Here is a 72,089-nt window from a genome sequence, read left to right as displayed (position 1 = left end):
GTTGCACTCTCTGAGACCTGAGAAGCTTCACACGGTCTGCTTCCTTCTAATATTATTTATGTTCCTTTAAAAATAATTCTCCTGCTTGCATTAATTGCTGCCTTTGGCAGTCATTTAATTTCCTTCAGTCTTCATTACCTTAAGTGAAAATGGCAGAAAGAGTATTTGCTATTGTCTCTTCCCCCTCCTCTGTTCTAACGTTTTGGTCATCCATTTTCATCTGGAAACTCAAAGATGAAGTGATTACTAAATTTTCATCTGGGAGTGTGTTCTCCTGACCACTTTTTATTCTAAATATTCTTTTTCCTGTGCCTTGTGTTTTGTTTATCGTATTACACTTTTCCTCTTTCAGCTAATGTTTGCAGTTTGTTATTCAGACCTAATGGCACTGCTAGGACTCTGGGTTTTATTTTTATAGATGGAAAATACATCTTTTGGGACTAACATTCTTGTTCGAAGTACTTGCCCCTTCCTCTCTCTTTTTTCCTCTTCTTCACATTATTTTGTTTGATTGGAGAATTGATTTTTAACACTACATGTGAGCTCTCCCCCCTTTCTATCCCCTACCTTGACATTTACACAGGTCTGAAACTGCATTTTGGCTATTACTTAAGTTATTCCCTGTGATTTCCTTCCTGTCTCTGTTTCTTGCTTTTGTTTTGTACAAGGAAGCCTTCTGTTGATGTGTGTATAAAACCCTCTCTTTCTGTAGTCTTTGCAAATACCCATTCCCATTTCTTTAGCTGAGATCTCCCGTAGTACGTGCCTACTGACGAGTTCCACCTCACTTTCATCCAACACCTTTATTATTTTCTTATATTGCTGTACTGTTGGGTATAGAGGTTTTAGAATAAAATCCCACTGCACCATTTTTTAGGCTGGATTCTGCTCAGTTTTTGTCTAGTTCCCTCTCTATAGCAGTTGATGAGAAGACCTCTTCTGAAGAAAATTGCTGCTGAGTGTAGGTTATAATGCTAGGATCAGGTCTAGTTATAACTTCAAAACTGCGATCATGCTGAGTTCCAAACTCCTTTCTTTAAGGAAACAATTCTACTCGTTCTTTCCTATGTATGCTGAACCACCTAGCCATGGTAATTTGGATTCCCTCTACAGCATAGACTTGTTGGTTGCCTTATTTTTCATTTGAGTTTTCTCTATTTACATGAATACCATGCAAATGTCCAGTAGTTCATTTTATTACTGGGTTGAAAAAAGGGAAGAGAGAACATAACCATGTTCCTCTGAATTAGAATAAAATCCTCCTCAGCTATCCCCAGTAGGAAATACTTTTCCAGTTCTGTATTATCGTTTTGTTAACTCCTTCATTGGACTGTGCATCTTTCCATCTGTATAGTACTTTTCCCTCCCATTGCCCAGTTCTTAACTTTAACAGATGGCTTTTTTCTCCTTTAGTATTTGCCCCTTCTACCTCAGTGACCTGTATCAACTCTGCTTCCCTTAATTTTACATCTCCTCTATACAAAATTAATGTATTTCAAGCTAAGATACTTCATCTTCTGGTCTGGCTCTATCCTCAAGATGAAAACACCTGTTTAATGCCCCCTTTTTAAGAGGGCATGAGGTAGCCCTAAGCCTAGCCAAGGAACCTATATGATGAGAGTCTGTGGGGAGAAGCTGATACCTTTTTTGCCTCATCCGCACAGCACAGTGAAGAGAGGTCGCACCATATACTGGTTGAATTTTAATAGTGTTAAAAAATTAAACATATTATCTTAGGATGTATCTGAGGACCCAGCTAGCTAGCAGTGACTGGTGAAATGGGGGTTTCACATGCAATTCAATTCTATTCTTCTGCTCAGGTCTTCATGCTGAAGGCAGTTCAGCTTCACAAAAAAACTGGAACCTAAAAAAATCTTCATTTCCAGTCAACAGAGAATGAGTTCTGGTGCAAGGTAAGCTCTAGCTGAAAGATTTGCCTTCTGCATCTGAAGTTGGCTCCTGAGAGTAGCTGCCTCTGCAGAGTAGTTCTCTGCTGTGTGTTATTTTCTAAATACAGTGTATTTGCACAGTATTAATACTGTCAAATGAGGTATTTTTATATGGGGAAGTACATACTGATAGCTGTTTACTTTTGTTTCAAAGAATAGTATAGAACTGCCTTTACAGTGCATGTACATTCCCAAATACCAGTTTATAAACTGTGCTGAAGTGTCATCATTGTCACTTAATTTTTCACTGCTCATTAAATCTAAAACGTGCTTACACATGCATGAGCATGCTTCCAATGCTTCCAGACAGATTCATGGGGCTTATTTGTGGATCAAGGCTAAAACACAGTGTCGCAGGCTGAACATGTAGGTCTTCAGAGGTACAGCAATGACTTAGGAGTTCTCATGACTTCATGGGAATGTAGGTAGTGCAAAGGATGCACGTTTTACTCTTGCAACAACAACAACAAAAAAATCCTTTTTGTGTTCAGTTGTTGTTTGTTTCCTTGTAATAACCCCATAGTAGGTATGTTAAGCATCTTGTAAAAATACCCCAAAAAACTGTCATGTGTTTTGCTTTCTCTTGGGGTGTGTGTCTGCATGCTTCTTTGGTTCTTCAAAGTTGAAAGTGCCTGTTTAATTAAGGCTTGGTTCAATCCCTATTAAGTGACATTGAAAGACATCCATTTAGACGTCTTGTCCATTACAATGAAAAAGTCACTGCAGGCATTAGCAAAGGGTAACACCTTTAAATCCTCCTATATTTAAACTAGATAATATTTACACTAATTCATAGTATTTTCAGTATGTCCCGGGTAACAATGTGATTACTGACAATTTATTAACCAGTCAGAGCAAGTTAACAAGTATCTAAGATAAACACTTGACTTTCCTGACTGTCATGACAGCTTCTTGGTGTTCGAAATTATAAAATATGATACCAAAGTGTGATCACAAATGTCATTACTGGTGGTGGGTGGACCAGAGTTGTAGTAAGAATGGAAAGACTGATAGAGGAGGGATCAGGAAGTCATTCTTGGATTTTTGCAGTTGACTATCTGTTTAGTTGTGATCTTCCTCTCCTCAGCATTTGTATTTAAATACAAGGAAAAGAAAAAAGATGACTGCTCTATAAAGACATTGGGAAGAGCTGAGAGAAATGTTCAGTTTTGTGGGTAAAAGAGAATTTAAATTAATCTTACTTTTTAATTTTAAGAAACTTCAGGTGTTTCATTAAGAAGTGTTTTTAATAATGAAAAAGGGTAAGTGGCTCTACTGAGACTATCCTGACATGAATTTAAGGGCAAAATATTTTCAAGAACTTTGCTTCCAACCACCAACCTCTTGTTCAGCCTTTTTCTTGGTCTCTTCATCTCGAGCGTGCGACCTTTGTAGGTGAACATGAATGTGCAGCTACATTGTCTTTGAACAATTTATTTGACTTCAGGCTACAGTGCTCAAAAGCCAGGAGCTGCTGAGAAAGCTTGCAACTAAAAGGGAAACAGCCTGTCCACCAACTCTGTGTGGCTGGGAACTCTGATTTCCAACTCAACGGTCCTGTGTACACACAAACATTTCCCAGCTGAAGGAGTGGAAAATGCATGAACTGATATAGCTAACTTTGTGCAAGTTTGTCCAGTGTTCTTTGCTGTGTTCAGCCGAGCCTGAGTAGGAACCTTGACTTTCAGGCTAGCATTGAACCTACTTGTACCACAGCAAGTTTTCTGAATACGCAGTGGAAAGAATCAGGGCTCACTTGCTGTATTACGAATAAATCTATATATTCTTTTACATTGCAGTAATTTATTTGGATTTAAATAGCAATATTATTTCTGGATTTTAAGATAAATTATGTGCTCTGTGATACAACAGAGTTACATGGAGATCTGTCTTCTCATACCAAGAATTTTCATGTGACTTTGTTTATGTTTAGCATTACACTGTATGGACATAAACACAATGTTCCAATTTAATCTAAACAACCAGGGCCTTCATTTGTGAAGAACTGTGAGAAAGTCTGACAAGAGAGGTTCAAGGGAAAGTGCATAAAACCAGCCCTGGAATCTCCCAGCGTATCTAAACTTGTCAGTAATTAGATTCAGAAACTGCTGGAATCCTTTAGAAGTTGAGTAGTTGGGGGAATATTTAATTTTTCTCCCTTAGTGGATTGATTACTATGGTATTTATGTTACATGCGAAGAAATCAGCCCCTATGTAAATCAGCCAAAATGCTCCAGGGGCTTCTTTGGAAAGAAATCTTCAGTCTTTTTAATATGTGGTTTAGCAGAGAGCGAGAGAGAGACTATTGGAGGGCATAATGTTTAGGTTTTGGCATTGTAAATGGGAAGTCAGGTATCTGAATTTCTCCTTACAGGGAGATGACAAGGTAAGCTCAGTTGCTAAATAACTTTCACAGGTATGCTCATGAGAGGTTGAGCCTATCTTTGTCATTTCAACTCAAAAGGTAGGATGAAGGAAAGAGCCAAATATCACCTAGTAACATAAGACAGAGGGCCTACCTTCCCCAAAAATTTGCTAATACAGGTTAACTCACATCTAAAAGTAGATGGAAAGAAAGCTGTGTTCCTCATCTAGGTTATCAGCAGCAGCTTTTCCTGAGCCCAGACATGTCTCAGTTCTGGTCTGCAATAATGCCTGAAGGAGAGCAAGGTCTACTAATACAAACGTTAGCTTTTCCTTTTGTGTAATGTCATAATTACATACATATATTTATTTCAGAAAGCTTTACCTGAAATCTCATTCTGGTTCTGATAGAATTCAAGTGAAATTCATTCTAATGTAAACTACCAGATATTAAAATTAAGCCTACCCTGAACTTTGTCTTTTTCTTCAGTTCTCTTCCTAATAGTCACTTTTTTTTTCTTGAATACGAGAGACATTTTTTGAGTGAGTGGAAACTGTTCATGTTCTATTTTTAATTTTAACTTTTAATTTTATAATGTATGTAGACCTGACTTCTCAGAATGAATATTTTAAATTGTCTGTAAAGGAAAATCTGCTTGAACTCTAGACTCATTGATTCAATGCTAACAAAGTGTTTTACCGAGGCAGAAAAAACCCTAATTTTTTCAGACACTGAAGTCAATAGGTCATCAGCAAAACTTGCATTAACTTCAGCAGAACAACAGTGAGCCCGTTACTCTAGGCCATTAGAAATATTACATTCTCGACAAAGCGATATTCATTATGCATGGTAACAGACAATTAAGTAAATGAGCAAAATGGGTGGGGAAAGTAAGAAAGAAAGTGTCTGATCAGGAGTAAAGTACATGAACATGTAACTGGTATCCTGCATAAAAGCTGTTGCTCTTTTTGCTGTTTTGACTTATTTTATGGGAATTCTAGTTTTAACAGGAGAGGTTTTGGGAGGCAGTATCAGAAGACTTCTACTGTTTCCATCATTGAACTGTATTGATTCAGAACTGCAGAACTTTAAGAGCTAAAAAGAAAAGTCCTTGCAGTGGTAACTGTCGCCAACTCTTAGAGCTTTATTGCTAATTTTTCAGTGTTTAATGTTCTAGTTTTAAAACATCGGTTCCTGGAATCAGCTGACTAAATGAGTTAAGGTTTCCACATTAAAACTAAAAAGGAAAATTCTGATCTTCGTAACTATGGAAAGAATCAAATAAGTGAACTCCTCAGGTATACAAACCAGAAAGAAGGATCAAACATTTTGAAACCTGTAGTACTTTAAAATTTAATGCAATACATTATTTAGGGAAATATCTACTGCAATGAACCAAACAGTAAAGAAAATGTCAATTGAGGGCTTTTTTTCCCCTTTCCCTCTTTTTTCTTGGCTCTCAATGTACTTTTACACTTGTGTTCAGAGCCAGAGCTTTGCAATTTTGCTATCCTACTAGAGCAGACAGTTTCAGTTACTTCTCACGTGCTTCTTGCAGAGACAGGAATGGGGAACATTGTTCTAAAAGCACAGCAAAGAAGAAAATAGCCTGTATTTAGCCTTCTTTTCCACTTTTCCTGTACACTAATTTTGGACAGAAGTCTCCTGTGATAAAGGACTTTATATATTTTAGCTGCCAGTTCCAAAAGGAAATGTTGTATTATGCAATCAATAGAATTTCACAGTGGAAATCTCTATATAAATTAAGCTCTTCTGAATTATGACAGTGTGCTAGGAGATGCTTTTAAAGACAAAAGATGCTGTCGCAGGCATCCTGGCTGTTCAGATTCCTCTTGTTTTATTGATGCATTCTTCTGATCCAGGGTGGGTATTAGGAGAAGATACTGATCAAACTTCTGCGCTGCTGCTCTGTGTTGGGGAACAAGATGGGCCATGGAGTATGGGCAGGGCATGGTAGGTGCGTGACTGCACCCAGCCAGGGTAGGTGCCCACGGGCTGGCAGGGCTGTGCCATGCCTGGCTGGGTGCAGTCCCACCACGCCCCAACAAGCTAAGCAGAGCAGGGCTGGGGCTGAGAACAAGGGACAGCTGGGGGCTGGTGATCACCAGGTGAAGTCACGGTGACAAGACAGGTCCTGGGGTGCACTGGACTGTCAGTCTGTGGGTCAGGAGTCCTGAACAATGGGGTACCTGGCCAGGTGCAGGCATGGCTGTAACACAACTACAACATAGCTCAGGCAGAGGACAATGGCAACAGTCACAGCTAAAAGCAGCTCCCAAGGGAAGGAAGGGCAGTGCCTGCGGAGGGTTCTTCTAGTTTTCTTCACAGCAGCTTTCAAAGTCAGCAGCTGTGCTCTCTCTAAGCTGGCCCTGAGCCCAGGCAGCCAAATCCCCAGGAGCAGGAGAATGTGCTTTAAGCCTTGATGCTGCCTGTTTGCATGATGCTATAAAAACAGAGGTCAGATCAAGCAAAATACCGGTAGCAGGTCAGACCAAAATTACCTCTAGCTCAGTTTGCTCTAGCCAATAATAGATGTCTATGGCAAAGAATATAAGGACAGGACAAGTATATAGTGGTACTTCTCCGGGGACTTGTCTGATCTCCCCTTGACCTCATAGAAAATTTCAGTATCCCCAGAGTTCATTAATTTTTTCAACTTATTTTATCATAAATCCAGATTTCTAACATCTTTGCCTCAGTCCTAGGTCATTATATATAAAAATCTCTCTGCTGTCCTGCTGCTCACCAAAGACCTTTTTTTGGCTGGTGCTGGTCTCTGGAGAGACATCTCAGACAAATCTGTCTATTACCAACTTCCAGGTTGGCTGACAGAGGTAGGGGAGAAGAACACTTATGCCTTTAATATCCTGGAAAGGACATGAATGAGCTAGATGTGGTTTCTGGACAGATTCTTGAGGGATTTCCCTTGCATGAACTTGACTAATATTCTCTTCAAGCCAGGTAAACTTTGGGTCCACAAATTTCTCTGTCAAGGAATTGCACTAGTTAATGACACCTAAGTGAAGCACTACCTCTGTTTTGAAGCCTACTCCTTCAAGACTTTTCAATGACATTTAGTTCTTAAGTTAAAAGAGAAGATGAATGGTTGATCTCTATGTGCCTTCTCCCTGCTGCCTATGGTTTTAGAGACCCTTATCTTAATGCCCCAGGATTCCCTCTGAGCCAGATGAAAGTCTTACTCCACTTAGCCATCACCTCTATTGAAGCTGTTTCACACTTCTAATTATCCTTTTCATGCACTTATTGCAGTTCTGCTGTGTCCTTTTTAAAATGGGGAGACAGAATTACACAGCTTAATATGTAGGGAACCCTGATTCCTTATAGTGGCATGAGGATATTCTCTGTTTTGTTCTCAATTTTGTTCCTGATAATCATTAACACTTCATCTGTTGCAGCCCCATGGTCTTTCTCTTGAGTACGAGTGGTCAGCTCAGAGCCCATGATTTTATATGTGAAGATAAGGTTGTTCTTCTCCTTGTGTATTTCTTTACATTAATATCTACGGAACTTCATCTGCTTTTTCATTATACAGTTGTGCAAAACACCTCTGCAACTACCATTCTCTCCTGTTCCTACTCAGTATCAGTTCATATCATCATCAGATGTTCTCAACTTGCTGCTCACGTCCTTTCCAGGTTGATCATCACTGTGCTGAGCAGCACATGGTCCCAGCACAGATTTTTCTTGATCCTGATGCTCTTGTTCTGTTCTATTTTCACCCTGCTTTCTATTTCCTGACTTTTAACCAAGTATTTGCCATGGAATGCCATGACTAATTAGTTTTCTGCAAAAGTACTGGAGGGGGACTTTAAAAAAAAAATACATTTGGAAAGCCAGGTAGTTTATATCAGCTGGATATACTTGTTGAACCTGTGAAGAACTCCCACATGTTTGCCAGGCAGGACCATGTAAAAACTCCTGTTAATTTTTTTTGCAAATATATAATCTTTATCCACATGTCCACTAATTCTGGTCTTTATTATAGTTTCTATTAATTTACCCAGCATAGATATGGCCAGAGCTAGAAGCCTGTAGTTCCCTTGTGAAATTTCTTTAAAAAACTGACAACCTGTTTGCCACCTCTCAGTCCTCAGATGCAAGGGCTAATAAAAGAGAGATTATAAACTACATTTTTTTTCAGTTGTTGCTTGAGTTCCTTTATCATCTTGGAGTGAATATCATCTTAATCCTGGTCATTTCTTACTGGTTATTTTGTTGGTTTGTTCCATTGTAGCTTCTTCTGTTGTCCCTTATTTAAGACACATCCTCTGAGTTGCTTACAATAAGTGGTAGTCTCCCCATTTGTTTCCACAATCAGCCATTCCTTTGGTTCTGTTTGAGATTCATTCAGGTAGAAATCTTGTCAGCTGGTGAAAACTCTCTACTTTCTAATTAGTTCAAGGAAAAAGTCTTTGAAATTTCTTGTCCAGACTATGGCTGACACTAAATCACACAGTGGCGAACATTGCAATAGTTAGTTTCTTGCTCAAGTTTCTGCTCAATAGTCTAAATTTTGTGTTTAACCTTTGTGCATTCTGTACAAAACATAAAGGTTGCTGTTGCACTTTATACAATCAGATGAAATGAGAGGTGAATGATTTTACTTGCAGCAACCATGCTGGAAGGCAATAAATTTTGGTTAATAATAAGCTTATCATGCCTGATGCCTAATTACATCATAAGAAGAGACTGTGATATTTTGCAGTTATATCAATAATGGTTGTTCACTCAAATGTACAGATTAGGATGTTGTAGGATTGTTGTCCAGAAAGGCAGCATGCTGCCTCTAAAAAGAACTGGGTAAAACATGAAAAACTGGTGGGGAAAAAAGGATAATAAAAATGGTAATTTCCTTACCACCTTTTGCACTAAATCAGTGAGTGGCATTCAGTCTTTTTCTGTCCTGAACTTCAAAGAAATTATTATTTTCCCCCTTGGCTACCTCAGATCCTCCAGTGGTTAAAAAAAAACCCCAACCTTTTAATAGGATCCACATCAGAATGGAAGTGAAACTAGTTTGTGCCTAACCATGCTGCTGAATCGTCAGAATATGCTGCTCAGGCTATGTAGTCCAGGGCTACCAAACATATCCAGCTTGTGAAGCATTACATAGATGTTGATGTCTGTACAAGCATCAGTGACAGTCATTTCTGGCTTCATTTGTGCACAGCAGGAGGAGTTTCCAGTTTGCTGATTTCTTTGTTATGGTATAACGCACTACTAGTGACAGGCATACTGAGCTGGGGACTCCCAATTGCAGGCATTTGTTTCCCACTTTTTGTCCTCATTATTTTCATTTTTTAATATCTTTTATAAAAGCCAAAGGTATTTCATCTTTTAATATTTTTGGAATATAATGAGACTGTGCTCAAAGTTGTTGTTTTCTACCCTTTTTAATGGCCTGGACTTAATTTACAAAAAAGCAAACTATCAAGAGGTATGGACAGCAAAAGCTTAAGGGATAAAATAATAGCAATCAGGCTGTTAGACTGGATGGATTTGGGTCTGATTCTTCCTGCCACATTGAGTTCATTAATAGCAAGTGTGTCCCATTAACAACTGCAAAAATTGCTTGGTTAGTTAGCTCTGAAGGGAGGCTGATGTCGCTTTTTCACTTTTTAAACCAGATGTAACAGCAGCAGCAGTGCTCGGTTCCTCATATTCCTTGTCATCATATCCATCTCCAACCTGGAGGGCTGGCAGGGCTACTTAGCTGCTGTTCTCATTAGAGCTAGCATGCAACTGGCAAAGAGGAATGGAAAACAATTGACTTTCTGGTTTGCTTGCTTGCTTTGTATCCACCTCCTCCCCCCGCCAGTGTTCTCCCCTAGTATCTCCCTCAGACACTGACATTTTCTTGCTGTTTCTAATCTTCATTGAGCTCTTGTTCTTGAGATTATCAAACAGTTGGTTGCGTTCAGTCTTAATTGTGCAAATATAGGATTGCATGAAAATGGAATATGACTGGCTTTTGTAGGGCTTTCCTGCAAAAGGGTGTCTGCAAGTTTTGGATTACTAGTTGACAGCCTGGGTTGTGAAATACATCATATCCCATTAGTAATTCATCGAATTTGCAAAATATATTTTGTAAGTATTATTTATATTGCATGTAAAGCCATATTTGCAAAATAAAAATAACTTGGAAGTAAGGAAATTTAAGAACAATGTCTCTATTCGGTCCAGACTTGATCCCTGCACATACATAATTTAACACAAGTTTGAATTAATAATCACTTAGTATTTTCCCCCTCTGATTTCTACCTCGGTGCATGAGATGGTGAGGAATTGACCATATCTTTTCTCCTTTATCACTAGCCTTCAATGTTCAATGCCCTTCGTTTGCTGTACATTCAGAACCAAACCTGTTCTGAGTAAATAATTATTAATTTCTGTGTGGGCTCTGCAGCTGATAATATTTCTGTGTACTTCACAAATATTATTTAAATTACTGTCCCACGACCTTTGGGAGGTGCTCCCTGCAGGGGGGTTGGGCTAGATGATCTCTCAAGGTCCCTTCCAACCCAAAGCATTCTATGTTTCTATGTTTCTATGTTTCAGGCATATAACTGCCATTTTACAGGTAGAGTATTAAGCCACAGAACGCTTACGGTTACATGTACGTGTATGTGTGTACACATATCCAGGCAGTCTGGGTGACTGCTTTGAATGCAGTTAGAGTTTGTCAGAAAGCTCCACGTCAGTTGCAGAGGCAGCTCACTGGGGGTCTGAGGGAACTGTGATGCTTCCTTGTACCCTGCAGTCTGGACTTTATGGACCATGACATGGGAAAAGGCTGTGCAAGTGCTTGCTAAATGTCCTTTACATCCCCACCCCCATCAGCATCACGGCCTAGGTGCACAGAAGTGGGCAAGTATAAATACCGCCATGAGCACAAAAACTTAAACTGCTCTATGGCATGGCACTGCTCTCCAAACTAAAGGTATGCCCAAGGCCTTTCAGGACTTTGCACAGTGTGGACTAAGGTGCAGTGCTATTTGAGGGTGGAATATGCAGTCAGAGAGAGAAAAGAATAACAAAAATTTAAAAAAGCAAGGAAAAGAAAAAAAACCCAACCAGACACACAGAGGGCCAGGCACTTGGAGCAGTCCCCTGAGAGAGGTCCCCCCACTGGAGAACTCATTGGCTGGAAGGTTTGGAGCTGTGAGCAGGGGCACGATCTCTAGCTCTTTGATTTTTCTGGTGTTGAAGAAAGCAGGATATTGCATATTCTTGTGCTGTATCTGGCGTGCATCAAAGACACCTGACCCCCACCCACACATCCTCCTTTTGTAGGGGCAGTTTTCAGACTCTTAGTTTTAACTGGTTTGACAGGGATACTTAGGTTTGAAAGACTAACATGTTTAGCCATGCTCCCATCGACCTCAGATGTGCACAGGGAATACTCAACACTCCTCCAGATTGGATTTTTATGGCCTCAACTAGCATACAAAATAGTTTTTGGATGCAGTTGCTCTGATGGTGCTTTATAGACTTTTTTTTTTGCCAAAATTCATGCGTAGGAAATCATTCTTACCTGGCAAAGTTGGATCCTCTAGAAAGACAGCACAGATCTTTTCACACTCATGATAATAGAAATAGACTGTTTCCTGTTGGTGTGAAGAGCCACCAGAGATGGTAGAGCTGCACAATTTGCAGTTAGTGGGTTGCTGCACTGGTCACTCAGAGCTCAGCAGAAGACTTTGCTCTGGCGGTGCAGCTGTGCCTCATTTGTCCCAGCTTCCTCATTTCCCAGCCTGAGCCCTTTTGCTCCTTCCCTGCTCTGTCTCTGCTTTTCATTCAGGAAGATGAGGGGTGCATCCATGCTAATGTTTTAGTTTGCATCGGGAAAGCACTTTTCAGGTCACTCTCCCATGCATCTCCTCTTACCATGGTTTGTTTGCGCTACAGATATGTTTGGAGTATACAGACTAGATAGATTCCTTCTGGAGGACATTAAAGGGGCAGATCTGCTCCAAGAGCCTACTGCACCACCGTGCATTCAGTCAACAGGACTAGGCCAGATATAATCTGAAGAATTATCTCCTTCTCATCCAGTAGTCTTTCCTTTTCTGTTTTGCTACACTATTTGCCAACTCCTTGTCCTGTTCTCCCTATCACAGCACACATATTGTAGTTCCTGTCTTCTGACATTATCAGCTTCATGACTTCCCTCAAAATTAGAAAGACCAAACTTCCAGCATTATGCTCATATTGATTAGAAAACACAATCCATTGGTTCAGTATTAATATGTCAATGGAGTTTGCATTTTGTGAAATTAGTGCTATTGTACAAAGTAGGCCTAAGGTCTGGGCTATTGTTAATTGCATACCCGGGCTGAAAAAATAAAATAAGAACTGTTGTGTTCTCAGCAACAAAAACATGGAAATCGGACTATAAATATAGATATTGTTTTGACTTTGATAAGTAGGATCTGCAATTTCTCATGAAAAAAATTTCTAAATTGTGACGGAAGACTTTAGAAGGACAGCTGGTTGGTCAGTCTGGGACAGGGGGTGTATAATACTTTTGCTTATGCAATTAATTAAAAAAACACCCCACTCTTCTTTACCTTGTTCTAATACAATTGGATTCCTTACTTTTCACATCTTTTCTCAGTTTGCATTCTTTTGCCCATGAGGGTTGACTATATTATTTCCCATTCCTTTCTTTCTCTCTGTCCCTGCAAAGCAGCCTTTTGTTGTGCTGTCCTTGGATACCTCTTATTTTCAGTTTGTTTGATTATGGGATTCCTTTGAAGTTTAATTTGAAACAGAGCATGCATATCGTCCTTGAAGCCATGTCAAGCAGGTAATCTGACTTCTCATTCCCTGATGGTTAGGCAGCTTTACCTTTCAAAACCACACCAGCTCTGGCAGTCCTAGGAATCCCTTGTATAGCAGACAAATACAAGTTCTGAAAGACACTTTGATCTAATGTGTACTCTATATAAGGTATGTGTACCCTATATAATATATTTTTTAGTAAGAGTTATTTCTTAGCAGAAAGCACCTTCAGTTTATTTACCGGTGGGGCTTCAAAATGACAGTTGTTTCATTGCAGAAAATATCAGTGTAGTTGCATCTAATTGAGAAACTGAGCCTCTTTCTCTGAAAAAGTATTTTCCCATGTTTATTTCTAGACATGAACTACTTCTATTTTGTTTTAAGAGGAGAGATACCACTTCCAAGCTTTAAAAGGGTCAAAGAGAGAAAATGAGATTCCTATCATCATATCTTTGGGCTGTTGGGCTATCTGGGGTTTTAGGCTTTAATCCATCCATAAAATAAGCCAGAATGTGTTTTATAGTTTCAGGTGAGCATACAGAAGCTTGCATCTCTGTTGTCAAGGGGACAAATTTCTTATTCTGATTTAGAATATCAAGGGGAATTTAAATTTTAAATTAATTTTAAAATTTAAGTTAATTTTAAAATGTGACACATTAGTAAGGATCAGATTTCCATTTTGTAGAATATTTTCAGTGCTAGCAAAAATTTTAGAAATATCTATATTCTAAACCAGGCTTCTTTTATCTAGTCTTGTGAAATCTGAAGATTACGGGTTGCTTTTGATCAAGCCTGTAGACAAAATCTGGTGGGCATGCCTTTATAATGCCTGTTTTAACAAGAGTGAAAATTCAACTTGAGAGACCTCAAAACAGATTCTTAAGACTGGCATTTATACGTATAATGCAAGACACTACATTTATGTGGATTCTGTCCCACTCAATAATGTAATGTACTCTCATACAATTTAAATAGTCCCAACTAAATCAATAAAACTACCTGATGTTATTATTCCTTCCTATATTCCATTCCCTATGCTCAGGTGTATCTCAGCTATATTTGATTAAATTTTTAGCACCAAACAGTGTTGAACTTTCTTCTGCTTAGATTAAGAACGTGAAGAAGCAAAGTTCAATCAGAATTTAAATGACCTCTATCTTCCATCCATAGCTATGGTTATTCACTGATTTGAAATTTGTATATTTTTGTGGTGAAAGAGAAAACTCAAGTAGAGAGATTAATGTTAATAATAATCTGATCCAGATTCAAATAGATTGACTTAGTCATAGTATCTCTATTGATGGTAGTATCATGAATGACAATAACTCATAATTTTCTCATTTAATTTGCACAATTCTTTCAATTCTCACTGTAATTTTTTTTCTATTACTGTAATTTTTTTTCTACTACTCACCCCTGTATTGAATTAAAAAAGGTGTCATAATCGGGGATAAATCTGTTTACATCATAGGCAATAAACTGAGAAAACATTTTAAAATGCTTGTTTTCTTAGTTTCCTCAGCCTAGAGATTCTGTAACTTTAATTATTTGATTTCTTCCTAAGCTACAGCAGCATATTCCTTGTTCATTACAATGTGAAGTTAAAGCAGTGCAAGATATTGATCTGTTTTGTGGGCAGGATTTTTCATTTCAATGCAGCTTTAGGGAATTAAATATGGATTTGAAAGAGATGTCCAGCTGCTCATACCATTTGGCAGAAGCTGTCTGAACTGTGAAAGTGGACAATAAATGCAGACATTTTGAGCTGTTCTATCCTCTTCTTGACTAGACATCTCCATCCATTATGAATCCCTTGGGCCAGATCCTCACTGAGGTAAATTGGCACAATTTCCTTAGGCTCATTGCTTCTGTGCTGACTTACACCAGCTGGGCCTTAGATTATTTTCTCATTAAGTGGACAAAAGTAACCAAAACATGTCTGCAGGACTCAGAATTGAAATGCATTTCTATAAGTACCGCCTTGCTTTAGTAGCAGCACTAATGCAATGGAGGCCCCCTGATACCCTCTGTAGACACACTCACAGGGGAGAGAGAGAATTAGGGTAATATATCCGCAGCTGTGAACTGTTGTCCATTTGAACAAGAGGGAACTAGTTGAAGTGGAGGAACAAACAGCCATACAGGCTGATCCTGGACCTGCTGTATAGCTGCACCAATGCCCACACTGTTCTACTACACACTCTTTCCTGCTAATACCCTGGCTCCCTCATGACTGGATCCAGATCTTTCACAGGATGTTTCCTCTTTTCTACCTTCCCACCGCAGAAGCTGTGGAAAAGTTCTGCAAGAGGGAATGGTGCTTTCCAAGGTGTTATACCTCATATGAAGTTTTAGTGTGCCTCTCCCTTGTCTTCTCCAAAACCTGCAGAAGTCGGAAGCACTGAATAGAGAGAGTACTATAGATACAGTCTGAGGAGTTCAGCATGCATGACTTGGATCACATTCCCTTCTGGAAGGGAGGAGGGGACATTTTTGATACCTGTGACATGCTGTCTCATCTGAGGTGGGAATAAGGCAAGAAAAACACAGGGCTTTATCATAAAGGATCTCAGATCTTCTGCTCTTCTAATGGAGTGTGAAATAAACGGGTTGGTGCCTAATCCATATTAAATACTAATAAGTTCCTAGACACAGTCCTAATATCACCAAGGCAGGCTGTCAACTGGATGCATCCTATCTGGAAGAAGTAGAAAGGCTACTGCTTCTGCAAGATTTAAAATAAGCTCATTGTCTTCACAAGCCTTGATCCTTCTGTGTCCTGCATGTGCTGCATGTAGAGACTAATGTACAGTCTATATTATGTTAGAGCCTTGGGCACCCCCTTCAGCTAGGAAATCTTGCTGTTTCTGAGCCTGCAAATCTGGCAAAAGAGTGGAATCAAATGGCATGAGACTGCTAATATATGTTGCATTTAGCTTGGGTAATGACTGTGTGCTTGATGTATACATATGTGAGATCCTATTTAACACTAACCTTAAATGAATAAATATTCTCTTAAAAAATTGAAAAGGAATGTTTCACAAGTGGCACAAAGGCCTATTAACTAGGAATTTAAAAGATTTTCATTACCAGGGGAAAAAAAAATAACACAGTGTTTAGAAAAGCTCCCTGATTTTATTGGCTGATCGCTCAAAACACTACCAGCATGATACGCTTTTTATTTGCTGAGTGGCCATTTTGAACTTGTCTCTGCTGACTGTATTGGGCTTGGTTTCAAATCTCTCTTAATCCTTCAATGAACCTTTAATAAAGCTGGATTGACTTTAAATCAGTACTTAGAAACATTAATTAAAATAAACCAGGAGGAACCAAAAGATCAAATGATCCATTGTGGTGGTGGTGGTGGTATTTAAATCAAAGCTCTCTTCTCCACCCCTCTCCAGAAAAAAGCAAGCCTTTGAAGACTGCAGCTGTATGACTTCCAACATGTTTTTTAAGCTGGCCTTAGGTTTTAATTACTTTTGCTGTTTTTGGTTGGCATTTTCTATATTTTGGAAGAGCTGTTTGGGACAATTCTTTTTACCCTTCCCTTCACAAAAGCAGAGGATAAAACAGGCAAGATTGGCATGAATAGTGTGACAGGGCATGGCAAGCCCATTCAGCCCAGTCTGTTCTGTGTTCCAGACAGCAGAGGCTCCTGCAAAAGCTGGAAATGGCCCTGGAAAGTTTTCTGTTTCCTGAGCCAAGTTGTAATAGCTAGCATATCCAGTGCTACAGCTCTCGCTTTTTTTTTTTTTTTTTTTAAATTTTTTATTTCCAAGTGACCCTCCAGCAGTCTCTTTGTTGCCTTTTCCACTACCAGCTAGCAGTGTGCTTCTGCAGACAATGCAGCCTGTATAGTAACAGCACTGCACTGCCTGTTGTTCTGCTCCTCTGCCTTAAGCCTACAGGAAAACACTGCTAGCAGGAGGAAATGTGACTTAAACAGAAATGTTAGCCTCTCTGAGGGCTGATATTAATTACATGGTATGGTTTCACTTCAGGAGCTATTTCAGGGACACCTGATACTTGCTGTCAAGCCTGCTATTTCATAAGTGAATGATCTCATCACTTCTCAAAGCAATTGATCTTTATTTTTGTATTGTTTATCAATTTCTACACTCCCTTAATATGTGTCAGGTTTCTGCAGCAGTTTTCCTGTCGTACTTTTTTTTAAAAAAATGCAATTATGTGAGAAACCTATCAGCTGTGTGAGAGGGAAAACAATAATCAGTAGCTAAAGCTTTGCCTCAAGTGCCTTTCATCTGCTGGAACTGAAGACTTCAAAATATTTGGTAGTATAATGAAAGGGAGGTGGAGGAAGAGGGATTGTGTGATTTCCTCCAGCCTCAGCTAGGTAGGAAGTCATGGATCTGTCTTCCAAGGCTGTCTTCCAGGAAAGTAATGTAATGTGTGACTTCAGACACAAGTAAGGGCATCCTCTGAGGAGGAGGGTGAAAGATGTTTCACTTAGAGCTGCTGTATTTGGGTTGCCTCTGAGCTGTGTAACCTGAAGCCCTGCAGGGGTTCACTCACCATCCATCTCCCTCCTCCCCAAGGACCAGAGGTCCAGCCTTCAGGAAAACTACAAGGACAAATTCTCAAGCCATCTAGGGATTTCTCAGTCCACAATACCAGATACCACTGCAGCTAGAAGCAATCACATCAAAATGAGTACTGTTGTAAACTAGGCAAGGATATGGCCTGTGTTGGATCACTTGCAAAATAACACCACTTTTAGACAATCTTACAGTCTGAAGTAACTGCTAGGGAGGAACTGTCAAGTGGATCCATCTGTGATGGTCATTTTACACCAGGGAGAAACTGGAGGTGGGTAGGAGGTGAGAAATGCTTTAAAGTCAAGCCAGACACTGCTGATGGAGTGGATAGGAGTCCTGTTGTTCTTTTCTAGAAGAGTGGAGCTTCTGCTTTTGTCCTCTATTATATCTCCGGTCTGGGGTTTCCTGGGGAGGAGGAAGGGGAGAAGGGTTAGGCAGACAGGAAAATACACTACTATCCATTTTCATGGTGTAACTGCAATGCTTTTCCTACTGCACTGCTTTGCACTGGGCTGAGTAGGAGGGATGGAGTTGTCAAAGATAATTACGGAAAAAAGGAAGCAGAAAACTCAAAAAAAAAAAAAAGGTGAGAGCAGCTGTAAGCTTAAAAACGTGAGTTCAAAGTGAATTACTTGTTATATAGTAATGTGTTAGGTTCTCTAGTGGGCAAACTGCGCTTCTTGATACAGCCACACAGCATTAGTCATATATACTCTTGCTAGGCACCAATCTGTTAAGTCTCCTGTTACAGCAGTTAATTGCTTTTTGAGCTAATGTGTACAAATATACTTACTTAGTTAATCTCTCTCTGTCTCTGCCCCCTCTAACCTGTTTGAAGTGTCATCAGCATTACGAAAACATCCTGAAAATATTTCTGACTTTAAGTCTTGCAAGTCAAAAAGAGGTGATAAGAGGATAGAAGTGTAGTCGGAGAGGGAAAGAATGATGTAAAAGGGGATTAAACACTCCCCACCACCACTTTCTCATTGGATCAGTGTAAGACAATTGACCTGAAAGGAATTTTGAAGATTTATGCCTATCATTGCCTCATCTCAGTTTGCTGTATGGCATGATTTTAACTTATTTAGAAGATGTTTTTTGAAAGTGCTGTCACAATCTCAGAGTCTGTGACAACAAAGTTATATGTGACTTGAGAAAAAGAAAAAACAAAATAAAAATACATTCTTTTAACAAAAAAAAAGTAAGAAACACCTTTCTTTTTACTTTTATTTATTTTTTTATACTCCGTACTGGAAATAAATGAATAGAGTGATTTCAGCAAAACAGATGTAAATCCCCTCTTTATTATTATTATAGGAAGGTAGGTGGTGAATGATGGGAAGAGAGAGAATGTGTAGGAAGGGAAAGTTACTTCAAGAGCGAAAGTAAAAAAAAAAAAAGGTAAAGGGAAGAAGCAATAAGATCAAAAATAGCAAACTATGCACAGCATAGTGATTTCTGTGAGACCTTGCTGTTTTACTTTGTGAGGGGTTTGTTTGAAATGTATGCTTTTACATTTCTTGAGAACTGCTTGTTTTAATGCTGAAATGACTGAAAGTAAAACTTGGTCAAAACTAAGTAACTCTGATTTTTTACTGGGCATACTCAAAATCATTTTTTGACACAGTATTTGACATCTTATTTTTAGTAATTCTTACTTCCAACTTCATATTTGTGAATAAAATCCCAGCTGGAGATTGGAGTGCCACTGCTCTTGCCAGTGCAGATACTCTGCATTACTCAGTGTGTTGTCAAATGTATATTTTCTTTCCTGGAAAATATCACATCGTAAGGATTTGCCAATACTGTAGTCATTGTGGTTTACAAAGGCCTTTCCAAGATAACTTTAAAGCTAGCTAACTCAAGTACTTCTCTCAGTGTATTCATGATGCTCAACACAGGTTATGAATCCCACCTCAGAATCGAAGGAAATGTTTCAGCTGCTTAGTACTGTTTGAGATTTATGGTGTGGCAACTTCCCTGCTTGCAGCCTCTGATCTAAGTACTTTGAAGCTGTCTCTGAAATGTTTTTCTGGACAGCAGGGACTGGGGTGTAAACATTCTCTGAATGAGAACTCATGCCTCAGTTGCTCAAAACTGCCTCTAGGCTCAACAGCAGGTGGTTCAGCCACCCATGCTAGTTTATTCCTAGGTTTCTTTAAAATGTGGGCAAGTTACAAGGTCTCAATGAAACGGCTGAATCTGGAGGAGTAACTTACTCTTTGTGACTTTGCCTGTTCCCAGCAGATCTATTCATTAGGAACAAATTGCACTACTGAACAATTGTCTTTGGCTGACCCTTAGCACATGGGGCACCAATGTTGGTCATGGTGAAGACAGACTAGATATAAGTAAGAAATTTTTTACATTGAGGGTGGTGAAACACTGGAACAAGTTGTCCAGAGAGGTGGTAGATGTCCCGTCCCTGGAAACATTCAAGGCCGGGTTGGATGGGGCTCTGAGTAACCTGATCTAGTTGAAGATGTCCCTGCTGATTGCAGGGTGGATTGGACTAGATGACCTCTAAAGGTCCCTTCCAAGCCAAACTATTCTATGATTCTATGGGTATCTAGGTACTGTTGGAGTACTTCATAATGAATTATAATGGCACTGGTCATGGTAAAGGCTGTTGCTTCTGCATGCTGAAGACAGGGTTTCTTAACAACTAGACTGGGTGACTGTTGGAAACTCACAACAATAGCCCTATTGTAAGAATCATTATCACTGAAATCACAGCCAAACAAGCAGTGAGGTGGTTTAGTCTGATCTAAACCTGAGCAGGTGGGAGCTTTGGACATCCAGTACTAGCTTTTATGTTCACTTCCTCTTTGTCCATGAACAAGTTATTTTTCTTAGAATTCTGTATAGCCTGTTTCTAAAGAGGCTTCCTAATTTGAATAATTTGAAATAGGAAATGAAGGACCTCAGAGCGTTTTAGGATCTGAATTCTAACACTTATAAAGCACTTTGAAGAACAAAATGCATCTTACAAATACTGCACAATAAATTTCTTCTAGGCTTAAATACTGTCCATGTAAGTAAACAAATTTTTATCCACTCACAATTGTTTTCAATGCTATCATTGCATTAATCCAGTCTCTTATTTTCAATGATAATTGAAACAATCTGTTTCTCATTTATTTGCACTGCTATTAGTGTAATTTTTTACCATCAAAAGACATTCACTGGAGATTATGGAAGACATTGTTATTTGACAAGTAAAGAAATCTTTATGAACATTCAACCCCCAGCTTTTCATAAATCTATGTAAAGGAAGTAGACAAAACCAAAATATGATTTATGCCCTCAGCATAGCCTAGTAAACTTTTTGTATCATTGGCTTGGTACAAAATGAAAGAACAGTTTTGCTTGTTTTCCCTTTTGTTCCAAGTACTGCATGAAAAATTAATATTATTTCAGAAACCAGGTTAGTTTAATGTATGCTATGAAGCTTAGATGGAAACAATTTTGATGTAACATGGGCCAGTTACTACTATCATAATTTTCAGAACCTGCCAAAATCTGTCATCAAGTTGAGCAGCTCAAGTCATTAGCAAGCTGAGCTAACACTTTTTCCATACCTCCCCCACCCACTCACCTAGGGGCATAGTTAGCTTCTTAGTTCAGTGAGAAGAAAGCATAGCTGGAGAAAGAAGACAAAAGATTAAAGCTGGCCTGATTATCAGAGTTACCCAAATGGGTGTATCTTTTGGGTTATCCCTGCGATACAAATAGTGAAATGTATCACAGCTTTTTTCTCCCATATATTTGAAAACCTCTGTGACCAAAATACTTATTGCTAACCAACTCTGTAAGAGCCAGACATGCTGTATGGAGAGCTCCGAAAGCGGAGACTCGCTGGAGTGCAATAGGCAGGAGGGAGTGCAGAACTGTGCCCAGAGAGATAAGCACAAATATCTTGGTTTTACGTCAAGAGCCATCTCTGTAAAATTCTTAAATCAGTACGGTCTTTGCATTGAACAAAACCAGCAGAATAGGTTTGAAAGAAAAAAAAAAAGAAAAAGAGAAAGAAAAAGGCACAGGAGTTTTTATTTTCTTTGATTTGGTACCTGTGAGCTTGAACTGTTTTAGCCCAATTCTTCACTATCTGAGCAGGGCCTGAGTAACAAGCTCCTGAATCAGGTCTGAGAATGTCACTATATTTAACTCTAAATTTGACTGCAAGCCATCTCAAAGGGAAACTGCCAAATGTTGTCTGGCCATGTGTGGGTGAAACCCAACAAATAGCTAATCTGTGGCAGCTACATTGAACCCAAAAGGTAAAGCTTAACAGCGTTCTTCATTTTTCCTTGAGACCTTGTAGCAAGCCTGACCTGTTTTCTGCATTTCTACCTTACTCTGCCTTATACCTGGCCTTCTTGTGGATGTTTCTACTGTCTCCAGCTCTCATAACTCTCAAAAATTAGGTTTATGTGAAACTCTGACAAAATGCTCCTGCCACCTTTTTCTGTAACCTTCAAGAATACTTGCATTGTCCTGTAAAACAAAAAGCAGCAATGAAAATAGTGATTTTTATTTGTTTTGTTTTGTTTGTTTGTTCTAGCAAACATTGTTCAAACACATGGCACCAAATTAGCATAATACCTTTCAAACTGTAAAAATATAGCCTTAGAAACACTTGATGGCACAGAGATCCATCTTAATACATGTACCTTTTTATACATCTTGAAGCATTTAGTGCAAGTGAACGAGCTGTCAGAAATATGCATTAGAAATATCTAGCTTTGGTTAAAATCCTGGCTGTCTAATTCTGGTCCTATTTATTTAACAAGAATCTCTTTCTTCCCAGCTGCTGTGAATGCTGTTACTTGCCAGGCCGTGATGCTCCAGAGTGCGAATAGCCATCAATTACGCAGCATTACTCAGACCCTGGGTGAGCACACTGTGGCTGATGAAAGCAAGCAGAGAAGAATTTGGGCCACAGTGCCTCTGTTCACAGGCATTACTCTTTGTTTGCATGAAGCAAATGAGATGGGACTATAATTCTGTGCTGGGTTAGTGTCCACGGAAGAGGAAGGTCAGGCCTCTTCCTGTGCCTTTTTTTTCATTTTGTGTAGGAAATCAAGACCCCCCTCCTGCTGCCTACAGTCATTTACTAACCTCTGATTTTTGAAGGTCTTTTCAGAATCTGGAAATACATCTCCACTGTAATCCACAGTCTATCACATTAACAAATAAGTCTGAAGAAGCCAGGGTTTTGATTACCCAGGAAGCCTGTGGTTTAAAAAAAAACCCTCAAATCACCAAACTTGTGACTTTTTACTTTATGTAATTTTTTTGCTTTTTTTTTTTTCTCTACAAAATGGGCATCCCAGTAAAAAGCTACAGGAGATCATGTGTATGCAAGGGACATGTGAACCAGTTAACCCAAGGCAAATAAAGCTGTTCTGATTTTTGAAAAGAAGCAAAACCATCACATGACTTGAATACAGCTTGGAGCTGTCCCAAAGCACCCTTGGATGAGTCGGGGCTATGTTTCTTGCATGATCAAATGTCTGTCTTTCAGCATGCAGCTTGCTTCTTTCACAAGTGTCATGGTTTAACCCCTGCTGGCAAATAAGCACCACACAGCTCCTCGCTCACTCCCCTGCCCTGGTGGGATGGGGGAGAGAATTGGAAGAATAAAAGTGAGAAAACTCATGGGTTGAGATAAGAACAGTTTAATAATTGAAATAAAATAAAGTAAAATAGTAATAGTAATAATAACAATATAATAACAATAGTAATAATAATGTACAAAGCAAGTGACACACGATACAATTGCTCACCACCTGCTGACCGATGCCCAGCCAGTCCCTGAGCAGTGATCCCTGCCCTCCGGGCAACTCCCCGCAGCTTATATACTGAGCATCATGTCATATGGTATGGAATAGCCCTCTGGCCAGTTTGGGTTGGCTGTCCTGGCTGTGCCCACTCCCAGCTTCTTGCTGGCAGGACATGAGAAGCTGAAAAGTGCTTGATTGGTGTAAGCACTACTTAGCAACAACTAAAACATCAGTGTGTTATCAGTATTATTCTCATCCTAAATCCAAAACACCACACTCTACCAGCTACTAGGAAGAAAATTAACTCTATCCCAGCCGAAACGAGGATAGCAAGCTTTCAGATGCACAGTCTGCTCTTTTCTCAGGAGCTGCCACGGTACCTTTTCTCTGGCCCAAGTGTATACCTGCAGCATGGCCTCTTTGATCATGTAGCCACAGCCTGACCTATGAGCCCCTATGACTGCTGTGGCAGGACTTCTGCAGCTTTCAGCCAAAAAGACTGAAACCAGTACATCAGCATCCAGAAAGAGCACAACTGATGTATTTTACAGACTTTTTGTTAGTGGTCTCTTAGAATCATAGAATCATAGAATCATCTAGGTTGGAAAAGACCTTTAAGATCATCCAGTCCAACCATTAACCTACACTACCAAGCCCACTCTAGACTAATCAAGGGTAGACCAGACTAAACCATATCCCGAAGTGCCACATCTACCCGTTTTTTAAATGCCTCCAGGGATGGTGACTCCACCACCTCTCTGGGCAGCCTGTTCCAATGCCTGACCACCCTTTCCGTAAAGAAATTTTTCCTAATTTCCAGTCTAAACCTCCCCTGGCGCAGCTTAAGCCCATTTCCTCTTGTCCTATCGCTAGCTACTTGGGAGAAGAGACCAACACCCACCTCACTACAACCTCCTTTCAGGTAGTTGTAGAGAGCGATAAGGTCTCCCCTCAGCCTCCTCTTTTCCAGGCTAAACAACCCCAGTTCCCTCAGCCGCTCCTCATAAGACTTGTTCTCCAGACCCTTCACCAGCTTCGTTGCCCGCCTCTGAACACGCTCCAGCACCTCAATGTCTCTCTTGATCAACATTATTTTGCTATTTTTTTCTCAAAGCACTTGAAAGCTATGGGGGTCTGCTTTTGACTATCCCTACTCATGCAGTGAACTGCAAGGTCCATCACAGCAGGCCTGTAAGAGGAAAAGGACTATGCCCTTTCACCAGTGGGAAAGCTGCACAAAGAAAATAAAAATATTTGCCCAAAGTCATGTTCAGGAGAACCTGAACATTAACCATGAGATTGTTCTTTCTCTTAGTATAATCTCTGCATTTTCTTGTGCTGAGCAGGAGCTTGGGAACTTTCCAGGTAACCTAAGGAATTTTCCAGGCTATTGCAGGTAAGTGCTTGGAGGTAGGTCTGGAAGTGGTAGGAGATCATATCAGGCACCATGTTGTAAGAATAGCTTGGTCCTCTGAATTTTGAAAAATAATGATGTTTTTACAGATTCTGCTTGCAAAGAAAACCTCAGAAACTTGAATTAAAGGGGACAGAGCAAAGAGCTTGCAGCAGTAGTTCTGAGAGGTGTGAATGGTCCATTCATTTCAGCAAGATAACTCAGCTGGCTAGTAATGGTAATTTAAATGTCAGACTTTTTAGCAGTTTCATTCCTAATGAAAGACCTGGCTTTACAGATAGCTTTACTGGATAACTTCCCTGATAAAACCCTACTAATAGAATCACAGTTATACTAGCAAAAAAGTGCTAGGGCTAGCATAGTTTACAGTTGTTCAATGTGTGAAATGAGCTATACTGACAAAAGCACTTTTGGACAATATAACTGCTTCTATGCTATCCAACGGATTTGTGGCCATGGATTAAAACTAGATGGTTGAAGGGGTTATTGCCCACAACTTCAATTTAGGTCTGTTTCACTGCTTAGCAGCATCTTTCAGGAAGGTGCAGAGGGACTCCTGGGTCATCTAATTTTAATCTGTTGTCACAGGTGTGTCAGAACACCAAGCCAGGACTTTAGGCAACATAAGAATGATTTTTACAAATCAGATGCACACCTTTGGATTTAACCAGTATAACTAATCCAGCTAAAAATTCTTGCCTAGTTTTATGTAAGGAGGCATCAACAAGTTTGCATAATATACTGGCATATGGTCATGGAAGTGGCATGTATACTTGATGTCAGAAGTGGTATTACTTTTTCCTGATAAAGAAGGAACTAAGTCAGGAAACCCAGCAGAGCTACTGAATGCATTAAAGCTGCACTCAGGGGCTCTGTCAACACGGCTGTAATCTGAACATTTGTGTGGTACATTGCATATAGCAACTCAAGTACGCAAATTACATGACTTCTGCCTGTACTGTATATGGAAGGACTTGTATTTACATTGCCATTTAAATCCCACTCAGACATTCTGATTACTTACCTAACATTGGCTACGTATGTCTGAAACTTTGAGTTAAAATGCAGAGGAGAAACTTAGGAGCAAAGCTGTCTATCAAGGGTTGCCTGCATTTTCTGGTTTGGTGAAAGCAGCATTTTCTGGTTTGGTGAAAGCAGTGTGAAATCTAGCATTTCTGAATTTGACTTTTCAGGGTGAATATTTGGATTTACACGTCCATAGAGCTGAAAGAAATCTACCTTGACATGCTCTGCACTGAGTTTCCCCTCCAAGCTGCTTTCCAAAGAAAGGAGATTTTCTGTCTTCTGTTAGGGAAAGTAATTTGATGTGTGACTCTACTTTATGGCTGAAGTTTAAAGATTTTAACCCTGGTTCCCAGTGTGCCTTTTTGCATGTATTTTATATACTAACCTGAGTCTGCTTTTCCTCCACTGTACCACAACACTGATTGAAAATCCAGATAACCTCTCCTTGCATCCTACTAACTGTTCCACTCTGCAAGTCCAGAGGTAATGCACGAATGCATTATCCTTAGGCTGAAACTAAAGGGCCTCAGTATAGCTCTGCTTCTTTCCGAGCTTCTGCCAGTGTGGCTCCAGGGGGACCACTTAGAAGTAAGGGCCAACACCCTCCAATAATGAACAGTAGAGTCACTCTGAGTCAATCACTAAGGCTGTATCACCAGGATGTCATTCTTTTTCTCCACAGAGGTGTAAACATTAGTCCTGGGCACACAAGTCATCTCAAGCAGAGCTTCCACTGTCAACACAAGCACTCACATATTACTCTTTGTTATTCACCTTCAGGGAGGCATCTGTAACCTTCCTTTTTTACAGTAAAATAGTAGTTTTCCCTAAGTTGGCTTCCAGTCTTACCTACCATCAGAGCAGCATGGGCACAAAAGGCAACAGTGTGGTTTATCGGCTAATGCATAGGGCTGGGATTTGAGAGCTATGGATTCCCATCCTGGTTTTGTCACGGGCTTGGTAGGTGAACCAACAGCAGAATAGTAAATTGAAGTCTGTGCTTGTTGTCTGAGGAAGGGGAAATACCGCAAATGGCCCTAAAACTTCTCTTTGGACATTGTGTTGCACTGCTTTAAACTGTTAGCTTTTGTCAAAAATAACAGAAAACAAATTTCTTGTTCAAGCAGCCATTGAATTTAAATATAGTTTTGTGTACAAAAAGCATTATTTTAAGGCCAACCACAGTATTTTGTACAGGTTTCACCAAACACTGACATTTTATTTAATATTCTTTTGTAGAGCAGCAGTCGTGCATGAATTACAAAATACCTTTCTGAAACTGAAAATACAGGGCTGTAGTGTGCAAATGTTTGAAGTGCATGACTTCCATTAGGAATTTTGTTTAGTGGGGTGAAATCCTAACTGTGTTAAATCAGCAGGGCTTTTGCCATTTGTTCCAGCAGGCTATTACATTTTCAACTGAGAATAGTTTACCAGATTGGGTGCAACCTTCTCAGCTTCTTTGTGGTTTTAGAATTATGTCCAGGCAGAGCTAGAGTAGATGGAGCATGGCTTTTAACTATGAGTTTGAAAATGCTTTACTAATTCCTATAGCAGTTGCTGTGCATGAATTAGTGTTTATTCCCATTTTAGTGGTAAGGAAATGGAATAAAACCCCCCAGCTGTCCAAGATTGCACAGAAAGAGTCATAAAATTGAGGGACAAAACTCTGACGAGTTGCAAACTCTGGCTACCACAGTTCTTGACTCAAAAACTGAAAGGAGGGATTCATGCCTTTTAGTGCCAGAGAGGTTGGAATCTGCCTGTAACCCTCAGAAGATATGAATAGCACATTGAAACATGGTGTACATTTCTTTCTAGTGCTGATTTCCTAGTTTGCATCATCCCTTTTCATTCTGTCTCAGCTCTATATGTTGTTTCTTTGATGCTCATGCACTCATTTTAGAGCTGTTTTGTGGATCTAGAGAGCACTGAAAAATCTACAGCAACTTGTTTGGCAGTAGGCATAAGTGATAGTTTTGAAAAGCAGAAAGGTTAGATAACTATAGTGGTGCATATATATAAATAAAACCTATGAGCAATAGAGGGTTGTTTGCCCTCTGCCCTTGGAAGTGGGATGGAGGTGGCTGCAAATCAAAACAATAGAAATTAAAGGTTAAACTGTACAGAAAATACATTGTTTCAAATCCACTTTTAGCAGAAAGAAAGAAAAGCTTTTTTTTTTTTGTCAATTAGACTTTTTTTTTTTTCTTTTAGCTTTTCTGAAGTATCCATTTACACTCCAGCCTTCTAATGCATAATGCACAAGTCTCAAAGGTCACGGCTGGGTGGGGAGACTGTGTTTTCCTTTGTTGCTTTAAGAGAGTTTGTCGCTCCTGCTATATCTAACTCTTGTAGGAAGAGCAGTTATTTAGAAAGCCTCCAGAGCCAAGTCTTTGAAGCTCAAAGCACTGCTGAGGGCTCCCAGTTTTCAGAATAGAATGATGCCTTGACAACTGCCGTCTCTGGATTTTTTGTTGGTATGTTATATGAGGCTGGCTGAAACAGCTTTGTGAAAAGCAGAATCTTAAACAAAGCTTCTTCAGTTAGGATCTATTGTCTGCAAGGCTCATCAGTATTAAACCAGTTTTTGTTCATTGGTCTGTAACAAAATCTGCTCATGGTACCGGCTGTGGCTTTAGGAAGAGGTGCCGGAACTGCAATTCCTGTAAAGAAAGATAGCTTAATCCCTGAGTGTAGCACTGGGAGGCTTATGATGGAAATATGCTCCTTACAGTAAGTTTACATTTTTTTCCCCTTAGCAAATCATAGGTTTGTCAGCCAAAAAGGGAGGAGGGAGAATTGCAAAACCATAACTCAGGGTAAATTAAAGCAGATCCATATGGCTAATCTGTCAGCTATTGCTTTCCCCTCCCATCTAGTAATAATCAATACCAGGCATAACGTAAATAACCCACAGTGTATTTTGTGTGTATGCATGTGTGCATGTGTGTGTCCTGTACTTCTGTTCCATTTTGAAACCACATCTGTACTTTATTAGGGAGTTGCTTGGACACGATCGTTACCAGCACTCCAAACTCGCAGCATCACTCTGCTCCACAATGATAAATATTTAATGTGTTTGACTGTGTGCATGCAGAATAAAAGGCTGTGCCAGAAATGCAGTTGAATCACTCAAGCCTATGGAGGCTGCCACATGTGGGGGGAACACACGCCTGCGCACACACACACAAACAGGATCACCCTCTGTCTCTCATTCAGTCATTGGATTTAATGTTTATTATCATGGGGAACGCTCTTATCCTATTTAATCCTGTCTAGATGGCTCTAGAATTTCAGACAAATACCCTGACTGAGGAAATGTAATCCAATAGTACTTTGTTTTAGGGAGCTGTTGAATGGGATGTAGCAGACCAGTTCTGTTTTAGCTATTAACTTTTTCCTGCTCATCATGCTGATTGCCTTTTCCTTTTTCAATATCTATCCATGTTCCCTTATATGCTTTTGCTGCAGTGACAGCAAGAATCATAAAGGCTGTGTTGGACCTCAGAGTTCTCTGGTTTAGACGGATAATTAATTTAAGTAATATCTTCTGAACATAGATGTGCTGTAACAGGGATCATGGTGCATTTAACTTTAATTGCTTCATCTGTTTGAGAAAGGATACTAGAAGATGTAGAGAAGGTGTAATATTCCTTTTGAATCTTTGTCATGGAATTGTTGCAGACATTTGAGTTAGTCCATGACTGCATCCATAAATAATAATGAAGGCAACATACTAGGAATAGCTGAGCTGTGTGGTGATGAATTTATGGTGAGCTAAGCAACTTGTCTGAGAGAGAACTGAGAACTAAATTAAAATAACCATTACTTCTCTCCTCCCCTCCCACCTGCATGTCATACTCCAGGGAAAGAACCATTCTTTTGTTTGACAACAGTGCACACAGTATGTCAGGTATTTGCCTGACAGAATAGGCAACAGTGTGTTGCTGTAAGGCAACTGAATATAGGTTGCAAAACATGATAAATTTGAAGGTCAATAGATCCAGCATTCAATCTAGCAAACAATCTATTCAGCTCGATTTGTCTGTCAATACTTAGAGCTAATCAATATTTGTTTTTATGAAGGAACATTTATACTTAAAATTGTTGTTTAACTAAATTAGTTTCACTTGCAGAACAAAAATATTTGGCAAAAAAATCATGTGTTCTAATTTTGTGCTGAAATGTTAATTCACTTCATACCCTAGTATGAATACTTTACTATGGGCTAAGATGCATCCAACTTTATACTATTTTAATACAAAAGTCAGAAAAAAGTAAATCCATTTTTTCTCTAAAAAAAAAAAAAGAAAAGAAAATAATTTGCTCTATTTAGTAATAGAGCAAAGAATGCAAGAAACATTAAAAAACTGAAATTTCAGGACCTAAACTTTCTGCTTCAGGAAAATACTTTCCACATCATCCACATCACAGAAATTCATCAGCAATTATCAATTATTAATAAGGTTGTAAATTATCTTTACATACTGTCCAAGTAAAACTTATTGCACCCTATGATTTGGTTATGGATTGTTAAACAGGCAAGCCTTGACTGCTCTCATCTTTCTAATCCAGATGGGAAAAATTCTGCTTATGAGGACTACATTTATCAAGTGACCAGAACACTAAAATTTCTCCCCCTTTTTTTCATTTTAAACAAACAGCAGAACATATATTGAGTTGATAAAGAAAAAACCCCAAGCCCCAACAACAAAAAAACAAACCCAAACCCATACACTATCCTATTTAGCTCTTTTCAGGCACTGGCTGTGCATAAAGGAAACATAAACATGGGAAAGGTGATGAGCAAAAAGACAATGTATGTTGTCTGGTACTAAAAGTGATTGTTAGGAATTGGTGCCCTGGGTTTATGGTCCATGCTGTGGGTTAACTCACCACAGTGAGTCCTGAGGTGTACTTGGTAATGCAGATGGGTTGACACCATTTTCTTCAGTGCGAAGAGGACAGCTAGGACACAATAAAGCTGGAACAGGAGATACACTCAATAATAGATACAGAAGAAAAGGCAGTCATTTTTGAACTCTGAGCAGGTACATTAGTGTACACAGATTAAACACAGTGTTAGAATTACTGATTTGTAATCTGAAATGGCAAAGGGATAAATTTCCTATCCGCTCTTACTTTGGTATAGTCAGTGACTCGAGTGATAACAGATCTCAATCTTTGTATAAAAGGCTCATTCCTTAGAATAAACAATGAAATGGTGCCCCTCTTCCTCTGCTGCTTCTAGCACACAGAGAAAAAGTAACACTTCAAGCCTCTTGCTATGTTAGTTCTCTTTCTGAAAGCATTTATGCTATTACTGGGAAAAAAATGTCAGTCAATAATTCATGGAAAATACACCCGTAGTTCACATTCTGACCTTTCATTTTGGTAACAGATCTCCCTCCAACTCTCACAGGGCCAGGATGAAATGTTTTATCTGGTGCACAGGATAGAAGACTTCAGCCACAGCAAAAAGGAACTTCAGCATGTGTTTTGGTCTGTTATCTGAGTTGTATATCAGAATTGCATATAAGGCTTTATATTAAACAAAGTGTTTTGTGTTGCTTAGGTTTTTTTGAAAGCAAAATTTAAGACATGACCAGGTAGTTCCTTTGTGTAATTTTTTTGTCTGCTGAGATGTGTTTCAAGTCCTGCTTCTTTGAACATGGTAGAAAGAATCCTATTAGCCTTCAGTACATGCTAATGTAGACAGAGCCAGCAATCCCTTTGCACGTCTTATTTAATGAGAGTTAATGCATGCTTACATGCCTTATTGATCTGGCATAGCTTGAGAAAGGAATCTCAATTAAGTACAGCTTTACAGTTACTCCTGTTCATCTCAGAAAGTGGCACATCCTGGAATTTTAGATTTACTCCTGAGCTGCAGAAGACTTTTTTTTTTTTAAGGAGTGTGGTCTTGTTTGGAGGGTCTCAGAGCCAGTGGAGTAGAATGGTCTTGCTCCTGGCAGGTAGAACTGTGTGTCTCCCTGTCTGTCACAACATCCAGGTTATAGAGCTTTGGATGGGTAAAGTAGTGCATGGAGTTTATAGGCAAGGGTTTTTGTAATTTTAAGGAATATAAACATTAAATCAGTACTCCCTTGAATGTCAACTATTGTCAAACCCTGAAGTGCAGAAGTTGGTACCTAAGATGAAGTACTTTTATTTCATTTCAAAGCTGGAAAACTTTTCTAAATGTTGGCTTCTCAACACAATACACCTAAAGATGTCTATTTCTTGCTGTTGCAGGTTTCTTGTAAACTTATGCTCTACCTCATGCATAAAATACACTAAAAACCTCAAACAACCCAATCTGCCAGAGAATGCTTTTCCAGGCAGTTTTTATGTAACCCAATAACTACTTGTTACTCAGATCTAAAATAGTTACAAAATATTCAGTCACTGCTGTTTATAAAAGAAACTAAGTGATTGTCGAACCTAAAAACCACTAGCTTTAAGTGGGTCATTTCCTTTCGGATTTAAAGTGGTACTGCTTTGTTGAGGTCAAAAGACTTCAGCTGTTTCTCTAAGCTCTGTAGCTATAAAATATGTACTTTGATGACGTAACATGATGAAGGGATCATACAAGTTTATTCTATGGTGAAATAATTTTAAAAGGCCAGAGGATTATTCTGTGATATGCTGATATTGCTGTTACTCAGCAACATGTAGCTTTATCAAGATAATCATTGCAGGTGATTTTTTTTTCCCCTACAGTAATATGCTCCAGATGTGGGGTTACTTTAAATAAATGCCAGGGCAAGAATTGTTGTTAATTCTATTCTTACACAGCTGTTCTTTTATGTGATTAAAAAAATATTTTTATATATATATATATAAATCCAACCTTTAAAAAAGCCATAGAGAATTAACAATTCAGAGAGAAACACAGCTGTGGTGTGAGATTCTCATGCTACATGCATATTCTATAGTGACCTGCATAGTTATGTATAAAGGAGTGTCCATAATTATTAATTTTTTTTTTTTTTTTCTCCTGGGTTAGTATAATGCAACGCATGGTATGCCTCCATTCTCTGTTGCATGAGGGGATGGGGTGGCAGGAAACACCATGCAACAACACTGGGTTCCTGCAGTGGGAAGGGGTCTCTGGGCCACTTAGCCTCTGATATACGTATGTGTATTTTGGCATAATAACCCTAATAATAACCTAATTTGTGCATTCATTTATCTTAGATATATATGAACTGCCTTTTTAATGAAAAAAATCCATGGAGATTAAATTCCCTCATAAACTCTTGAGTTGTATTGAAGTGCCACCCCAGATAACCTCTGTGCTACGGGGCTGAGATTATGGAATTGTGATATTACTGGTGATATTATTCATATTTTTAGTGTGAGGAATTATATCACTGTCAGTGCCAGTCATATGACAGTGCAGGACAGAAAATGGATTCCCTGAGATCAGCTTGCTTTGTCATGCTGGAGTCACAAACTTTTTGGATAGGTGTTGCAGCAAAACAAAATTTCCAGAAGTGGAAACTTTTGAGTATGACTACAAGTCTCACTTTATGCAGCATCCTACCTCACTGTTGTCTTCTCCTTTGCTGCTTAAAAACATTTAAGAATGCATCAATTTTTCTGAAATAAAATGGCAGAATAATAACTGGGAAATCTCTTAGGGCATGCAGTAGTCTGGGAAGTACATGCATTTAGATAATATTAATTTTGCCCCAAGGGCAAAGGGGTCTCCATCTGCTCAAGTCTTTCATCACTTAGCCTAGGAAAGGCTCTACATGAATTTCCAGTAAATTCTTAATCTGCATAGGAATGGTTACTACCCTGACATTGCAAGCCAGTATTTCCATCTAAAATTCCAATTATCACTGATTTCCTTATGAACCTGTTTGCTTATGCTTAGTTTCTGACACATCCCTACTCATGTATTATCTTGAGATACACTTTAATTAGGTTTAGTCAGCTTGGAAATGAACTGTGAGCTTACTGGAGCACTGCCAACAGGCAGCATAGTATTATGCTGTTTGATCTATTTAGATGTCTTATGTGTGTTGATTCATAAAGGTTGGAAGATCTAGCCATAGTAGGGTCAAGTCAACAGCAGCAACAAGAAATTGCATTTCATATATCATGGCTTCATATGAAGGAATCCAGGGAACTGATAAGTCTCCCATTTAGTAAACATGAGGAATAGGGCCTTCAAAGGCTGTTGTCCAATGTCTCCTCCTACACATCCAAAAGGAAAGACGGTGCTTTGGTTTCCTAGAAGCAACAGTGATATTAACATCAGCTTGAACCCCAGCTCACTGATGAGGGTAATTCCTATAGGTACTCTTAAGTAACTCTTTTCTATCCTAAGTGTCGTGGTTTAAACCACAACACTAAAAGTCGTGATTTCTGAAGCATTAGGGCATGTTTTATTATTTCAGGTTACCTTACATTCATCCACTATTTTGGTAATTGGCCTCTCCGAAATGTTTCGTGATGGTAACAAGCTCATCTGCATAAGGCACTCTTTTACTCTTTTTTATTTTGTGTGGTAGATTATTTATGTCCCCTAAATCCACAGGGAGGCTATGATATCTTTTGTGAGTTAGATAGCTGTAGAAATGCTAAGGTCTTTGAAAGATTCCCATCAGACAAATGTCTGATGATCATATTTAAATTGTTCAATACATGCTAGTTGTGTCTAAATACCCAAGATCTGTGTCATGTACAATAGTAAGAATGCATGTTTACATAGACGATTTTCACTAGATTTCAGATAATTCCATTTTAAATAAAGTAGTTGGATGCTATTTATGAGAAACTTGCAGATCTCACATCTGATGTTAGTTAGGTACCACGGTACTCTGGGGGCAGAATGCAAGCGTAGTGCTTCATTGGGAACTTCAATTTCTATTGGGAAGGTCTAATTTAGCAATGCACTGCTTCTGAAATGATTGCCTGTAATCAGTCAGATCTGTTAAACAGGGACCGACAGATTGACAGATGAATGGTCCTAAAAAACTTTGAAGCTATTCTGTTATGTACTGTGAAAAAAGCAAAATTGAAGAATAAGGAAAAAAAAAAACAGTCAGCAAAATTGTGAGAGAGACATAAGTCTGGCAAGGGTTATACCATGTGTTATTAAAGAGAGGAATGAGATGAGAGGATATGGCCTGTTCTGCATGAAAGAGAAAATGGAATCCTCATCCAGAAAATTTGTCTACTGCTGCGTCTCTGAAGGTGAGCAACCTATCTATTTAAGAGGGCCGCTTGGAGCAGTTGTTTCCACCTTGCCTCTTTAATGGATCCATTTCCTCCCTGTCTTCATTGCACTATGCTGTCCCCTTCTGTTGCAGGATGCACCCCTACCTAATTGGCAGGATCACTGGTTACTAAGAAAAGAATAGACCTCATGCAAGGGCATCTAACTGGGTTAGTGAGTAGTGATCAAGGGGTATAGCGTAACAGTCATTCAGATATCCTTCACTAGCCCTCTCTTGAATACTGTTGGTAAGGGGAGGGGAACCACTCTGTTGACTCATACTGGTTGTCTTATTCATCGCATTCTAGGGTTTATGGATCCATATATATCTCATTAACCTCTAACATCCTATTGACACTGGCTTGTGATGATCTACTCCCACCTACTCCCCAAGGAAGAGAAAGGGAAAGGAAGATAAGATTAAATACTGTGTAGAACAAAGCAGACTAATCTGTCTCTTTCTTCTGTTATGGGTATCAACTCAGGAAAACTGCAAACCTTTCAAAGACAACTTCAGAAAAAAATTAATACATTCCAGATCTCTACTTTCAGTCAGTACAGCTACTCTAGAAGTTGCAGGCCAGTTTGGTACAACTATATTACCACTGTGGATGCTACTGCAGAAAAGTGTAAGAGTATCCCAGCCAACTTCAACCTAGATGTCTCAAGGACCAGTATCTGATTATGCATGATAACCCAGAGCAAAGGGCAAGCATGGAGCAAATATTCACTTCTTTTTCCCCGTACACAAACCAAGTGGCATTAGATTAAGCTATCAGGTGGCAAGATCAAACCAAACAAAACCGAGGCAATGCCTTAGAAAACATACAATAAAGCTGTGGAAACCTGTGCTGTGGGATGATGTGCCTGCAAAACTGCACATAGGATCACAATTTGGAAACCCATAGTTTATGGAAGAGAAGTCTATTGTGGGCTCTTATACACGAAGATAACAACTCTGACTTGGGAAGTCTCTAGTCTGCAACTTGATAGTGACTTGGTAAATATTTAGGGCATTACTACATGCCTTCCCTGTTTCTTCAGTCTTTTTCAGGCTTCCACATTTGGCCACTCTTGGAATAAGTGGAATAAGACAATGTGCTGGATGGCAGTTTTTTATAGGTAGTATGAGCACAAGCTGAAAAAATCTGTCCTTTGTGGGAATTGTAGACAAGGAGGCAGGGATCTGTGGCACTCAAGCTGCAGTGGGGCAGAAACTACCATTTGTGGCAATATCCTGGTGAGTAGAAGGCTGCTAGAGAAAACAGTGTCAGATGAAAAGAGAACCTGGGGCCATAGAGCACAGCCATGGGCTGGTAGTCTCCAAAAAATCCCTGAACAAGGCCAGGGACCTCAAAGTCTCAAGTCAAACAGATGGGAAAATGAGTCCTGAAGGCCACTGCAATGATCTAGGACCTATAATGAAATGAAATGGTTATCTGCAATTATATTAGCATTTTATAGGAAACTTAAACTAAATTGTTCAGTTGAGACCTGAAACCTGTCACCTGACTGGTGGGACTTTAACTAGTGAAATCGCAGAGGAGGACTGAGATTGATTTCTTGACAAATACTTTATTTTTAGAAATCCCTAAAACTAAAGTTACATGAATATTGTATGCAGTATTACTCTAAAGAATAGGCAGCAAGTAGACTGATCAACGGTTTACTGTGAAAGAGTCTTACTGCACTAAGGTACTCCATCCCTGATGAGGTCAATGATCTTGCTACAGGGATGGTCATTTTTAAGGCCAGGCTGCTCTGCAGAAAAAGTAGTGTCTGCAGCCAGCACATGCACTGTATTAGAAAGGGGATGGGATGCTGTCCTGATTGTGGCTGGGAGAGAGGTTTAGTTTTTTGGGTTTTGTTTGGTTTGGATTTTTTTTTTCCCCCTAGTAGCTGATATACTGCTGTATTTTGGATTTAGTAACCAAAACCAGGACAGATGCTTGCCCCAAGCACTTCTAAACAAGGATTTGAGTTAGACTGGGGATCTCCTGAGACTTGATATATGACCTTTCCCTCTTGTGTCATGGCCCCAGGGCACTGTTAGCCCTGACCATCCCTGTCTGGCCCTGCTGAGGCTCTTCCCCTCCACATGCCCCATGGCCCAGGACCCCATGTCAGCCCCCCATGGCCATCAGCCCCTGCCCCAGATATGCTGCAGCAGGGCCGGTCTCCAGCTCCACACAGCCCTGCTCTGCCTGGCCATGGACCCCGCCAAGCCGGGCCCACCCACGGGCCCACGTCCCAGCCCAGCCTCATCTTGTCCCCATCCCCAGGGAGGTGCCCAATGCCTGGGGCTGGGGCTGCCCCCGTGCCCCCCGGCTGTCCTGTTCCTGTCTGGGGAGATGGGATGAGCCCTGGCTGCCAGGCCCTGCCATCGCCCACCCAGGGAGCCCCCGTGACTCCTGGTGCCTCTGCTGCTTTCAAATGAGTATGACCATGCACTTGCTCCTGCAGGTAGAGCTTTGGGGTGTTACAGACCAGGAAGTTCAAGAGCTGTTATTGAAAGCTGGGACATTTGGTTAAGAGACCCAAAAGGTCAGGGGCTGAGGATCCTAGATGGTTTTAAAAGCATGTATGGTAATTTAATTTATTGCTAGCGTTAGCTTTACTTTTATTTGGTTTATTATTTTATCTAGGCAAAATTGTGCCAGAAGTACATGGAAACCTCATCATTCACGTAATGTTTTAATATGTAATTAAAGAAAAACTGCCACAACTCTTAGACCCTCAAATGCCCATGACAGTGTAAATATTGATGAGACATAGAAACAGAAAATGACAGTGCAACTTGAACATTTTCTATAACATCATGATATGCAAATTTGGAGATCCTCTACTTCTGTATTTGTTTCAGTTCCAACCAATTTCAATGGATTTGTGCAAAACTGTACCATCTGATGGTCTGGCCTGTGCTTTATGAGTTGCAGAGGGTGTAAGACTGAATTTTGGACATGTATGATCAGTTAATCCTCTTGTGTAAACAGTTCCAGTGTTTTCAGTGGAATAAGGCCTGGAAATGAAGCTTTGTCTCATGAATGTGAATGTGGTCTTCACTCCCTGAAGAACAAACCTCTGTAAATGTGATCACATCCCTTAGTATTTCTGTTTCTTGTTCTAAAACTAATGAAAAGCTATTCAAATATCTGTGAGGGAGGACTTGAGAAGAAAACATCTTCAAAGAGCTTTGGGATCCTCAAAACAAAGTGCATTGAGATTATTATTATTACAAGAGCACAAGGCTAATTGGAACATTACATTTTGCTGTGGGCAGTAAATTCACTATTGCTACAAAATGATTAACAGTCTCACCATCTGTTACAGGTGTAATAATAATTGACAGTTTTATGCATATCTAACATTGACATGATCTGTCTTTGCAGTCCTGTTTGCCATTTAATTTTGTTATTTTCTTCAAGCAAGAGCAGTATATTCAATTTTACTGAAATAATACGTATTTACTGATTAAACTTACTATTTCTTTTAAAGTTTTCCTTCTTTAGTTATTACCCCCAATCATGACCCTAAAGACTTTAAAATAATTAAAATATGCCACTAAATGGGAAGCACTCATTTTCAAAGATTTTTTTTATTTTCCAAAGCAGCATGTCATATAGGTTGAGACCAAAGGTCTGTTTAGCTTGCTGTCTCCTATTTTGATGGTAGCTCATAGATGGTGCTTGGAGGGAGAACAAGAATCAGGGCAGGCACAGAGCAATACTCCTTTGAAACATCCCAGTTTAAGGAATTTAACAGGGCAGACTTTCTGAGCCAAAGGCTGTTATTTGTCCATTGTGTTTAAAAGCCTCTAGTGGACCTGTCTTCTGTGATTTTTGTCCAGTTCTTTTTTGAACTAGTTCAGACTTTTGGCCTCAACAGCTTACTGTGTCAGTGAGTTGGACAGTTTGTTATGTAATGTGGTTTTAAATTTGGTACCTGGAAATTTCATTGGATGCCCTCCAGTTTCTGACTTGTGAGAAAATATACATTGAATTCTCTTGTCTTCATCTTCCGTGGTTGCCATCAAAATCACTGTGAAGCAAGGATTCTTCTGGGATTCCAATGAGAATGATAATGTAACTAAATAAGGAAAGTGTGTGACTTTATTTGTTAACACAAAACATTTGCAAAAATCACTGATCCCAAGAAAGATGGTGAAAGTATTTTCTGTCCTGTCATACAGTTCCACAGGCAGAATGGGGTCAAAACTGTAAAGCCTCAAATAGTTGACTTCTGGGCAAAGAATGATGATGGTAACTTTAATATGTTTTCTAACAAATATGTGTCTCTAATGTGTCTTTTGCAGAAAGCTTACTTTAAATGCATGAAAAGATAAGAATGAAGGGATACATCAGTAGACAATGAAAGAAACCTGTGAGAAATGAGCTTATATTAGAAATAGTTCTAGTCCAACAGTCACAGAATATATTAGAATATATTCATAAAGAAAGGAGGCTGATTTACTGTCATGCTATTTTGTATATGTAAGAATTTGGATGAGTCCTTGTTATTCATAAAATGTAGGCTTTCCCTAACTCCACAGTAGAGATGGCAGCACAACTGAGGATGGCAGTTAGTGGGTACCTCTATATCGTCTAACATTTTTGTTGCAAAATGTTGATGAATTTCTTGGCTGTTTCTTGTATTTTTCCTGTATTTCCCAATTTTGGCTAAGCTGTCTTCACATGCTCAGAAGAAGCTTTCTCCAGTTTAATAGCCTTCTACTGCAATTTTGAATTCCCTAATAGCTCCTAACATAGCATGAACTGCATAAGTACCACTTAAAGAGAGAAACCAAGAGCACAACAGCAAGGGACTACAGAGGGAAAGCTACACTTTCGCTGTGATGGCTCTTTGCAAGAGTTTGAGTTGGACGGTATGCCAGTACCAAACCAAGAGCTTGTCTCTCCTGTGCTGCTAGTGAGACCCTCTCCCCTTCCTGTTTTTCTCCTTCTATCTAGACAATGTTTGATCCTGAACCAAAGGCAACAAAAGCCAGAAGGTGCAAACACTTAGGAAGAGAAGTTTAGTAAAAAGACTGGCTGGTCTGGGAAGAGAAGTGTATTCCCTTCTTGTGACTGCAACAAAGCACAAAGTGAGACGCTGCCAGGGGCAATGTGGATTGCTCCACAAGGGCAGGGATTGTGGTGGCGGGTGCCTGCCGGCGCAGCAGGATCATGCCCTCCCCAGTGGGGTGCAGTCCCACAATTCTCAAAGAGCAGAGCAGGTCTGGGGAAAATAAAGTCAGATGTGGTCCAGATTGATGGGCAAGTCTAAAGTGAAGAGATCGCAGGGTGGTCAGACCGTGGGTCAGGATCAGGGGTTCCAGTCAATGGGCTACATGGCCAGGCACAGGCATGACTACCACAGAGCTGCGACGTAGCCCAGGTGGAGGCCAGTGGCAAGAGTCACGGCTAAAAGCAGCTCCCAAAGGAAGGGGAGACCCCTTGCTCAGGCCTCCCCACAAAGCTTTTTCTTCACAATGGCTCTTATCAGCAAGCTGGCCTTGTGTAGCCAGCTACACTCCTAGAAGCAGGGGGCGCACTGAAGGCCCTGACATGCTATCAGCGTGTGTATGAGTAGGTCATTGCTAAAACATGTTTTCCTATTTTTTCCTTACAATTAGAACTATAAAGTCAGTCTCAGTTCAGAGGTATTTGTCAGCTCTGTCTGTTTGCTCAAAGATGGAGATTTATGCCGTTAAAGATGAAAGCCCCACTGATGACTCAATGTCACTATGTTGCCACATAATTAAATACAGTTTGTACTTTTAAAGTCCATGAAACATCACCAGCTTAACTTGAATTTGTTCATATCATCTCAGATTTTATCATGTGATGACACACTTTTTTTCTGTTAGGCTCTACCTCATTCAGTATGCTGTATGCATGGCTCTATGGAAGGATAGCTGCTGCAAAGTAAAGATACTTTATCCTTTCATTATTGTACACCATGATGAAACACATAAAGGAAGAAAATTTTGATTGGTATTTATAATTCTCATTTATAATTTGTCATCTTTGTATATGGACTAGGCTTCATTTATTGCTGCAGAAATTCAGTGTTGCTTACATCGAACGTGGAGGACATCCGGAAAATGAGGGAAGGGCTCACAGGAAGAAAAAGATTATTGCTAGGTTAAAGCAGTTGGCTCCTGCGTAGGAGAATTCTCTCTGTCGTGACAAGTTTAACTTACTCCTGTTAACTATAAGCCAGAATTTCAAAGAAAGTGCTAAACATACACATCTGTTACTGAATCCATCGGAAACTGAGAGTTGGGCACAGAAATAGCTATAAGAATGATAAGTACTCTGAAAAAAGAGATACTACTCATCGCTGGGTATCACTCCTGTAAATGCTTTGCTTGCCAATCTCTAAATTGGGTTAAGCCCTGCTGCCTTTCAAACTTCAGCCCTCCTCCCTTTTCCTGGCATTAGGAATGTGAAGATAAATTCTATTTTTCTCAAGCATTCAGATATTGTAGTGAACAACACCATAAAAAAATTTCCATAATTAAGCTAATAATTTTCTATTTAGAGCATGTTCTTCTATTTTCTGCACATATTATAATAATGAGGACAGATTATTCCTTTTGCAGCCCCTCGTGTAGCCCGATAATTTGTTGCCAGTGGAGATCATACCACAAATCAGCCAGAGAGCCTTCAGGTCTTTGTTAAAGCCCTGAAGAGAGCACCTGCTTCTGTCTTCTGACAAAACCAATTAGCACATTTTGTTTTTCTTTAGTGGACATAGCAGCATTAGTCTTTCTCCATTCTCCTAGCCCAATCTTTTGTGTAACATACTTGCCATTCAGAACATGTTTCCTCCTGCCCCCAACTAATGAGCAGAAGCAGAGCACCAACTGGAGTCTTCAAAAGAAGGCTTCCAATAAGGTGTATAGCCATTACTGCCTGAATTCACATGAACAGCTTGTATACGTCTTACATTTTTAGGATCAATATGCTTTGAGCTCAAGCTTTGACAACAGAAGTTTGGTTTGACTTATTCTGACCTTGTCCATGTTAGGCTGAAATGTCCTTGAGAATTCCTTGTTATCAAACCTGTTCAAGCTTCACCTTCATTTTTAGATTTCATGATGACAACAAATATTGGGAGAAAATCAAGTCTGTGCTGAGCACAGAGAATTTAATAGTGCCTTTATCTTCTTTAAGTTTTGCCTATAGCATGGAAACTGAGTTTTTGTCTGTTTAATATTATGCACTACTTTAAATTAGATCTAACATAACTTTCTATATTTTCCTTAAACTCTGTACAGCTGTATCTGGACACATATGATGTTCATATGGGATTCTGTTGCTATATGGGATGGATCCTTTTAGGATGATTTTGGCCCCTTAAAGTTTTCTGAAAATAATTTCTTTTTCTTGATGTAATTTTTAGTTTACTAATTATCCCTTGATTAGATGCTGAGCTGCAACTTGAAAAATATTCAGTTCCTGAGGAACACAGTTGCTTTTTCTGCTTGTGGGCTGTCCAAAAGCAGGCTTTGGAAGCCAGGTTCAAATGAAAGTGTACTGTCAAAGGTGGTCTGATTGAATAAATCACACCATGCTGCTTTTCTTTATTAGATGAGATTGCAAGTGTGGTAACTTAGGGGTCAAAATGTAAAACTTGGTCCTCATACAAAATGCTTGATTATAGAAAACATTTTTAAATTGCCATGGAAGTTAGGAAACCTATACAGAATTGCTTTAATGAAACAGCAAAAGAATGTACAGGAGAGGCTTGCACATTTGTCTGATAGTCATTCAGCATTGTTAATGAGATTTCAAAAGAACAAGTGAATACAAATCATAACCCAAGCATTTCAATGGCTCTAAAGTAATATATTACTCTACACCTGCAGAAATTCTGTTTGCGGCCTCTGAAACTAAGCTTGCTAGTTTTGAGCGACCTTTCCTGGACTTTGCTTAATTCATAGGTCACTTTTTTGTCAGGGTTAGAAAACCATTACCTTAATTTAATTCCTTTCTGGGTGGAACTGTCTACAGTCCTTTACGGACAATACTGAGGGCTGGCAGCATTTGGCTTAATACTCATGCTTGAATGTTGATAATTACAAAGTTCAGTTTCTGCTTTTTTATTTATTTTGCTGTGGTTTGTCCCAGGAGGTCAAATCCCTTCATACATGTTGTTGAGATCCTTTGAAGATCACTGTCAAACACAGTGAAAAAAAGAAGTCTGTAGCCCAAAGCATGCACACGGGAAAAAAAGAAATGGCAATGTGTTATTCACAGGTTATGTAGGAAATGTAGGCAGTGCTTGGGCAATATTCTAATTTATTGACAATAATCAGTGTTTCATTGTGTTTCATCAGTGTTTCTCTTGACAGAGAAATTTTGCTCTCAACTTTTCAGTGTATGCTTTATGAGAGAAATCAAGTGCTGTTAAATACTGACTATCACTATGGCTTTAGATCATATCATGGCTTCCCCTTCTGATTCCCAGGTAATAGCTTGTCACTTCTTGCAAGACTTTAAGGACTGTTTCAACCTGTTGCCTCATGGGGGTTGTCTGTGTGTATGTGTGAAAACGGCTTGGGTGGCCTTCTATGCAGTATAGGCCTTAACTTCTCCCAGACTTTGGCATATTTTTTGACTTGCCCATTTCTTCCTTGATCATTGATCTTCAGAGTCTTGGCTTTCATCTGATAAATATTTTTTAACTTAATGTTTAATATTTATGGTTCTGATTTAAAAGATGAAAATTTTTATTTTTTGCCTGGGTTTGAAAATTAATCATGACCACGTAACTGAATTATGCCCATTAGAGACAGTAGTGACATGAACAAGTTGACAATAAAACTGAATGTATATAACATAAAAATCAAAGCTATTAACTCTTTACCTGCTCAGTTTTTTAGCAAAAACAGGCTAGTTAACTTTCTTGCCCACAATTCCCCTTCTTCTGTGCTAATCAGGTGACACAAGCTGTCAAAATGCAAAACGTCCTAACAAGAATTAGAATTCTTCAAGACAAAGTTTTACTGCATAATTAAAAGTGAAATAATTTAGTTACATAGCCATGAATTAAGTCTATTTTGAATTCTTCAAGTACGTTTTTCAAAGCTGAGGCCTTTTCTATGGTAAGGCAGACACAAAATCCTGGGTCCAACTCCTCTGAATGTTTAAATAGCTGTAGCCCAGGTTTGGGATCAGGCCTATCCATGTGGTTTGGCATTTTTTATTCTTAAAATTGTATAAAATACATGAAATAGTTGAAGCTTTCTTTTTCTATCTGTTCTGTTAAGATGTGGTCTAGATGTCCATCAAATGACAATGAAGGGAAAAGTGGGATTTCAGTAATGCTTGAAGGACCTTGAACGTATTGCTGAAGGTCACTGGGTTGAGTTTGTTCATCTTCTAAATTGGAGCAGTCCATCATCAGGAAAAATACACTGAGCTTCTAAATGAAAACAAATCATGAGCATACATAGTTTTTGTTTGTTTGCTTCCTAGACTTTTTTTTGTTGTCACAATTTTCCTCATTCTGTGCTAATTTAACTCTCTACTGTTCCTTCTCCTCACACCTCCTACATGTTGTATTTCAAAGGCTGGGAATCATGAAAACCTCCCAGTCTTGTCCTTACTAAGAAGGTTAGCAGAGACAGGAACTTGACAGGAATGCAGACCTAACAGAGCAGAACAAGGCTAATAGGGAAAAGCAGCGGGGAGCAAATAAAGAAAGAGAATCCCTGTTGGTGTAACGCCGTAATATGTGCTTTTTTTGTATTGAGCTTATGCTCCTGGAATTGAGCATTATGGTGTGTTATAGAGAAACAGTGTTGCTGCATGTGATGGTGCTAGTCACAGTAAGATCAGAAGCACTTACATCCTCTGGTACCATGCCTGTGCAATATCTTGCAGCCTTTACCCTTTCCATAGAACCATGATCCAGGATATAAATGTCCACAGTTTTGCATACTTTTTCCTTCTCAAGTGGCCATAAAAGTCCCAGTCATGATTCACCTGAGGACTGATGTTTTACTAATGGCTGAGTCCCACACCATACAGCTGAAATAATGACTGAGATATCTTAAGTGCTCAGTGCCCATTCAGAGGTTGAATAGCCTTAAAATTTGCCAATGTGAACACGGTTAACTATTTCATTGAAGACCATTTGAGCTAAAACACCTTTGATTGCTTTTGATCCCATAACTCTGAACTGCCCCATTACTTTCCTGAGTGACTTAAATGTCTCCCTGCCATCTCCAATGTCTTCTAAAGATGGACCTGGTTAAAATACTTATTCTTTTATGCCACAGACAATTTCATACTTTCAAACTAGAGAGGAAGAGTAAAATAAAGCCTGGTGATTTGCTGGTATCTAGAGACACCATTCCACTTACTTCTGTGTAACTGTATTGATATACACCTGTGACAGATGCATGGTTTGCAATCAGTAGCAGAAATCCTAAGGAATGCTCACTGAATTGTTTCTGTAGAGAGTAATTTACTAAAATAGATCTTAGGCAAGAGGTCTGGGGTCTTGGTGGAAAAAAAGCTGAACACCAGATCTTTGCCTGAGGGCTTATCTGTAATGATGAATCTGGTCATGATATCAAGCATGACAGGAAGCTTGTATGTGGGAGGAATAACTGTAAGATATCATCTCAGGCCCAAAGGATTTCTCCAGATAGACAGTTTTATGTACTGATTTTTAAAAGTGTATGCTTATGAAATGGGAGTGGGTGCAGCCTATGCCAAAGTCTGAGTTTAATTGGACTGTATACATTAACTTTAAAAAGTTCCAGAGTAAGTTTAGGAGTAAGTAAATGTTTCTGATGGTTTGGTTGTAATAAAGACCTTTTAATGTAACTTAGTTCAAACAAGTGGAGGAAAAGGTGAAAATACTCTACTAAACAAAATAGCATCAGTAACAGACCAAGAAAAAACTAATTTTTGAGATAGCTTTAAAAAGCTGTCTGCAACTATTATTTTGGTTTAAGGTATTTTTAGTTACAGGAAGATTAAAAAAAAAGAGAGCTTCCCATTATTCCCTACAATGACACAATGGAAGTATGGAGAGGGACTTTTTTCAACGCCGGCAGGGCGTAACCTGCCTTATTATTCAGTAGGCAGGCACAAGACAATGTAAAACAATCGGAAACATCTAAATGCCTTTTCTGAGTTAGACTGTGAACTTTCACCATATGCTAGAAATAAACTCCAGAAATGCATTCTGGCTCTTCTGACTCTACACAGTGTTATTATTTCTTCAGTATTAAAATGACTAAGTGCATGCCATAAACAAAACATATTAACACACAGCAAAAATAAAATAATTTTTCTCTTTTCTTCAAGTAATCTATTCATTCTCCTGCAGTGTCCCATGGTCACCTCATAAGATTAGAAAGCTCACTGTATTCTTTGTAAACATATAAATAAAAACACGGGAGGGTGTGTGTTCTCAACTTTGTTTTTGCAGAGTTTTATTTCTCTTTTGCAAATAAAACTAAGCCCTGTCTGTTTTCATTGATGATATTATTCAAGATAAAAGAAAGAAAGATTCTCCAGTGTTATCAGTAGGAAGTTGTAGCAAGTGAGGGTTGAGGTACAGCAATGAGAACACCATATTGCTTTAGGTCAGCTGATTTTTTAAATAATGTTGTATATGTCATTATTTGGTGAGAAACTCATGGGAACCAGCCCAAAGGTCAGAGAGGAATGAGGGCTCTGGGACAAAAAATATTAAGGATTTTAGGCTGCATGGCTTAGTGGCTAGATTTGAAAAATACTTAGAGGCAAAAAGATGTGAATAGACTCTTTAATCCCTCATTGAAATAAACTGAAATAGACTCCTAGGAATATTTGAAAACTCCCATAGGTGTCATTGCCTTGGCTTGAATGACCTAGACGGTTGAGTTCTTTTCCAGAGTTACTCAGGCAGTTAACAGTCCTACCACTTGGCCCACTTTTTCCTAGATACGTAGCAAAATATCTTGAGGTATAGTTGAGCCATTTTGAAAGATAAGATGCTTTTATGTAAAAATCATGAGCTATGTTCAGTAGAGGAGAAGCTAGATTATCTTCAGAAATGTGGGCCTTAGTACAAGAGCAGGAGCATGTTTATGGAGTTACTTATCAGGATAGGCTTAAATCAGTTGTTTCCCCACAAAGAAAAGAAACCTGGAAAACAGGGTATGCTATTTCACCAGCTGTAAATGGGTTAGACTCTCAGGTATGGCTGCTCATAGGCCTAATGAGTTTTCGGATGGAAACTCCGCAAAGCAAAGGTAATAAAAATCTATGTACTACACAGGTTAATGAAACTGTCAGACTGCGAGCTGATAATACTCTGCATGATACCTTATCAATTATTAGTCTTAAGGCATTATTTCACTTTATACAACAGTTTTGTTGTATAAATGCATGACCAATGCATGGTCATTGTGAGCTGCCTGCGTGAGGAAGACTGAATTATTAAGGGAATTACTATAAGACACATCAAATCTCAGACAGCAGGAACTGGTTAATTTAGTCAAATAATTAATAGGAAGGTGTTGGTGCTGGCTCGGTCCCCTTGAAGAGTTTTGTTTCTATTTACAGAGTACGTAGTCTGGCTACAGTAGGTATTGTCTCCAAACAGAAACCAGACTATACTGTGTAAAGAATGAGTTGCCAAATAGTTGATAGCAGATAACTGACTGCACCAGACTTGCCTGAAACATTCATTAGGTTGTACCTTTGGAAAGGAATTCATGATCTAGTACTTTGGAGGTGGTTTGTTTAGACTGAAAGGGTGATTGCACAGCTATGCAGTGACTTGGCTGGTTATTTTAAGGGCAGCTGGGAGTGATTTGGACTTTTCTACATACTATTTTATCTGAAATAGTTGGATTAGGGAAACATCAAAAACCTTTTACTTGGAAGCGCTATACCAGCCCTGCCTATTCTGAGGTCTTTTCCACAGAAGAGAAATATATTGGTAGCCTGAAAGACAGGTGTTTGGTGCTGGTGTATGGGAGGAATGCAGCCCTCTAGTCTATAGAAAGGGAAGAAATGGCTAAGAAATTCAGAAATTCCCCCTGTTTTTTATTTTCCCTTAAATGAGGTTGGTTCCTTTGTTCCTGGGAGAAGGACCAACATTATTAGAATTTGGTAAAGGTGTTTAACTGTTGATTTTCACCACAGTGGAGTTTAACAGAGCACAACCAACACAAGGATGAGGTCAACCATTGTGTCCCCTCAAATACCCTAGGACAGTGGAAATAAAAAAGGGCCATGCAGATATCCAGCAAGGGATGCTGTGGGAAGGAAGGTGACAGGGAGGTTTAATAAAGCATCATTCCTCAACAGTGACTGGAAGAGTTCTTGATATTTTCTTTGTTTTTCAGAGTATCAAAAAGCAAATGGAAAGCTTTTCTTTCAAGTCAGGTTTTGGGTAAATGTTTAAACAGTGATTCTTATTTTCTTCACAGTAGGTCACCAATTCATTGTTTAAAAGGCACAATAACTTTAAATATTCAGTGCAGGAGACAGTACATGGGAGGGAGACAAGCACATGTATATTAAGGGCCTGTGGGAAACAGAGATGAAAGTTCAGAATGTTTTAAATCTTCCCTTTTACAACATATGCACAGGGAAAGGATCAGATTTTAGGTTGTGTACAGTTGTCAGAGATCATAGTAAAACTATGAAGGTAAAAACCAGGTGTGTTATAAATGATCAGTCTGGAAACAGATCTGAGCCTGTAAGGGAAAATGATAATTAAAGGCATCAGAACTTCCTTTCCCATGGCACCATTTCGGATACACTATTTTTCGTGTCTCAAAGGGGCAGTACATTTTACAGCTATCTCTGACTGTAGTGCATCAGCAGAGAAGGTGGCCAACCAGAGAATTTGGCACATAAAGTAAACTGATAAAGTAAATTGGTGGCATAAGGCACTTCACAATCTGAATACAAAGCAATTTTAATTTTGATTTCCAGTCATTATAAAAAGTCAACACTTTTACGTAACACAGGTACTTTTCTTGAAAAACAATGTGTGGTAAAAATGTGCTTTTCTGCAGTAGTAATTTCCACTGATTTTCTTCACCCATTGATTTAACTATCAAATGGAGAATAAGGACTGTAACTGAAAAGTCAAAATAAACATTTATCAAACTTTACATTAAGGTTTTATAAATTACGTAGAACAAGCCAATAATAGACCCAGAAGATTTTTAATAAAGTGCCATTAGAGAGTCCTAGAAATCCATGCATAATTTATAACAGTGCATTGCTTATAACCAACTATAGCACATACTATCAATGTCTGTGACATGCTTAGGACTGCTATTAAGAATCTCTTAGCTATTCATAAACTATTTGTAAATGGGGTAATAAATAATACATGCCTAAACCTTTTCTTTATTCACAATGACATCATCTTCATCATGATTAGTCAATTAATCACTATTGTTAGTGTTGCTCTTTCTGTGTAAATAGATTTTAGAGCCTTCCAGTGCTGTGTAATTTGGTTTTAGCTGGAAGGTTGGTCAGAAATACGTTGCACGTTTTCAACTATAGTCAGATGTTTCTAGTCCTCAGATGAAGTATTTCTGTGAAATCAGATTATATAATTTCTACTGCATTGTGGGGGTAATATGTAACTGTAAGTACTGTTTTAATCATTGCAAAGTTACTGGTAGAATTATTCCTAACACTGATACAGATTTTGTGCATCTCTGCCACAAGATACTTATCATTTGTCATTCTCTGAAAATCATGACCTAATATCTTCAGCCTAGAGCAGTCAAATGATTCAATGTGGACAATTTATGCTGTTTTTCTGCTTTTGGCTTATTCCTCACAGTCTTTGTATAGTGGGGCTTTCTTCCTGACCTTGCCCTCCTTCCCTCTGCTGTCCTTATTATGACCACCACAACCTCCTACCTCCTCCAAGTTCCTCCACTGATTTCCTCTTCTAGTTCCTCTCCCTGGTTGGTAATTTCAGTCCCCAGAAGCTGAAGAAAAGAAGTTGTGATCACTCTTGCTCTCCCCCACCCCCCAAAATAAAACCCCAAACCTGAATGAAAACCCAGAAGACCTTGTCTTGAAGCAGTTGCAATGATGAGATTTCAATGTGAAAATGAGAATGAGGACTCATTTCATACCAAAGTCCCTGTGGGGCAGCAGAAATGACATTAAATCCCTGTCAAACTGGATTATTTTCCATCTGCTGGTGTATTGGTAAAGGAGTCAACAAATCACTAGGAACATCCTGAGGAAGGTAATTTCTCTCATGATCAGAGTTAAATCCCTGTCCCTAAGTGGTGGGTTTTTTTGGTAGTTAGAGCAAAACATTATGGAGAAATTATTATCAAAAAAATAACCAGTCTGTTCACACTTGTTTAGCCTTAGATTTTACTAAAGCCTAAATTAACTTTTCTTCCTAAGTTAAATGCAAAGAATTGAACCAATACCCAGTCTTTTAGAAAAACACAGGGTTCTGATGTATACCCTCAGGTAAAATCAGTAGTGTCCATTTCAGATATTACTGCTTGGAACGAGCACTCTGCCCCAGTGCCGGGCAATAGTGTTCCTAACACACACACTGGGAATGATAGGAAGAAAACCCCCACACACTCAGCAGAAAACAATCTGTATTTACACTTTCCATGCTCCAGTTTATAATCGTCATTTTAGAGCAACTCCCCTTCATAGGTGGCTTAAGCAAAGATTCAGGAGTGACCAAAACATAGACACAATCACTTTCTGCTGGTTTTTTTTTTTTTTTTTCCCTGGGCAATGGCAGAGACAGCTGGGAACAGCGATGCTTAACTGCCACCATTAGATGCATGGCCTGTCCTTGATCCCCGTATGGTATGCCCTCACTGCTCCAGTTCTGTCTTAGAAGCTCCTCCTTTCTTAGATAAATCAGAAGCCACGCATTCCCCTTTTTCAACACCCAACCTTCAAAATCAGGGTTGTACATCCTATTTTGAAGAATGATTAGGAGATACAGTTTGTGGAGAGTTTTTACCTATTTTGAGTTTCCTGTGGGGAATGATTCTCCAACTTCAGCATTTGAGAGTGTGAGTTTTTGTCATTTCAACTGATGGCCTAGATCCCCTCGAAAAGATGGTAAAATCCCGTGTATGGTCAGGTAAACTCCTGTGTATGACAGCAAGCATATTAGACTTGTGGGCTACAGATTTACCTTATTTGTAGCTTTATTTGTTCTTGCCTGAAAAGCCACAACACAAACTTGTGAATTAGCTGTTCAACTGAAGAGCAACAAACTTCTATTTCCAGATCTGTTTTTTAAATGGCATGTGTTACAACCTTAGTTAATTTTCTCCAGAAAATAAGCAAATGCGTGTGACGAGGTCTAATATACTAGCTTGTAAGGAAGGTGCTGCAGGGCAGAGGTGTTGGCAGCAGTCACAAGAAGTGCTATTGCCAGGACTCACAATTTCTGGGCTTGGCTTTGAGAGTCTGTTCCTGTGGGTACCCCCTCCACATACACCAGAGGGGGACCCCGTGGCATGTGCACTTTCCTCAAAAAACCTGCAAAATATTTGCTGTCTGCCTGTTTTCTTTCTTCCCTGCTCTCTTTCTCTGTCTCCTTTTGCTTTTAAGACTGATGTGAAAACTGTCAGAGCAGGAACTAAAATAACATTTTTGTTAAATTTGTAAGAGTTAGCTAAGGCGACAGATCCAGTATTCCCGCTTTAGGCATCATCTGAAGTTTGTTTACTACACACCTCAACCAAATGTGTGTATATGAAATGTGTATCAAGAAATGAGTAGCAAACATATGTGTTAAAATAAAAGTGTGGTTTTGAATCATTGAAAAAAGGCTTTGGTTATTGTCTTATCTGTCCATTTTAAAATTTTAATTTCTTGTGAATTATACTTTTGACACCAGTCACAGGAGTATAGAAGAACATTTTTATTTAAAATGCACTCTGTTATCACATTTTATTTACAGAAATTTGCATTTTTTATTCCAAATTTCTTGCTTTTTTCACATTTTCTGAAAGCAATGTGCTGCTTAGATGGCAGAATTCCTCCTCAATTCAGTGTGCTTTGCAACTGACATAATAAACAAGTCTTTGTGAACTGTATCATATGAACAAATCTTTATTAAAAAGGTGAAAACTTCTTTTTTAGTGAAAAACTGTTCCTAAAAGAGTTTTGAAATACAAAATCCACCAAGACTTGATGCTTGACATTCATTGAGTCTCTGTAATAATTTTTTTTCTGTCCTTATAAATATGATCATTCTTAGGTTTACAGCTTTATGCTGGATATGGGTATGTAGAGATACAGCACTGGGAATGATAGGAAAAAAAAAAAAAGTCCTGCAAAATGTAAAGATTCATTTGTCTGGCAATATATTAAATGATAACGTTAGAAGACTTAATACTAGTAGTATGTCCAAATAACTGAAGGCTTATATTAGAAGTGGTGTTAACTGGCATGTTTTATTTAAACTGGTGTTACTTCTTAGGGTAGATATGGACAACTGAGTTTTAAAACAGTTTAAGTTTTAGTTGTTGTCCTTTCTCTCATGATACATTCCTCAATATCCCAACGTTCCATCAGCATATCATTATTAGACATTTATTTTTAACAGTCTTCTCTTGGTTTCAGGAAGATGGCAAAAGAGAAATAACAGTGGGTCCAAATTTTCCTTGAAAACCAAGTGATAATTATGGTGCAGCAAATTTAAAATTAGATAGGTCACAAATTACAGAAGATAATAGATATATAGATAATCTATATATGCTATATATAGATAATAACACTGTAGTGTTATAGTAGCAAATCAGGAACAAGATAAGAATGCCCAATATTCCCAACTGTTTTTAGTTTTATCAGAGAATTAATGTGAAATATTGCTCTCCTGCTTTTCTTTTACAGGCAGGCTTGTGCTGAGCCGACTGCACTCCATTCTCTGTTCATAAGGCACAAAACACCTTACAGTTTCTGACACATGGCTGGGTGGCTATTGTGATTTCTTTAGCGGAGCTGGTTGATAATCAAAATAAGCCATGAACGATGGATAAAGTTCATGATTTTATTGGGCAGGGGCCACCCTTTGCAATACTTGTTTCAAGATGACACAGAGGAGAGCAAAAGTAGGCACACTGTGCCTACACAGACACAGCTGACCAGAACCGGAATGTTGCTCGGGCTCTTAGGGGTTTAGCTACCTCCATTAGCTAGCAGACTTGCTTAAAGACTTATTAAACCATTTTGTTCTGCTCTGCTGTATGACTTCAGGATTAATATCTAAAGTGGCATTGCTTTGGTCTTAGGTCAGATTGGCCAGCAGCTGCTCCATCTTTCAGACTTCTGCACCAGGGAAATCTCAAGGCAGTACTGGAGAAAACCCTGAATTACTTTGTAAATAGTCCTGGAGATGGTTAGAATTTTTTGGTGTAAACCTTATGCATTTCCAATTCAGAGAGGTCTGAATAATGAATAAGAACAGATCACAGTTTAATCTTCCTATTGGCTTCAGCCTCAGGAGGTAATTAGATATACTTTTGTGGAGGCAACAAAAACATAGTGTTTTTCACCCTGAAAGCAGACACAGCATTACTTTTACTTCTAGGCTTAGCATGAACATAGGCATTTACGGTTTACTGACATAAAATAAGTCATGGATTAAAGCATAATTAATTAAATGCCTTTTCTATAGTGAATCCCCATACCCTGTGGCTGAATGAATTCCATTAGGTATACATGCCATTTTTCCAGCTTTAGACTTATTTTTTTATCAACAGACAGTACTCACAGTTCGTCAGATCTCTGCATTGATAATGCCCATCTACCCTGTCTTCACCTTCTCTGTCTACTGAGATTAATTTTCTTTATCCGTTTTGTGGCAGATACATAACTGGCTTTAGCTTTTTCTTTTTATTCCTCAGAACTGAAAACAAGTTTTGTACTATATGTTACTGGGCTTCCCTAACAACAGTTCTACCAGCATAACAATACCTTTATTATAATCAAATGCAATAGGCATGTAATCATTTAAAGGTGAGATTTTCTCCCTTGGGCATTGTCCTAAAAGAGGGAACAGTTGCACAGCAGCATAAATATGATCCCTTGCAGTATTAGACATCACAATATTCTGCTTCTCAATTTGTTCACCGAAGATTCCAGTGCAGTGGAGGTACCTAAATACTCCCCTCTATCTTAAGCACCACCAGCAGCCCAGCTATGCTGAACCTGGAGCACAGGGAGGGCTGAGGGAGGGCTGTGCTCCACTGAGTGACAGGGCAAGCGGTCAGCTTTCGCCTCCTGCAAGAAGTGCAGCCATCCCAGTGCTGTATGACTGTCACATGGCAGGGAACAGCAAGGCTCAACTCATCCCTCTAGGTGCTCTCTAAATAGATCTCCTTTTCTTCTGCTGATGACTCTGCCCCAGCGACAGTAATCAGGGAACTGGTGAGAGCCCCCTCGCTCAGCCTTGTCCCTGGAGGCTCCCTATTTCCTCTGCTCACCACACGCAGCTGCGTCTGTATCACACAGAACAAAAGCATCCAGCTGTATACAAAGCACTGTATGTGTAACGCCAGCGTATATATGTCTGTGCCTGTATGAGGCCTTCTGCTTATGCTTTGCAGTTAGCCTGTCCTTAGGGCTCTTTGGTGCACACCCAGGAATGCATTTATACTTTTGCTGCCCGAGTCTGTTGCTTAGTGTGGCATGTACAAAAGCCCCATTTCAGTGAACATCTTCTGGGTCTTGGTGGTTTTTGCAGAGTTAGATGGGTGTCATGGAATTATCCCAGTGTCCTGCCCCTTCTGCTCAGCAGAAATGATCAAAAAATGTTCACAAAGCATAACTTCTTTTCGCTAATGTGTTCAATTTTTTGAACGTTTCAACTGGCTCCATTACTGAGTTCTCATCTGTTGTAATTTCTCCTCCTGGGCAGGAGAAAACCAAAAGGCCAGCCTTTGGACTGGGAGCCAATGGATTAATTTGTAAGTTTTCCAAGTATTGGGTGTTGCAAGACAAAGAGGTTTTGTAATGGTGCTGGACATCACATAGCCTTTATGAACAACCTCACTTGTTAGAATTATTACTTCCAGAACTCATCTAGAGAATTAAAAGCTCTAGTTTTCTCTGTCTAAACAGAAACCTCACTGCTGGAGAAATGATCTTGTGAAACAGCTCCAAGCTCTTAGTTCCTATTTTTACCACCAAATTTGCCTGCAGCTGCCAGTTTGAATTATTTCCATCTTTTCCCTGCTTAGAAAAACCAAGGGAGTAGAGAAAAGAGAAAAAGAGGATTTTTAGAGATTTTGATTCTTCAAGAAGCAGTAAGGATTTGTGTATCTGAAAGCTCAATAAGCACAGAGCCAGAATGGACAGAACAATTGATTCTTTCCTACATTTGTCCATGTTGGTTCCTTCCTTTTCCTCATGTAACCAGTTGGCCTATAACCATTGCAGTATAAACTGTAGACTACCTAGGACAAAAATGCAAGTTAGTTTCCAGCAGTGATATTATCTGACTCTTATGCATTGTTGATTTTTGCAGGGTGGAAGAGTTTGTGATTTGGAAAAAAACTTCCCACATCCTTGTTTAAGAATTCAAACCTATGTTTGGATTTGTAAAGCTAACAGTTATGCTTTTAATGTTTTGTGTGGTGAGGAAAAACTATAGCATAAAATAGCATGGGACAAACCTCTGCAGTTTTGATTTATAGAGTCTGATATGTGTTGACCTCACTCTGTCTACAAAGCAAAGGAGTGTGGGGTTGTCTCCTCTTATCACATATTACAGTGACCAGTCTAGTGTAATTTTTATCTGTTTCCTGAGATACTGACAGTCTAGTGTTTCTCAGTTTTCACTCCTCTGTGATCTAAAATTGTGTTAAAATAACCAAGTGCCAATTGAAAATTTGATGGTTATATTTAAAAGTAGATGTATTTTTTCCCTACATCATGCTTTCTTATATGTTACTGTCATTGTTGTTTTAATGGAATTTCAGGAATTTTATAGCAAGTCTCTCTCAAGCTTGGCCATGTCATGTATTAAATTTGGTTCCTGCATTTTCTCAAATGTGCCACAGAAAGAGAACCGTTATACGGTTCTCTCTCATGATGCCTTCACAGTAAGGATGTTCAGTAACTGTGCTACTTTTTCTCCAAATTCCAGTCATGTGACTGTGCTAAAAATAACTCTGCCTGTGACTTCTGGCTTTGTAGATTTTCTGTCTTTGGGGTAAGAGCAAGAAGATGAGCAGGGGCTTGGAGTCAAACCTGATTGCTCGGTAATGGGTCTCTCTTACTGAAGCTGTGAAATCTCATATAAAGGAGTAGATATCCACTGACAGAGTTAATTTGAATTAACACCGGTTTTCTTTACATCCTAATACCATGTTCTATATGTGGACAGATTGGGAAAAGTAGATACCTTCAGAATACTTTGAACTTCACTTCTAATTACTTCTGTTTTAAAGATGTAAGTTTAGATGAAAGGTGGAATTAAAAGCTATTTACATCATGCTTTTACCTTCTTTCCCTGGAGAACAGAGTAAAGTTTTTATGGCAAAAACCAGATTCTCCATCACCAAGGCAACAGGTTGACCTATGTCAATAATACAAACATGATTAAGTATAAAGTATTAATTTATTTTTTGAGGCAGTGGGGTGGGGTTTCTGATAGTTTTATTAAATAAGGCACTGTGGGGAAAAAACCCTGTTAATTAGCCTTTTAAAATATATCAAAAGGAGGGCTGTGCGGATGCGTGTCTGGGAACTTTAATGCAAAGGGCACAAGACATAGCAGGTAATATTCAAGAGGACAGAATATCACCTGGTGAGAGACAGATTCACAAACCAATAGCCTACTGCTTTCAGATAGGGACCATTTTGTTTTCATAAGTTCATGCTGAATAGACGATCAGCCTGAGGCTTTGCATTTCCTCCCAGCTGAGTTCTTGCCATTAAGCTAATGAAAGCCAAGACCAGGCAGAAGCATGTGTTAGGGCTGATCATGAAGCTAATCTGCTGCAAAAAATGTTTTTGGTCTGCTCCTATTGAAATCAATGGAAGACTATTGATCTGAGTTGAGCAGAATTTGTCTCCTCTTTTAGACAGAAGATTTATTGCTTCTAACAATTAGGTTTTCATGAGATCCTGGCCTCTAATGAATAAAATAGTGTCCAAATTCTATTTATACTACAGTGTATGATAATCTCATGCAGTGTTGAGGAATCCATTGGGTAAAACATGTGCATTAAAGCTCTTACACATGGACAGTGTAATATAAAGGGGTCTCACTGCGAATGGAAAGCATACCTGTGCATATTTATTTTACTTGTAACCTTTGTATTTTCATACTGATATCCTCTCCTGGTGGATAACACCAATTTTCAAATGAAACTCCAGCGAGCATTTTCCTAGATAATACTTGATAGTGCTGTCCAGTGTTTTACAGACAGCATCAATGGATTTTGAATACTGTGACAACTGAGGAAATGTGTATATGTACCTACATAACATGAAATATACTTGGTGGTGTAATTTCCCTATTATTAATATATGCAAGAACTTATCTGTCTTCTCTCTTGCTTTACCTTGCAATGCAATTCTCCGAGAAAGTAACACAGCACTGGCAGCAAAGTGACTTTAACTCTTGACGATCATTTATTTGCATGGAAGCTCAGCTGAATTAATTGACTTTTTTTTCTACTAAAGCATTTTTTCAAGTCTGAGTTCTCCAGAGATATAATTGAATGACAAAGCATTCCTTTGACTGCAAGGAAAGGAACCCCAAGAAAGAAGCCTGAGGTTTTAAGAAATCATCTTAGCAGGACTCTGGAAAAACTGGAGAGAGTAGGAATAGAAGCAAAATTTAAATGACTGGTGGTGATGCTAGGAAGATAGTCTCTTTACTGGTGATAAGCCAGAGGAGGAGAGAGAAAAGATTCTGGATGCTTCACAGTACTCTGACCTAACCCAAACAATACCTTGGAGTGGTCAAATGCTATACAGGAAAATATTGAGAGGCACTCTTCCTGATGCAAGACACAATCCACTTATGAATTTGATATTAAGTAACCCTGTAACTCTGGAGTGTGTGTACAACTGGAGGGCTGGGGAAGACAACTATGGTTAAAAGACATTGGCATATCAACACTGGATTTAGGGTCTTCAGATGCCTAGGCTAGGAGGTGCTATTTTCACAAATCAGAAACTGAACGAGATGTAGTAATAGGTAGGCTAGGAAAAGTGAATCTTTGCAACCTTCCTAAGAGGAACAGACAGAGAAAACTATATTGAGAACACCCTGCTTTTCTATTAGTCTTGGTATTATCCTGGGTCACATTATTTTTCCACATAATTCTTAACATATTAGCCAGAGTTTTCTGATCTGTTTTATTTTCTTTGGCTAACATTTCTGTCTCTTACTATATCTAATAAGCAGTTCAGAGTGTGTAATGTAATTTTATTGTTTTGAAGCTCTGCAAATACTCTACAAAATCTTGAATGTTATCCTTGCAGAAAATACCGTCACTGAAAGTCATACTCCTAGGGGAAAAGTGTTTGTAGGTGTTGGTTCATACTGGTCAAAACCATTATGATATTGTAGAACTATTGCTTTTAAGGGCCAAAAATGTAGGAGACAGTAATAAATCTTACATTTTTATTTTAACAACTTCTCAGAGGACAGGATAAGGAGAAGATATATTAAATTTACAGATGATATTAGGCTCCAAGCAAACGCAACACTGTGTGCAGAAGAATTAGGGAACCACACCAAAAGGCTATTATAAATCTGATGTCAGATCTTTAGTGATATAAGGAAACTGAATATGTACATGGGAGAGTAGAATATCCAGATTTGCGGTGATAATATTTTGGAAGGATATTTAAACTCATGATTCCGTCCCTATCTATCTACAAAGATTAGGAACTCCCCAGCATAGGAGGCAGATATCTGATATGAGACTCTCTGGTTTTTTGCACATCAGCATATTTTATACAAACTTTTGCAGGATCCCTTTTCTGTCCTCCGAAGGATCTGACCACTGGTAAGTCCCTGGACTAAGTGCACTCTGATTTTCTATGGCAATTCCTATGTTTCTGCTGTGTTTGGAACCACATATATGGCTATAGCTACACATTGTACAGGCAATGCTTTGAGAGTGATGCCCATTGACTGGAGAGGCTTGGATGCTGGGCTGGAAAGTTCGTGGAGATTTAAGTTGAGGCATCATCCAGTCCTTGCCTCAGGCCCATTCCAGCTTTTTTTCTCCATTCCATAGAAAGGTTTCAGGTTTTTTCAAAGACAGTTCCTCTGTAACCCACATATTTTTTTCTTCTCAGAATGGGACAGGGTACATTCCTTTTCTCCCCAAATCATCCACAGGTCTTCCTTGAGGTAACTCAGAGAAGAGAGGCAAAGCATCTTGGGAACAAGTCTTCACTCTGTTTCAGGTCACTGAGGACACTGATGTGACACTGTTCTGTGTCAACTGGAAGAGGTGTGCAGGCGTGCTTTATGCACAGGCTTCCTGATCTCTCTCCTTCTTTGCACATTCATTAGCACTGTATGGGGGCATACGTGCAGTCTAGGTGATGTGGCAGAAGAGGAGTCATGTAACTAGGCACTGTCCCCTCTGCACTGTTGTTGCATCTGGCACCAGCATTAACTGTCTCATGTAGGTGTTCCTGATGCTGTTCTTCTGCCAGTAGACAGCATCGTCTGGGACCCAAAAGACTGGGTGTACATCAGGGTGCACATAACATCTATCGAGATGGCTATGCACATCAGGAACATTTCAGATCTGGGAATTACCTGCTTACTTTCTCCTGCTCTCCTCTCTAGCCTTGCCCTAGAGCCAATGATGACTTATGCAGTCTTGAAAAAAATCTGTCTTGTACTATCTGCAGAAACAGTCATATATCAAAAATAGTAATTTGTATGTGATTTGTAGGAATTGTGTTCTCTCTTACAGTAGGTAACTTTCTAGAAGAACTCCCAGTGTGGTTCTTGTTGGCATTATCAATTAATAAATAACCTCAGAGACTACAGAAAGAAACCATTTTGGAGATGGGATAGCTTCTACCTGTCCACTTTCCATATGATGATGTCACCCTCTAGCAAGAAAACAGAAGCTCTAGGTAGAATTTCGATAGATGTTGAAGCCTCCATTGCGTGGTCTCACCTTGCAGGGTAGGTTGGAGAGTTCAGCATGTTGGAAACAGTGTGGCTGATGATGAAGATGAAGGGCAGAGAAATATAAGTGGAAGTAAAACAAAACAGATGTGAAGAATGAAAGATAAAGGAAAGAATCTCAGAGGAACTCATGAAACAGGAACAGAATAGAAATATGCCCTTGCCTGTCCTGCTTTTAATACGAAAGAGTGTCAAGGGCAGTTCAGAATGAGGGAGCAAGATGACAGAATTTATAAATGAAGCTGTAAACAGGGAAAAAAATTCCAGTGGTTCCGCAGAATTGCAAAAGCTAAGTGTGAGAGACATCTTTTGATACAGGTTTCTTTATTTACAAGAGTCAGCAGTTTAATAAATAAATCTCCTTTCTTGAGAAGCATTGAAGTCTGCAAAAGGTGTTGTCATGGTTTAGCCCCAACCAGCAACTAAGCAACACGCAGCTGCTTGCTCATTCCCCCTACCCTGATGGGATGGGGGACAGAATCAGAAAAGTAAGACTGAGAAACATTCCTGGGTTGAGATAAGAAAAGTTTAATAATTGAAATAAAGTAAAATAGTAATGATAATAATAACAATATAATAATGATAATAATAATAACAATATACAAAGCAGGTGATGCACAATGCAATTGCTCACCACCTGACGACCGATACCCAGACAGTTCCCGAGCAGCGATCACTGCTCCCTGGCCAACCCCCCCAGTTTCTGTACTGAGCATGATGTCATGTGGTATGGAATAGCCCTTTGGTCAGTTTGGATCAACTCTTCTGGCTGTGCCCCCTCCCAGTGTCTTGTGCACCTGGCAGAGCATGGGAAGCTGAAAAAGTCCTTGACTAGTGTAAGCACTACTTAGCAACAACCAAAACATGAGTGTGTTATCAGCATTGTTCTCCTACTAAATCCAAAACACAGCACTATGCCTGCTACTAGGAAGAAACTTAACTCTATCTCAGCTGAAACCAGGACAGGTGTGCTAAAATCAGGGCTTTCATGCACCTTAGGAATGTGGTCATGTACAACTGAGCTGTGGGAAGTGGATAGAAGAATACCATGAAAATGTGTTTGATCAACTCTGGCTCAGAATAAGACTAGGACTGTTGAGGAAAAGGGGCAGGCAGGGCACATGAGAACGGAAACTCTGAACAGCTTAAATAAGATGGACTGATGCAGAGGGAACAGAAGATTCATGGATGCCACCAGAGATGTTTAGCTGCAACTCATTGTCTGAAAAAGCTATCGAATCTCTTACCTTCCTCTCTACTCATCTGCAGTGTAGGGCTAGCCAAAACTGGTTTTCTTCCCCCCTGAAACAGATAGATAATTAAGGCATATCACAACCTTCAGAGAGTGCTCTGTCTTTACAATGCCATCAGAAAAAGAGCCTGTGGGAGCAGAAGGAAAGAACAAAGTTTAGAAAGTCCAAGCCCACAGGAAATACTTAGAAGAACATTTCTATTGAAATTCTAACAGCAAAGGCAAAACTGCTGCAAACCAAACCAAAAATTGTCCATACTAGTCATTGATTATAAACTTCCTAAAACTCATGGTCAATCCATATTTCCTCAAGTGAACACAAAAGCTACTTTAACAAGAACAGTAAATAAGGTTTTGGTTGGCTAAAACCATCCCATTACTTACATATGGAACAAATGAGACATATCCTGAAGGCTAATTGTGTGACTCTTGAGACTGACACTCTGGCAATTGCTCTGTTTACCTGCTGTGTGAGTGTATTGTGTTTCTTCCTACAGCCATGCCCAGTCACTACCAACAAGGATAGGGAACAAGCAATGTTGTGTTTTATGAGAGTGCTACAGTTATGAAATTCAGACCTGGTTTTCTGTAGGCACAACACATTAATGCACTGAATGCAAGAAAAATAAAAAAGAAGTAAGGTGAGGACATTCCTCTGAAAGGGAAGGCAGTTTTAAGAATTCTGGCTTAACCCCCTTCTTTTGGTGGAAATGTTGGGTTACGTGAGTGACCTGAACGGTGAACCTGAGGCTGCAAAGACTTCTGTCAAATCTGAGTATTCAGGAAAACTAGGAAACTGTGCAGAAGGCACAGAAAAGGATTTTTTTTGGCTGTAGATTTGCTACCTAGGCTGGTGAGAGAATATTGTTTGTATTAGTTCCCTAGGAATTGACTTTGTCTGGGTGCTTGTGTCCTACTTCTTAGCAACTCCAGCTCCCACCATTTTTTTTTTCAAACCTCAGGGATCTTTAGCTTGGGCTGGGTCCACTTTTGTAATTGTACTAATTTTTCTGGAACTCAACTCTGTTTGGGGAAACCCCCTTCTAATTCTGATCTGCCTCACTTCCTCTTTCTTTCAGTGATCAGTCAGGCCTACATCCTTATAGACATTTAAACACATAGTTCCTAGGTAAGGACCTAACTCTCACCGAGATAAAAACCAAATTTTGTTATTTTTTTTGACTGATTTTTTTTGGGTGGGTTTGGTTAGTGATAGTCTTGGTCTCCTTCTACCATGTCCATTTAAACATCTGCTGTGCTGAAGATCATGATGGCTGTCCCTTTCTGCAAGGCTCTATGAATATTTTATGTGCTTTGCTTTGACAGAGCAAAGGAGCTCTTCATAACAGATAAATACACAGATCTTGACTCTGCATGATTTGTCCCACTTCAGAGCGTTGTGGATGTATAATACTTTAGTTCACGGTGCATATGGTTTTGGTAAAAATTCCAGGACATATAGAGTTCTAAAATGCATAACTTAGACCAAAATGCACAGAAACCACATTTCAAGCTAAACCCAGTCAGTTAGAATCAAAACAGAACTTCCAAACTTGTCCCAGTGTTTCCTGGGCCTGAGTGCTCAGCCTTTACTCTGCCATGAAATAGACTGGGAAATCAAACGTAGAATACACTGTAAACAGTTATTGTCAATCCTCAGCACCAGAATATGTAATTGTACTCTTGCAAAATGAGGTAATTGGTGTATAAAGCTTCGTAGTGATTGAAGCATTTAAATGCTGATCCAAAAATATGTTAATGGCTGACAACAAAGTCTGGCTTCATTACTCTTTTTCTTTGCAGTCCACTTTACACATGACTTTATAAGACAGGGACACTGGGGTGCTTGCCAATCAGCCAATCGAATGATTTGTGCTTGGCATCTTACTGCTTTCTGTAGTAGAGCTCAGTCAAGAAGGAGAATGGCCTGTCCTCACTCCTTCCTTCTCCTTTTCTCGCCTGCTGACATAGGTCCAAGCATCTTTGTATCTGTTGATCTCAGTACAGAAGACAAAGCCCTCCACATGCCCAACAATTCAGCCATAGTATGTAACTAGTGCAGATGTGCCTATCAGCTCTTCCAGTACCTTCAGTTAACAGACAAAGTATAATATTGATACCCCTTCCCAAAATCCTGGCTGTTCTAATCCTTCCATGCTGTTGGTTGTGGTAGGTCTACCTGAAGCTCACAGTTACAGGGGAAGTAGCTCACTGAAAAATTATTGCCTAAAATGTCCCAGAGCTATGCAAAAATGTCAGTCTGGAAAATATTCTGGTGTTTTCAGTAACTGATGATTTGGAATTATTTCATTGTCCAGAAAGTTTGGAGCACATTTTTTTCTTTACACTTTATAGCTGAGTCACTGCAAGGGTGGAGCGATAGTAGTTCTGATAAAATTTTAGTCTAATAAGCTATATGAAAATTATACTTTGTCTTGCAGTTTGCTTGAAAAGGTTAATTTACTAGCTTTTCCCCATGATTATGTGATTGTTGTATTTAAGTAAACATAATTGACATATGTTCACCATTGTAATGTAAGAATAAAAAAGAAAAGAAATATTTAAGGATCATATTAGAGTATCCTTACACTTGTCAAACGTGTCTTGATCAGTCCCATTGATTTCAGTGAATCTAAAGATGTCATCATTTAGCCCTGTAAATTTTGTCTTCTGAAGCACACCACTTGAGTTTGATGCTGCAGTAATTTAATTCTTTTCATCCCATTGTGTTAAAAGGTTCTAACCTGAAGACCAGTCTGGCTCCTATGGCAGCTCGCCATGCATCTGTACTTAATGACATTTTATGCATGCCTTTACCATCAAGATCAGTTGTCATTTCTTTGTGAACAAGGCAGTATCCAGAGGGTTCAAATGTCCAGTCTGGCTATGTTCTTCAGCAAAGTGGGTACTAGCTTTTCTTCCCTGCGTCTACTTGCTACCTCTCTTCAGGGCTGTACAAGAAACATATTAGACAGTGTAAGAATATTATTTTTGTCATCGAGTATTGTCTTTTACTTACTTGTCTTTAACTGTGGACATCCATTCTTCTGACACACTTCTTATAAGAGCAGCAGAAAAAAAATCCCAATACAATTTAGATTAATTTATTAAAGGGTGAGGGATGTTTCTGTTTTTTTTCATCCAATTTCTTTGCTGTAAGGAACACTGAACATACAAAATGATCAACTGAGTTCAGCATTTGTCATTTAATTTTTCTTCCTTTTGGCAGTTCAGCTATTAAAGAAAAAAACATGACTCTTAAAGACAAAACCAAGTAGATCTGAAACTATCATTGCTTCTTCACATGACCCTTCATTTGATTACTACAATCTACTGTGAACAGGCTCTTGCTCATAAAAATCATACCACTCAGATTTGAATAACATGGGCACTTCTGGTTTTTTTCTTGTTGTACTTATAAGGTTATTTACTGTGCTTCTGTTATCTAAGCACACCCAATGGTGAGATGAGTTACAATAATAAGAGTCAATAATAAGACTCAAACTTGGTGTTTCTTTTTTTCTTCAGTGGATGGATATATTTTTTATATAAATAGAACTTGTTTCTCTGGCAGTATTTAGGACTTGTCTATATATGTTGTGGGAGTTGAGTGGACTGGTTGGTTGAGTTCTGTGCTTTTTTCCCCAACTTTCCCATTTTTGCCCCAAATAATTGAAAATCTCAAAGCAAGATCAGATTTACATTACAGCTACACAATTCAGGTGTATAAGATGTCCTTTTTTGCTTCTTGATGTAACAATCAAAAGGGATAATATACCCTGTAGTGCAAGACAGGCAGGAAAATCTGAAGAGTGGTTGTATCAGAAACCATTTTGTCTTCTGAACATCATCCTAGACATCATGTTGCACACAAGGTGGTAAGGGATGCAGATTACTACAGGGATGTACCATCAGCAGTTTGTGACCTTTTAGTCACAGAGACAGGGAAGGACTCTCAAGTTGCATTTCTTTCCCAAGTTTTCCCTAGTAAATTTGCAGTATTTGCTCTTTCCTATAAATGCTGGGAAAATAATTATGATCTTTTTTTAAAATTATTTTGTTCAGTCCAATTTTCAGTAAATGGGGGAAACTTTTGGCTGCAGCAGTAATTCTTTTAAAAGAACTGTGCAGAGCACTTGAAAATTTTTTACACAGTTATGTAAGAATAGGGTGGAAAAATCAGCAGTAGAGGTGATAAATGACATCTTCCTCTGTTTGTAACTCTATAGAAGACTTCCTCTTTTTCATTTCATCAATCTAGTGGTGCAGACAGCAATAAGGCTAAAATGAGGTTAGTTCTGAGATAGATTGAATCTGTCACTGTGCACTAAACTTTGGCAGGTTTCCATAACAGCCTGAAAGTTGGTGAACCGAGATGAAGAAGCACTTTCATCGCTATAAACTAGACATGCCAGCATACTGACGCCTAGCACCCAGAAAAAAACCCTGAGCTTTCAAGAGATACCACACCTGCTTCTGTTACTTCATGACATGTTACTTCCTAACTATTCTCTTAAACTGAGCTATGTTTATCTTCTACCTGACTCCATGATAACTTTGAAGCCTGGATTAAAAGTCTTTTCAAAATGTAATTCCCATTCACAGGGCAGACCTGGGTGGACAATAAATACAGCCCTGCCAACTAAACAGTAAATTTCATCACCAGCTTGCAGTACCCATACAACAGTTATATCCAGCCGTAGATACGTCAGTGTTTCTGGTTGCCTGCTTAAGTTCATAAATGTGAAGCAGAATAAAAACACACAAAGCACTTATACTGGAATGATCCCTACTGTGAACTGGGCAGTTTGTTTTGTTAAAAAAAAGAATAGAATTGGATTTGTTGTTTGCTAGTTTGAAACAAATGCCACTGTGTCGTGTCACCTTACATTCCAACTTTGAACAGTATACCCTGGCAAAATGCAACATTGTGCCTGTTTTGGTATCCAAGGGGAAATCTTTTCTTCCAAGCTAAATATCTACCTTTAATTTAAAATAGTTAAAAATAGTCAGACTGTAGAGACTGTAGCGAGTCAGGATCAATAATAAAGTAACAAATAAACATGTTTTCTGCTGATCAGCAGGTATTCTAATTCATCAGCACTTTTAAGCTTTTTTATTGAGCTTTGTTCAACTCTGTTTTCATAGGTGCAACATTTTGTAGTATTAAAAAAGCTTGGCAAATAAGACATATAACTACAGGAAATTGCTATTAACAACAGGTATAATAAGGTGCAATTTGGAAAATTCATACAAACCATTACAAAGTCATGAAAGCAGGAAAACAGGCACGGAATAGGGTAGTAGGTTATTGAACTAAGTCACACAGATAGTTTCATTTTTATTTTTCTCTGTTTTCTTTTCAAAGAAATTTAGAAGCATGTTTAAAGATTTTTCTTAATAGAAGCCCAGTCAGCTCTGGGAGCTGAAACTTTGTTTTTCCTTTTTTTTTTCATTCTGCTTGTATTGCATCTGTCAAAGGACTAGAGCTTACATGTGCTGCTGAAACAACAACAACAACAACTAATAATAATACTAAAAATATCTATTTGAATATCTTTATTTTTAAAAATAACTTTTAATGGTGGCTCAGCTCTCTCTCCCTCTGTTTTTGTCATAAAATGAATTTTAGCATGCTACCTCAGGTCCTGCTCCCTGCTAGCTTTGTAATAATACAAAATTTCAAAGAAATGTAGTCTCTCTTAGGCAAATTCTAGTCTTTTTCAAGAGCTTCAGGGAGAAATACTTTTGGTAGTGTATCTGAATTAGCAGAATGCAACAAAATTCAAACCAGGTGTAGGAGTCTGCATCACCATTCGCTTCCCTGGCGTTACTGCTTTCCACATCTGATCTTAATTTGATTCTTTTAGTCTGCAAAACTGTGCTGTAAATTCACAGTTGGGTATTTAATGAGAATGTCGGCATTTGCTTTTCCTTTCCAAAACTAGAAACACAAAAAAAAAGACAAAAAAGAGAGAAAAAATTTAAGGTCGTAACAAAAACTTTGTAATGTCCAGCAAGATTTAATTCCACAAACAGGCTAAGGATTAGGCAAAACTGAGGCTTTTCATATGATAATAGAAATTCACATATCGTTTATCCTTATTGTCTTTTTCTGTTTTAATATGAAACACCAGATATAAAAGGATATAAATACAATGCAAAAGGAAATTTTCAAAATATCCTTCAAAATATCTTCCGTCCTTTGTTCCACAAACAGCAGTGCTATACTCCTCACTGTTCAGGTCAGTTGGCTGTAATGCACTAAAAGCTGATGTTGACCTCATGAGAGCTCAGTTAACTCTTCTGTTTCACTTTGTCGCTTGCAGATGCTGTTAGGAGGGGTTATGGGAGTGAACACATTTTCACAGCTATGTCAAATAAGAAATATCCATAACCATTATAAACACAGTTTTTGAGTCTTATGTTCGGTGACATAACTTCAAGCATTCTGCAGATGATATAAAATCATTGATGATTTTTTGGGGGAAATCAGCTTTATAAAATTTCATAGATGGCTACAGTTCTGAAAAACATTCTGAATAGCCAGTTTGTACTTTCAGTTTTTCCAAATGGTTTATCAGCAAACCAGAGAGATTTTCAGATATCTCTCACCCAGCCTTAATCAAATGATGTAAGGGACCTGTAAATCTGAATTTAGTAATGAAACAGTGGTCAAGCAGGCACCTTATTGTTTTGTTTCTCTATTGCTCTGAAAAAGATCTCTGTGGTCTTTGCTACCTGAAATTGCATTTCTGAACATCATCTGGAAGAAATGGCTCCCTGACACCAATTAAAAAAAATCCCTGGAACTTAAATTCCTGCAGATTTTGCTCAAATAAATTTTGGGCACATTAATTTCAAGTTTATGGGTCCCCACTGTTGATTAATTAGGGTTTTTTCCTGATGTCAGTGTGAATTTTATCTTTGGCTTTAATTTCATGGGGAAGTAGAGCAATAGACAGAATCTATGTAGTATCACTTCGTGTGAATCTGTGAGAGGCTGAGGGAGTATTAACAGCTGTTTAGCATTGCCTTCATCATAATTGTGCTAGATTCTTCTCTGTTTTCCAGGTGGGACATTAAACTTAATGCTGCATTGGCAGCATTTCAAGTTATGTCTTTAAGAGATACATATATGTGAATGTATTTCTGAGCCTATATTTTCACTTTATCAGCCGTAGTGACACACGCAAAGAGTTCTGATAAGAGGTAATCCCCTGGAAACTTTCTCTTTGTGGAATCACATGGCTGATTCGATGCCTGCCTCTTGTGGCTGCTTAGGATAAGCCACCAAGCTTTGCCTCAGTGCACTCTCAACATGGTATTTCTCATCACACTTATGTATGTGGGGAAAGTTTAAGTTTCCCTTCCAGTTGTCATGAAATTGCTGCCCACGGTTTCAGTTCTAAAGGTTAGCTGTTTCAGGGAAATGAGAGCTTTAAAATAGCTCTAAGAAGTTGCATGGGCAAGCTTTTGAAAAAGTGAATTGAATTCTGTGTCTGCTTGCAATATTTGGGCACTCTGTAATGTGCCCTGGGGTCCAATGGAGGTTGGCAACGTCGATAAAATTCACAGACTCTTCTTTCAGTCCACCTGGGAAGGCTACATTACTGCAAGGAACCGGGGAAGCCTATGTCTTTTAATGGTGTGAAGCTGGGAAGCACACAGATCTAGAGCTTGAAGAGTTCCCATGTCCCATAGTGTACATGCATTTTCCATGGGCCAGACTTTCCAGATGTTAAACCTGTCTCTGTGTTGTGTTACACTTCCAGTTGCTGAATCTCAGATATGCTGATTCCTTTTGATTCAAAGAAGTGACTGAGCAGTTTTCCTATGTGTGGCTCGGCTTTGGCAGCTCCTCCTTTAAATGCAAACCCACTTCCTGACACATTTGTTGCAGCAGCAGGACCTTAAAAAGTCATTATGCAAACTGCAGAACTAGTACCACAGCCCTCCTGGACAAACTCTTTATAGTGTTTGCTATCTTCTCTCTCAAAAATCTTGACTCAGTTTTAGACCTGAAGCAAAGCGGCTCTGTCTTTTTTTGCTTTTAGTCTAAACCTAAAACTTTTGCTTACACATTGGTTTCTGTTACCTGTCCATGCACTTCTAGATAGGAAGTTCCAGGGTGGTGCAATCCCTTTCTCTTCTTATTGTCTTAGCAGACATTAAAAATTAATAATTTTACCAGTATGAGGGGTACTGCCTCCACTCAGATGGAACTGCTTTGTAGGTTGGCTTTGATTGCTCCATTGTAATTTCCTAGACAGTGTCCAAGTGTCAAGCTTTGACTTCAAAATGAACTCCTAAAGCCATTCTGATGGTTGAAATAGAAATATAATATGGCATCCACAAAACTAAAGTGGGACTCTAAAGTAAAAGACACAAATGGAAACCTGTTGCTTCAGATGTTGAAAGATAAACCGATGGAGAACTAGGAAGCATTTTGGCTGACAGGGTTAGATGACCAAATAATATTTTCCATCTCTGACTTGTGGAAACATAAATATCTCCATATATGAGAGTAACCTAACACCATTATCTTGAGTATAAACTTATGAACTGCATAGCAGAGTTGAGATTTTGCATCTGGCTGGGGGGTTTATAACACTACTTTGTGCTTTTAAATCATATTTCACCCTACTATTTACACACAGGTTGTTTGACCTCTTAAAAAAAAAAATCTCTCTTAGAAAGAAAAAAAAGCTCTGGGTAAAAGGAATTGAGCTGTGCATTCAATAGAGCTGAACATCTTATCAGCTGGTTTAAATCAGGGTAATTCCATGGATTTGTAGCAGCTGGGCATCTGGCCCAGAGATTTTTCTAATCTGGGACCCAAGCCCTGATAGATAAGGAATTCCCATCAAAGCTTTTGAAGCTCATGTTCTTTTTTTGATTAGGAGGCATCTGCAAAAATAGGCTAGAGAAACCTGAATGGTCTAGATCTCTTCCTAATTATAATTTATTTCTCTCTATTACAGCTACTTTTTAAGGACCTTTGTGTTGGGTTTGTGTGGGAAAGTTTTGGTAGTGGTGGAGCTACAGCGATGGCTTCTGTGAGAAGCTGCTAGAAGCTTCCCCTATGTCCAACAGAGCCAATGCCAGCCAGCTCCAAGATGGACCTGCCGCGGGCCAAGGCCAAGTCACCAGGCAACAGTGGTAGTGCCTCTGTGACAACATATTTAAGAAGGAGGAGAAAAAAAACCCCACCAAACCAAAACAACGGGACACAAACCGCACCTGGAGTGAGGAGTGAGAATATGTGAGAGGAACAACGCTCCAGACACCAGAGCAGAGATTCCCCTGCAGCCCGTGGTGAAGAAGCCCACGGTGAGGCAGCTGTGCCCCTGCAGCCCATGGAGGTCCATGGTGGAGCAGATATCCACCTGCAGCCCGGGGAGGACCCCACACCAGAGCAGGTGGATGTGCCCAAAGGAGGCTGTGACCCCGTGGGAAGCCCACACTGGAGCAGGCTCCTGGCAGGACTTATGGACCTGTGGAGAGAAAGAAGCCCACGCTGGAGCAGGTTTGCTGGCAGGACTTGTGACCCTGTGGGGGACCCACGCTGGAGCAGTCTGCTCCTGAAGGACTGCACCCTGTGGAAGGGACCCACGCTGGAGCAGTTTGTGAAGAACTACAGCCTGTGGGAAGGACCCACATTGGAGAAGTTTGTGGAGGACTGTATTGTGTGGGAGCGACCCCATGCTGCAGCAGGGGAAGAGTGTGAGGAGTCCTCCCCTGAGGAGGAAGGAGCGGCAGAGACAATGTGTGATGAACTGATGGCAACCCCCATTCCCCATCCCCCTGTGCCACTCAGGGGGAGGAGGTAGAGAAAATGGGGAGTGAAGTTGAGCCCAGGAAGAAGGGAGGGGTGAGGGAAAGGTGTTTTAAGATTTAGTTTTTATTTCTCGTTATCCTACTCATTTTCGACTGGTAATAAATTAAACTGATTTTCCCTAAGCTGACTCTGTTTTGCCCATGATGGTAATTGCTGAGTGATCTCTTCCTGTCCTTACCTCGACTCACGAGTTTTTTGCTACATTTTCTGTTCCTCGTCCAGTTGAGAAGGGGAGTGATAAAGTGGCTTTGGTGGGCACTTGGTGTCCAGCCAGCGTTAACACACCACAACCTTCTAGATCTATTTCTTATTTGATAGCGAGGACATACCTTTATTTGCAAAGCAAAATAGTGAAATCTGTGTATTCTTCCACTGGGGTCCCCAGAAAAGGGGACAAGGATAATTATGTTGCAATGAGCTTATATTGTCATAAATTCAGCTGAATAATTTAGTTCATGCTCTTCTCATTCTGCTAGCCCTCAGTTTCAGATCCCAATTTAATCTTTTGTTCAACTCTTTTCCTTCCTCCTGTAGTCATGGTCTCTGAAATGTGGAAATAGCAGATCTCCTACAGAATCAATTTAGTCTGCATTTTTGATCACAAAGTGTGTGAATAGCTCTGAAATGACAATGTGATTTATCATGGCACTTAGGTGTCAAATATTGGAT

Source organism: Pelecanus crispus, chromosome 2, assembly GCF_030463565.1.
Source record: "Pelecanus crispus isolate bPelCri1 chromosome 2, bPelCri1.pri, whole genome shotgun sequence".
NCBI lineage: Eukaryota > Metazoa > Chordata > Aves > Pelecaniformes > Pelecanidae > Pelecanus > Pelecanus crispus.
This window is presented reverse-complemented; position numbering follows the sequence as displayed.